Raw genomic sequence first — 72,089 nt, 5'->3', positions numbered from 1 at the left:
CCCACAGGGAGGACGTGGCTTAAAAGGGTAAAATGGTGCTAAAGAAAAGCCTAAAATCACAGAGGTGAGACCCAGGTTCATGCTCGCTTCTGCACAGCCATTTTTCATTCCAGTTTACCATATTGCTTTTTGCATGAGGAATCATGTAAATGTGCGAAGTACAGAGTGAGGCACATGTTGAACAGCAGTAACTGCTGGATGAGTGAACATGGCCAAGGAAACAGGTATCAATGGACAATGGAGCAGGTCTCCCCACCGCTGGTTCTCTCTCCCTCCCCCAGGGTTCACCTCTCTCATTACTCCCCAGTGAAGCTCCTCTATCCAAGATGTTCTACGGCTTTGTTCTCCTCTGCCTTACTTCTGCTAGCTTTAAATGTCTTCCTTTCTTTCATGCTATTTCTACCATCTGAACTCCTTTCTCCCAGGCACTGTCACCCACTTTGTGTTTGTGGAATTTCTGCATTGTCTTCCTGGTTTCAAAAGCCTCCCTGGACTTAATAGAGACTGTGAGTCTTGTGTAAGTTTTAACCAAGGTTTGTCTGTCACTGTTGCGTCCCAAGGATTATATTTTCACCATACATTGTTTCACTTAACCTTCACAGTGACCCTGATTATGGTACGGTTCCCATTTTTCACTGGCAGAAACTGAAGCTTGGAGTGTTTATTGACTTCTCCAAAGGTACCAGGCAAGCATGCGGAAGAACGATAGATAAACCTACCTCTGATGTGGGTTTGTGGGCCAGCAGCACGACATTGGACCACCATTGACTGTATTATTTTCCCTCCTTAATGGTGAACAGCCAAAAGGATGACAGTAGGTAGGAGAAGGATAAAACCTGCGCTAGATCTTTCTGAATCAGCCCATGCTGATCCAAGTAGTCGAGTACCAAGGAATGGTAACTAAAGTTTTGAAAAGTAGCATTTTGGTAGAACTTTAGTGGAGAGCTTTGTCACACACTACTGTTCCAAGAACCATTCGGTTGAGCAGCTAATTAATCCTCTTGGGGCAATTATCCAGCCACCAGAAATGATCTGCTGCAGGCCCATGCCCCTAGGCACAGTCTGCCTTAAATAAGCAGCAGAAGAACCTTGAAGTGGCAGGTTTGCAACCACTCCTTCCTGAAATCAGCACTTGAGGCACTTGCATGTTCTGGCCCAGGAGCACAGCATCACACACAGGTGGGTGTTCTGTAAATGCTTTTTAATGATGGCGGTGGCGATGATGTATGAAGGTCTGTTTATACTTGCAGAGAGGGTCGTGTATTTTAACAAGAGGGACTTTTGATTGGCATTTCAAAGAGGCTAGTGTTGTTGGAAAATATCAGCACCCTGCATAGGAGGGCGCTTCATAAGTGTTAAGGGATTGGGTCTGCTAAGGGGATTAGGATAATTGTTTTGGAGTGAATGGGCAGGCTCAGTGGAGGTGACCTCAAGTCATTTTAATAGGCCTAGTGGAACTCATGGTGACAACTCAAGCTTGTGGATTAAGATGCTCTGATGGAAATTCCCAATCATTACTCAGCATTGGTTCCACTGGGATACTGGCTGCCTATTGTATTGCTATGCCTAGTAGGGTGACTCAATTCCTGGGCTTCAGCAAAGAAATACTGATCAAAGGAAGTGCCACCCCACCATGTGGCACAGGGCTCCTTTGCCTCCAAAGATGAAAGGTGCCTATTTCCATGGTACTTCTCATTTGAAGAGAACCTTTTAATTCATGCCAGTTCAAGATCAATCAGGGATGAAGTCAAACACTGTCAGAAGTAAAGGTTCTATGGATGAAAGTAAAGAAGGAAAACTTCTTAAGTGAGCACAAGGCTGCAATGCTGAAAGTTAATATTGCATCAAATTTGCAAGTTTTAGGAACAGAGGATAAGCTCCAGAATGGATGCATACTTAGACTCAAAGGTTAATAAGAATAGGAGTTTATATTATATACAAGGAATCCATGTCTGTCTGCAACATTTTTTTTTTAGGGTGAAAAAGTTTAATCTCAATTATTTGTCAACCCAGCCAACAATGACAAAATCAGGTCATTTTGTTGGTTGGCAAGGTTGGGGTACTACCATCATCCTTCAGGTTTGAATACTTTAGCTTTAAGCCAATTTGAATTTCTTAGTGCATGAGACCATCCAATGGTCACAAACATAATTTTCACCCTGAAAGAACTAAAAGAGGGTATTCTGGAGTAAAGAGTGTTTATTTCATCATGAATATATATGGATATGTAACTACTGTTTGATAATGTCAAAATGCACAGTGTTGTCAGCTGGCCTGGGGGGTTTGAGCAATGATGGTTAAAAGTATCCTGGTTTATCAGAATCAGATGCTCTTCAAGGAAATGGGAGTGGAGAAGGAGGGAGGTGTGGCCCAGTCAGGGCAACATATCAGTGTGGTTGCCATGGAATGTACCAGTTTTTCTGCAATATGAGATTTGCACCTGCACCAAACAAACTTTGGGTTTCTCTAGAATGCAAATTGAGCAATTGTATACACAAGTGGCTCTGGGCCTAGAAATTCCTTGCTTTCCCACATTGGTTTTGTAAACAGAGTCTTAACACCCACATTACATATCTGGCCTGGGCTGCCTATAATCATTTCAGTTCTTTTGGTGGCTGGACAGTAATTGCTTCAGAGGTTGAATGTTTTCCTTTTTTAGTTTAATGCTTAAGTGTGTGTTATTTATGGAGCATAACTTGTCCAAGATAGCTCTTCTTTAAATTAAAAAAAAAAACTCCAATAAAATTTACTTGTTTTTCTGTGTAAGATTCTCTTTCTGTAGAAACATTCATATCTGAAACTCCTCAGTCAGGATTCTCAAGGGGCCCAGGGGAGTAATGAAGATTTTGATGGAATAGCCCATGACTTTGAAATATTCTTTCTCTACAACAGTACCCAAACCACTGATTGTTAAAAATTGAGATTCCTAGAATTTAGCCCAGTTTTACTCAATAAAACTTCCTTGTGTTGGTTTAGGAATCTTCCATACAAATAAGCCTGATAAATACTTTTGTGAGTGAACTTCTGCCAGATGCTACCAGCTGACTTTCAGAGACACTCACTCTGCCTATTACAGAGTCTTGAGTGAGTAAATCCACCAAATTTTTGGTTTCTTATATTTAATGATTCCAGAAAGATGGGTTATTGTCCAAATGATGGATCTAAAAGAGAGAATTTTAAAACTCTAGTTTCTTGACCTTTCTTCCTCTTCCTCTGTCTTTCTCCTTCGCTCTCCTCTTACTTTCTCTTTTCTTAAAACTTTTCTGGCCTCAGTTACAAACATATGTGACATACTGAGGAAGATCGAGGGTAAAATGCCAGACAACAATAAAATGTCAAAGTGAGCCAACCTCATTTTTGGGATTCATGTAGAAAGCTTGAAAGGGAAAAAATAATTTACAGGTGGGTTCTCCAGGGGAAGAATGGCACACGGCAAAGCTCTTAGGGAGATCCTAGGAGAGATGGAAAGATGAATGTTGAAGAATGAAACAATGACATGATTTATGAAGGAGGGAAATGATAGTGAACTGAAGCTATCAAGGCAATGCAAACTTGACAAAAATATAACCCAATGTACTATGTTGGAGGATATTGTGTGAAGAAGAAAAGTTTCAGGAAATTTCCTTGATTTCTAGATGAGCCAAAGTAGTGATTATTCACTCTCTTATATACAGGAATCTGGAATCACAAAGTTTCAGCCAATATACCTCCATTCTGACCATCTCCAAACTCTAAAAGTAATAAGAAACACACCCGAATAACAACTCATTCTCACAAACATCCTTAACCTGATAAGTTTTTCAGTTAAGTTCACTTTTCATGATTCATTTTAATGAGACTAAATCTGTCCATCAGGAATCAAATGTTTTACTTCAAATCTACCCAAGTAGTGACAAAGCATGATATGATTGGGGGATACTACAAGGCCTCTTCTTGGCATCCACGTTTCCCCATGCCAACCACTATGCTTCTGTTAATTTCTTTTAGGAGGTGGCATGCAGGTAGCAGGGATTGAAGCCAGGAGTGTTTAACTGCTGAGCCGCATCCCCAGCCCTTTTATTTTGAGACAGGGTCTCACGAGTTTACTTTTAGCCTTGCTAAATTGCTGAAACTGACTTTGAATCTGCAATCTTCCTGTCTCAGTCTCCCAAGCCTCTGGGATTACAGGCATGCAGCACCATGCTTAGCACTGTGTAACTTTAATTTTTTTTTATCAAAATAACCATTTTTTAAAAAATATTAAGAACTTATGTTTAAGAGCCCCAAACAGAGCATGCTCAGTCATACAAACAACAACAAAAAAAAAAAAAAGAAAGAAAAAAAAAGAAAAGAAAAAGGCATTTACAACAAAGTGCTTAATGAAAGTAGGTATTTGCTAACTTTAACACCACGGCCCAGAGAGTTTGGACTGAAGAAAGAGGAAAGCACACAGTGGGCTATGCCACAGAGTGAATGGGGGCCAGGGCGCCTTGCAGATCAGGGAATCTTGAGACAAAGAAGAAAACTTAAAGGCGGCACCAAGTGAGGAAACACCAAAAATATTTTCTTGCCTCATGAAGAGTCTGACTATGGAATGAGCAGAATAAGTAAAACAGATGTATCGGTTGAGTCAGGGAGTAGTTGGGTACATGGCTGACGTAATGCATGGGCAAAACCAATAATAGGACAGAGACTCTAGGTCAGGTGGCTAGTCAGCCTTAAGGTGGTGACTATTATTTCCTGTACATTAACCAGTGATGATGGATTATTTGGGGGTAAAGGATGGCCTAATTTTTCTAATTTGTCTAAAGCTAAAATAGTAAATAATTGGCCTCATTTTTCTGTCAATGGAACTAATTGCATGTGCTCTTTTTTTTTTTTTTTTTTGGAAGGAGAAGTTCTAATGATTCATATCCAGGGGAACAAAATTTCCTGGAGAAGGGCCTTTGGGGAAAAAGAAAAAAGTGGAAGTTACAGGTTTTTCAAACTCTGATCATAAATCCTTTCCCCAACCATACATTCTTATCTTCCCTGCACCTATCCTGTCCCTCCAGTTTCTGATTCCTGGGTGGGTACCAAGAACATTCGGATGTGAGAGCAAGATGGTTATAAAATATTTAGCTCTAGGAGTGGCAGATTTGGCTTCTGTGATCCTGCTAATTGGGTGGTTGCCTGCTGTCTCCCTCGCTGATCCATCCCCGAGGGCTTCAGCACACACATGGGGACGTGTTCAGGGACTGATTCTGAAGTCAATTCACAGACTTATATGAAAACCAGCCTCATTATTTTATATCTGAGATTGAATTTTGTCCATGTGTGTGGGTGTGAGATTAGGGGGTAAATGGAGACTTTGGTAGAACAGGAAAGAGCATATCATTTCCATATGGATTAAAATTTTTACTAAAATATACAAACCCTGTACAGGCAGACAAACAAGAACAATAAAAGCCCAAATATAAAACTGAAGGTCAGTTTTAGCCTTTGAGGCAACAATTTATGACTCCTGACTTCAAGTCATGTTTCATATTCATAAATGTCATTCCCAACTTGAACTGCAAGCCAAGTTTGGAATTTGAGATATCTTAGGGTCATCTACCTTTCTTGCAATATTTTGTTATTAAGCTAGTAATTGAAAGGCAAGTAAACAGGGGCTTTGTGTTTCTTTGACTTCTAAAATGGAGCACAGGTAAAACTTAAGTTTATCTAAGTGTATATGCGATTTTTGTGGATTTGATTTATATGTAGCCTTTTCTTAATGTGATAGCAAATGAAAATGACTTTAAAAATATTCTGACAGGCACAGAAATAAAAAACAAAATGACGTCATACTATTGAGAGGCAGGGTCTGTGTGAGACAATTATTATTACCGCTGGTAGTGTTGTTATTATTCCCTAAAATGCAGCAACATGCCTGCTATGCAGCAAGGACTCAATTCATGTCTGCTGAATTTTTAAAAAGATCAAGGTTGCTGTACCTTTTTGTAGCATCTTATATTTTAAAGGAAGTCCCTGGTAATCAATAAGTGATAGGCCAGGATGGCTAACAGTGTGACAAAAATTTATGTCTTAAATTAAGAGATAAGGAGAATAACTATTCTCCCTTAGTATCATCAATAGAAGCATCTCAGTGATTTCATAATTTGTTCATTTCTTTTTGAAATAATGGACTTATTGAATAATAGGACTGAGCATATAGTAAGAGATGAATGTGCTGTAAATCTGAACCAGTTAAACCTTAATAGCGTAAATGAAACCTTTAAATTGTGTGAACCACGAGCAGCCTTGCAACTCTTTACATGTGCAAAGAATTGAATGAAGACATATGGTCACCATCAACTTGGTTATTTAATTCTGAGATGACACACGTATTAATCTAACTGAAAGGGGAAGCTACTATATAGCTGGTTGTAATTAGCCAACCACAAATTTCTATAACCACTTCAGTCTAAACCAAAAGCCAAAATGGCATTTCATGATTACACCATCCCACCCAGATTTGCATTTCTTGATGAATTCCCAAGGTTAGGATATGAGCCATACTGTAAAACCAACCCTCAATTACATCTTTTTAGAGGGGAAGATTAGTGGCAGGTGGTGCCTGCTATAAAAGCCTCATTAAAACACCTTCTGGTGGAGTTTCACAAAAGGAAGCCACCAGATGGAGACCCATCTCCACATGGTAGTCTTACCTCAAATGAGAGTTTCACCTGACACTTTGGGGACAGACAATTTTTTTCTCACCTAACAAGCCACTGAGGTTCAAAAGACGATCTATTAGGATTAATTGTACTTGATCACTAATCCATTGTAATGCCATATGCTAAGAGCGTTGTTCACTGTTAAGCCTGGAGCCAGGTAGAGCCCCTCTGGTAATGTAAACCGTCCCATTTTCCTGCAGCTAATCTAATTTCACCTCCTCCCAGACCCCCACATGCCAGGAATGGTGCTTAACTCTTCCTACACTGTCTCTGATGCATTTTTGAATGGTAGCAAATCTGATCTCAAAGGTAATGACGCTGAAACCTGCTGACTAATTGGAAAATGATTTTCCTGGTGTTGCTTGCTTAGTGGGGCAAGTGGATAAAAGGTATTTATTCCATTGTGCACAAATTCAAAGACTCAGTCCTGGCCTTTTTATCGGCACAGCTTGGTATTACTCATCTGCTTCTCTTTCCTAAATGTGTTCGTTGAATCTGCGACTTACTGGATTGGAACAATTGGCCAGCTGGGCAGTGAGAGTGAAATTTACGTTTCATAGAGGAGATTCTGTCACCTTATGCACTCCTTAAAGTGTCAAGTCTTTTTTAAAGTGGTTTGCCTTTGGTATGGGTCCAAACCATTAAGTGCTAAACTGTATAATAGTATAGTACTTTATATATACATACATACACACACACACAGAGACACACACACATATATATATAATATTTCTCTTGTATGTTTTGTGTTAAGCTACTTTCAAAGCACCACCCACTAAGTCACTTTCTAAAAGAAAGATGGCTTTTTTTGCTCAAGGCCCCATGTTTATGAGTTGCTCACATAACGATAATCATACACATATGGCCACGTGAGCCCCACACATTTTACTCTAATTCTGGGGCTCAGTATGAGAAGTTAAGTGGAAAAACTTCCACTTAACTGCAATATTATGCAATATTCTCTGCAATATTATGATCGCTTGGTTCCATCTATTCAGACTCCTAGCAGGGACAGAGAAGATAATCCATCTCAATGTGTAGGAAACAGTATTATCAAGATGACAGCAGTTGTCCTGTAGTGACACTGCTCATTCAGCAAATAGGGCTTAGCCTCCTGATGCATACCATGTGCTGTGCTCATACATTCCTAATAAACTTCTCCCCAAAACATCACAGGAGAGAGTTATTATGAGTGTGAGATTTAGGTGGTGTTTTTAAATGTGATCTTTACATTGCATTGTTAGGGGGTTGCAGGGGAAGCATTTATTGAAATGCAGATTCCTGGGCTTCAAAACAGACTACTGAATCAGAATCTCTAGAGATAAAACTTTTGACAAATTTTCCAGGCGATTCAGATGCATCCTTAGGTTTAAAGTCCAAGTAAAAGAACACAGGATCCCATTGCCTACTCTGATACCAAGCCAGGCCCTTCAGACCAGTACAGTCAACTTTCCTCATACCAAAGGCCATGTGACACTGTGGTCAGGCCAGGAAGGAATGGGAAGAAACCTCACTTGCTCTCTGGATCAAATTTCCAACTGTTCTAGGTTGTTATGAGTGTTTCATATTATCCAAATGGTATATCTAATGTGTCCCATACTGTACATGTTTATGAACCCTTAAAAATTCTTAAGTTTCTAATGACATACATAAATCACTCTAGTCTTGTTCTTATAGCCTATGTAGTCACTGGACACCAGAGATAAAAATATAGCCCCAGCATTCTGCAGCTAGAAGAGTTTAGTTTATCATATGTGAGAACTGCTAGCTTTGGCCAGGTCAGAGGGAGTCTCCAAGATATGTTTTATAAAAATAATAATTAATAAGTGAATAGGCAAGAAAGCTCAGTAGCCATTCAGTTATAATGAAACAGGGAGTCCAGGCTTCCCTATAATTACACACAGAGGACATTTCTTCTCTGTGGGATGAAGTTGCATTTTTGAAAAAGTAATTTCTAGTTTTCTTGGTCCCCTCTCTTATTCACAAGAATGGTTTTACTTTGATATGTTAAGTTGCAAATATTTTCTTGGAAATTTTGATAATCACATTTCTGAGAGACAGGTCATGTCTCACCTTCAGACAGCAGAAAGCAACCTCCTCTCCTTCTGCCTCACCTTTAACCCATCTACACTGAGTGTCTATAGGCTCCAGTGCTCTGCTGAAGGAGAAGGGAACCCAAGAGGAAGAAGAGCTACACACTGAAACCTGGACACAGAAAGGACATGTCAAGGAGAGCTCAGACAGGACTGGCCTTCCCCAGTCTGGCCTTGGGGCCTGTATCTGACCATCAGGAGCAAAGGGACCCTCTCTACCTGCCTGCAGGAAATAGTGACTCTGGCCTGCTCAGGACTCTTAGAAAGTGTGAAAGGGGGACCAGGATTGAGTTTGTGACATAAAAAAAACACAAATGATCCTGAATTTCTTTCCCCTGTGTTTTGCATTCATAATTTCTCTGATAGCGATATCTATTGCTACAAAATACTGCAACATTGACAAATATCAGAGCGTAGTTCAAAGCATTTAGTCTAAGATAGGGTGTTCTGCTTTGGTAAGGAAATAATTAAGATAAATTCTTCCAAGGCAGCGTTCATGTTTGTCTTTCCTTTATCTATTTGTGTAATGTTGAGTCAACTCTAACTTTTCCTTGCCACGTTCCCCTCAAACATTCTTCTTCTTTTTCATGGTTATTTCCTCACTTTATTTTGCTTCTTTTGCCATCCCGATTCTCCCTGGTTGTATCTGGAGGGTGTTGACTGTTGTTCCATTTAATTGAAGTTTGCTGTTTGCGGCTACATGTTGGAAACTCTCGTGCCCTGGGAGTATTTATTCCTCCTCTTTGGCATTCTTTTGGTTTTGTGTCCTCATCCCCCCGATAGTTTTCACTCTTCCTTTAAAGTCAGGATTTCTGTTTTCTAAGAATACAAAAATACCTAATTTTTATTCCCTGTAACTGTTTGCCGTCCACATTCCTGTGGATTCGGGAGAGTGGACACGTGCGTGCGTTTCTCAGCATTCAGCTTTGCGTGTGCTAATATGTGGGAAAGCTCTTGATTCAAGAATGGAGATAATCATGATATCCAAAGGACAATCCCCCAATTTTTTCCACTCTCCTTAGTCAATTTGGTTATCAAAATAAAGCAAAAGAATATTTTTCTTCTGTAAAGCATCTACTTGTAGGGCTTTTATCTTCTCTGGTTACCTCAAGTTTCCCCCAAAGAAGAAATCTAAGCTCCAATTAGGATGAGTGAAGGGAGGGAGTTAGGTGCCAGAATCCCCAGCGACTGATCTCACTCAAACAGACCACAAGATTCTCTCAACCCACCTAATTTCTTCCCATTTAACTAATAGAAGGCTGGGGAGTGACCTTTGCAGGCCAGTAGGCAGGAGCTGAGAAACACTCCCCCAAATGAGCGAGGATGCATGTCTGTTTACAACACAGCATGCTGGCCTTGAGCTAATGACATTAATCCCCCTACTGCGTTTCATTAGGTGACAGACAGGGAGCCACACTTAGGAGGGAATCGACTGCTTTTCCCCACCAGCCAGCTGCGGAGAGGAGTCGCTCCAGGACCAGCGCCGCCCTCCCCTCCCTCATTTGCTTTCTTCCTCTATTATCCCTGACATGTTCACTGAACTACAGGCTGCATATGTTTAAAAATAATTAAACGCGCTCCAAACAAATAGGCAATGTTTCCACGATCCCTGCAATGAGCATTCTGCGTGTTTTGACAGATTTTTCTGTTCGTTGGGTTCATCAAGCAGCCCGGCTCTTTGCTGTCACTCCTGACAACCAACAGATAAACCCCCAGGGCAGGCTCCCCGGCCCAACACCTTCCCTGTCTGACGTTGGGCTCAGGGAGCTTCCAGCCTGAGGGTCCTTGAGATGTTGGGGGAATCCAGGTCTGGACTTCCAGGGCAGCATGGTTTGCAAATGGTGCCATTAAACCAAAGACAAAAGAAGAGCAAAATAAACTTGGGAGTTTATTTTGAAAGGCAGCTCTGTACTGCATTGAGAAAAGAGACTGATACTGTAGGTTACCGATGATAAGTTCTGTTCCTCCAAATGTTGAAGTTTGAACTTAGAGAGTCAAGGCAAGCATATAAAGCAGGGTTTATTTAAAAAGGGGTAGCATAGACTTCTCCTGGGAGGGAGAAGGGGGCCATAGCTGGCATCCTGGTATCCCAAGAAGCGAGGTGTTCTGCCCTTTTATATGTCCTAGGCTTCCTTTGTTCTTCTGCCCTCTTCCCCTTATCTTTCTCCTTCCTGCATAGTGACAAGGCCCAGGAGTGCTCAGTGGGAAGGCCAAAGGTGGGAAACAGGTGGGCTGAAGGGGGAAGGGCAGGATGGAGCAGCCTAAGACACATTAATTAACAAACTTATAGTTCCCTGAAGAGAGGGGCAATTCCTGGGACAGGTTACCTTAGTAACAGGTTGGAGCAGGGGCAGATTCTTGATAAGGATGGAGGAAGGGCTCTGAAAAAATTAAATTTTCAATCCTTTAGAGGGACAATCTCCAACTTCTCTGGCTCACTCAAAATGGTCTCCTTGATCCGACCTGACTTGATTTACCTATCTATACTGACTGCCTGTCTAATTCTGGCTTCACTACCATGCGGACCATCCTCACTCCCAACCCATAGACACCCCTGCATTCCATCCTTCACCCCATTTATCTCTCTCTTTTTTTCATCAACATCCTCTATTAAAAGATGAAGAAGAAAGGAGAAGAGAATGCATACAAAGCTTGATAAAATACAGTATAATAAAATGAATTAAAATATATGTAAAGAAATTTAGTTAAGAAAAAAGAAATTTGATGCGTTTACATACACACACACCCCGCGATGCTAAAAATAGAAGAAAGGCTAATTATTTCTCAGATTGAGGTAATAGTCTTCATACAACAACATCCTCAACAAAACTCATTCAGCAACAGATGGATAGACAAGTGGGAGTTTTCTTATAACTGGCTAGAGGCTTACCACATGTTGCAAAAGCATACTTACCTTAGTGGAATTCCCCTGAGTAAAGAGTGTGTGGATATAAGTGTCTGTCAAGGAGAAGGAGGGTGAGGAAGAGAAGTAGGAGTCATTATAGCTTTGAGGGTCTGGCTTAAACCAGGGATGGCTTTAAAAGGAACCATAGGAATGGGTGCTCTTTAAATCCTGTATGCAACATGCTGTGATTCGAATCAATATTGACAGCAGTTAACATGCAGTGACTTTAATTTACCCACTGACTGCTCTGATGGTCAAGGGTGCCCAAAGTAGTCTTAATATCATGTGAACTTTTAAGAGTCAACAAAACCTGCAGGAAAACTCAGTTTCTCTTCAAGGAGGAATTTTCTAGTATATTGCAAAATGGGTTATGAAGACACCGAATTCTGCATCGGGCATTGTCACACTATATCCTGTGGGTCAAGACCGGACTTCTGTTTTGGCATCATTTGTGAACTATATGGCTTTATTTATTTTTTTAAGTGGCTGAAAACAAGTCAGAAGAAGAATATTTCAAGAAATATGAAAATTACTTGAAATTCCATTTCGATATCTATCACTAAGGTCTTACTGCTACTGAGTTGCACTTCGCCTTTACACTTTGTCCACGTTGCTTTTGTATTGCAATGGTAGAGTTGCAGCAGAGGCTGTGTGGTCACAAAGCTTGAAATATTTACTCTCTCTCCTTTACAGCAAAACTTTCTGACACCTGTTCTATAATGCAAACAATAGAGTGTAACTACAAATCATCAATGATTTTTCTGACTATTAAAATTAACAGCAGATCAGAATTGCCGATGTTTTCTAGAAGGCTATTTAATAACATGTATCAAATCACACAAGACATGTTTGCCTTTTGAATCATGAAGTCTACTTCTAAGGAATTTATCCAACAGTGGAAAGTAGGAAACAACCCCAACACCTGACAACACCAAAAATGATGAAATATATGACAGTGTAGCCATACAATGAAGTGCTCTATGGTCATTCCACAGATGATTTCTAAATAAAGTTAATATTTTGATGAGGACGCCAAAATCTGTCTCCCCTCCCCTCCGTGGGGGACTCAATTCAACCCAGATAAGCAGAGACAATGAAAAAGTCAAAGCAGCCTGGTGTTGGAGGACAGCTGGGATTCTCCAGTGAGATGGTATTTAGGTTGCTTTTCTGTGGCACTCAAATAATGGCCTCTTTGTATTTATTTTGAGGGCCCTCCCCCTTTCTTTTTCTTTTTCTTCCTTTTTCTTCTCACTTCTGTTTTTTAAAAGGAAATATATGTTATTGGTATAAAATTCAAAAGGTACAAAAAGGAATATGATGCAAAAATTTCTCTCCCGACAATCAATGTCTCTAAGTCACTCCGCTCCCCTCCCAGAGACACTACCTTTATTAGTTTATTGTGTATCTTCCAAGAGATGTTCTGCACAGGGCCAGGGGATATTGTATATTTTCTGCTTCTCACACAATGATGACTTACTCAGCACACAGATTCACTTTGCTTTCATTCATTTCATTTGGATCATTCCACATCTGTTCATATGGAGCTGCCTTATTTCTTTTAAAAATTACATTTAATGAATAGTCCCTAATGCATTTGACCAGTTCTTTATTGATTAATAGGTAGGCTCTTAATAATCATCAGATGTCTTTAACAATATGCTTGTCCAGTATAAAGAATGTCACGTTGTGTCTATTTTCTGTATGTAAAATTACTAATCATTTATACGAGTATAAATACATATAAAGTAACTCCTGTATCATCTGAAGGCATATGGATGTTATTTTGTTTTATTTTATTTCTTTGGTATCAGGGGATTGAACCCAGGAGTGCTTGACCACTGAGCCACATCCCCAGTCCTTTACGTATTTTATCTAGGTTCTCACTGAGTTGTTTAGGGCCTCACTAAGTTGCTGAGGCTGGCTTTGAACTTGAGATCATCCTGCCTCAGCCTCCCAAGCCACTTGGATTACAGACTGTATCTAGCTAGGCATATAGATTTTAAATTTTGGTAAGCATTGGGAATGTTCACATGAACTTTGCACTGTTAACATCCCCATACATATAACAAACTTGATTCTATTTCCTTCAATGAAACATGTTAATAAACATTTTGATTTCCACAAATCTGAAAGATGGAAAGTATTTCAACTTTAATTTTAAATAGTGAAGGGTTTGTGCACATTTTTCACCTTTCTTTTCTTTTCATGAATATGTTTTGTTTTGTTTTGTTTTTTGAGTACAGATTGAACAAGGGCACTCAACTATTGAGCCACATCCCTAGCCCTATTTAGAGACAGGGGCTCACTGAGTTGCTTAGTGCCTTGCTTTGCTGAGGCTGGCTTTGAATTCGCCATCCTCCTGCCTTAGCCTCCTGAGATGCTGGGATTACAGGCGTTTCCACTGTACCCAGCCTGTTTGTATTTCATACTTGGGAATTACTTACACTTTCTTTTCTGTGAGTTGTCTGTTCATGCCTTGTTTTTGTATGCTGTTATCGACATATATATATTTACTTATTTGCAATAACTTTTAAATTTTAAGAAAATTGGAACTTTTTTGTAATAAAATTTTAAAATATTTTCCCTGTTTGTTATTTGACTTTTGTATTTTAATTTTTTGTAATGTATTTCTTCCATAAAGAAATGTTTACGTTTCACATAGGCAGATAATCTTTTATGACATGCATTTTGTATATGTGTAGGGTGAGGTGGTACAACTTTCTGCTGCATATACATATATTTTTCAGATGGAAATATATTTTAAATTGGATGTACAAAAAGTGTGAAAATATTAGTTGTATATTGGGGTATTCAAAAATATCAAATTTTATTTTTTGATAACCGATTTCCATTTTGAGTCTCATTCCACATCATTGCAGAAAATATTCTCTCAGACTAATTTGGGAAAGTTAGCCTTTGGGAGTAAATAAAGTCTATTTAGAAGTTTATGTTCCTGCTCTGTTTTCTCTCTGTCATGGCTGCCTGGGTCCCCAGGGTTTCATTTGTAGTAATGGTGTTGGCGCCCACCCCAGTTGGGATCATTACACACTGGGGGGACACACAGTGTGATATGGTTCTGGGGTATGGTCATGCCAAGGTGAAGCCATCTTCCAGGACTACTCTTTTCTTTTCTGGTCCCAGGGACATAAGAGCCAAACAACTCTCCACTGTGTAGCTCCTTATCATGATTGGGGAACCTCCAGCTCCAGGACACTTGGTGGCACCTAAACCCACTACTAGACATCTGCAAAAAACACTTGCCTCTTCCCCAGCCCACTGAAGAACCCAGGGACGTATTAGGGCAATTTTCATCCTCAGTGCATCGTAGAGCAATCTTAGCACCTCGGTTCTTCCATGGTAACGAAGGCTCTGGTTATAACACTTATCATTTTTCAGAGCAGCTATTAAAAATAGGGACATATATCTCCTCTATTCTCAGCTCTCCAACTATTTTGAGTTTTTATCACACTTCCCTCAGAATTAGTTCTGTGGTGAGGGTCCTCTCCATTGCGCTCCTCTGGTATACTCCTTGACAAATAGCTCAATAATTTTTTATCTACACTGGGAAGATGGGGTGAAAACATAAACATAACTAATTCTGCTAGTATTTTCCAAAAAAATTCACTGTCAAACCTAGGCAATAGCCTTTTGAGATTTAAGTGTCAAAAGACCAACATAAACATAACTAATTCTGCTAGTATTTTCCAAAAAAATTCACTGTCAAACCTAGGCAATAGCCTTTTGAGATTTAAGTGTCAAAAGACCATGCCTGCTTTCTGTAGTCTCCTTGTTACCACAGTGAATACCACGTGAGCATCTTCCTGGACTTGGAGGAAGGGTCTTTGACTATCTAAAGAAATTCAATGAAGCATGAAGGGAAAAAAAAAAGTTGGCTCACATTTATCAGTTGTTAAGGTAAAAAACCCAAATAACAAAACATTTTCTATACTATACATAAGTTTTATTAAAAAATGGACAACCAAAAACATAAAACAACAAAATTTTAACAGTAATGTGACAGACTAGAGTGAAGATATAGATTTATTTGATTTATTTTTTGAAATTTATGTTTTATAATGTAATGCAATATCTTAGTTATTTTATAAAACTGAAAAAACAATGCAGAAAAATGTAACCATTTACACAAAAACTACAACAAAGAAAATTAATTATGTAAAAATTATGACCTAGGAGACCATCACTGCCAATATTTTGGGTATACATTTTCATATATATATATATATATATATATATATATATATATATATACACACACACACACACACACACACACACACATATGTATTTGCATATCTTATATAATTGATATTATTTTTATATCCATTTAATAACATCTTAATTATTAACATGCCATTATTATTATTGTTATTATTCTTTTGGTACTGGAGATTGAACCCAGGACAATTAACCACTGAGCCTCTTCTGCAGCCCTTTTTTAAATTTTTATTTTGAGACAGGGTCTTGTTAAGTGGCTGAGTCTGGCTTTGAATTTGTGATTCTCTTGCCTCAGCTTCCCACGTTGATAGGTTTACAGGCATGCACAACCACACCCGGCTACGATATTATTATTTTATCGTATCACTAAATCTTCTTTACAACACGGGTGTTTGTGGTGTTCTAAGGAATACATAGAACCACAAAATTTTCAAACAGTCTTTATTAGTATACTTACACTGTCTCCATTTTTCAATACTGTTCAAATAATTCTAGGATTAAAATATTTGTAGATAAATCTTAAATCCTTGACTGCTTTCTAATTTTTTTCCTAGAAGTCAACCTGCTGTTAAAGTACAAATATACTAAAATAATCTAGAAAAATGTGTCATAGCCAAATGTCCAACTAGGTCATTAAGAAAGCCTCAATAGGCCAGCCACCTCTATAATGTCTTTTTTTAACCCAAGTGATTTCCTAGTGTGCTAAGATAACCTAATTCAAATTTCTCCTATACATCTGCACAGGGTAACAGCTGTATGAGACTATTAGCTACAATGTAGTTCAGTGGAAGAATTTATCCAAATGTTGATAGGGAATAGATTTTCTCTTAACAGCCTAGTACACAAAACTAAAACGTTCAGAAATAAATGTCAAAGTAAACATAAATATGGTGGCTTTAAAATAGCTGCAAACTCTTCTAACACTTCTGTCATTGAGAAGTGCAGTCTGTCTTTCCTGCCCTTCTTCCTGGTAGGCTTGAGACTATTTCCACCAGTGGAGGATGGTGGAGGGGACACTTCAACTCCTGAGATGACACCATGTAAAGGCCTCTTGGTTTGCAGCTTCCACCACGTCCCCCTATGCTGCCATGAAGGAAGTGTCCTCAGTCACTGTGATGGAGGGGATACAGACAGACACAGGACTGAGAGTCCCTGCCAAGAGCACAGCACTTCAGCCTCACCTACCAAGGTGCCAGATGAGAGTGAAGAAGCCCTCTTGCAGACTGGGCTCCAGCTTTAGCCGGGACAGTTTCCACACATCTCAGTCACTTCCAGGGGAAACTCCAGGTATTTTGTAAAGCAGAGACAAACCACTCCTGCAATACCCTAAATTTCTGACATGCAGAATCGATCTCTAAAATGGTTATTTTTCAAGCTGCTAAGATTTGGGGTGGTTTATTATGTGATCTTAACAGCAATGATGTGATGATTGCGGGGGCCATTCTTTATATATTGCACAGCCAACTCACTCAAAATGACTTAATTTGGGCACAACTTATATGAAACAAGAAACTATCTATGCTTTCTTCCAGTGAAATTTTATGGTCCAACAAGAGACAGTTACCATGCCGTCACACTTTGATGTTAGTGTTATAGTGCAAATGCTGTGCAGAGGAATGGAGAGCTAAGTGTCTAATCCAAGTTTCTACAATTAGTTCAAGTTGGTTCCCACTTTTGGACTCACAGGGCAGTGAAAGTTCAAAAACTGTAAATGATATTCATTATTTCTTACAAATATCTCAGGAAGAAACCAGAAAGCACAATAGCCAAAAATTTGCTTTTCCTTGGTAAGCCATCATTACCTTCCTCTGCTGACCCGATGCTGACTGCAGACTGGGTACAGCTTTTTCACTTTAATGCTCTGACCCTGGATGGGCTCAATTTCTGTGATATGAAAAAAAGCAGTCTGCAATTGTTAAACCAAAACTCTCTGAATTCTCAAAATAAGAAGGGAAATAGATAAAGATACATATACACAAATAATATGATTAAAAGGTACAGCATAGTCCCCTTAAACAGGGATCGATACATGGCTACTGTGCAGCTCAGTTCCAGAATTCCCTTCATGAAGCAGAGGCTATTTTTCCCAACTACCCAAGTATGTCCCCTCAGACAAATGAGTTCCTCTACATATGGACAAGAGGATGGGGCTGAGAGAGGCAGGTCCACTCTGTCGACATGACCCAGCTGGAAGACTAGCAAGAAAAACATCCACTCATTTAAGGAGAAATCCCACCTATTCATAGAGGGGCCTTGCCTATGGCCTCAACAGAGGAACAATGCCAAAATACTTCTTGATAAGTCTAACATCCCCTGAGAGATGGACATGTGGAAGAGAAGGGAAATGTTTCTGAGTCATTATCTACTTAGAAAGTCAGGTAGTCAACCAGATGGCCATTTCATTCTTTATAATTGGTGGAGCTGTCCCCAATGAAGTTTAGCCTGTATCAAAAGAGGCCTATATCTTTGCTTGAAGAAGAGGTCAGGAAATAATCACAGGTGGAGGTAGAAGCAGCTGAGTAGAGAAGGTACTTGTTATGAAAAAAAAAATACTACATCTTTGATAGGAAAGATCTTGCCTTTTTTTTTTTTTTTTTTTTGAGACTGGCTCTTTCTATACCAACTCAGTCTGGCCTCAAACTTTTGATTCTCCTGTATCAGTCTCCCAAGCAATAGAGATTATAGGCATGTGCCATCATAGCTGGCTAATGTCTCACTTCTTCAACTGCCCACAGGCCCATACTCTCCTCCCCATCTGTTTGGTTGCACTTACTCCCTTGTATCAAGTAAGGGATACCTGATATCCCTCTTTACCAAGTAAGGCAGATTTCACCCCTATAAATAAAGTCATATGAGCAGTAGTAACTTATATTTAACTGGCTCACTGCATGCAAATGACACTCCTCCCAAATATTTATGGGAGTCCTCATAGTGTGCTTCAGATGCTTCTGAGCTATTTGTTCCCCAGATGCTGCCTATACTTTGCAGGATACCATACTGACTCTGCTGTTCTGAAAGGCATGATCATGGGGCACCAGATCTCTCTGAGTTCCCTCAAGCCTGGTGATGTACAATAAAATAGAGGAATGCCCAGTTATCTGTGAAGTTTTCTCTTCCTAGGACCCTTCCTCAGTTCAAACTAGGGTCAAAGATGCTGTTTTGTATTCTTTCGTGAGATTGTCCATCAGATGTGGACATAGGAGGAGACACAGGAAAGCACAGAAAAGTGAATTTTATTAAATGTACTCATAGGTAAGACAGTCAATGCATGCCACGAGAGGGCTATATAAAGGGATCCAAGGAAGTAAGTACAACCAAACAGGTGGGGAGGAGAGTAAGGACCTGTGGGCAAGTGCTAATATTGGGGGTCAAGGTGGAATACACAAACAAAAAGTATGCAGGGATTCCACTGAAATGTCTGGATATTACTACTGTTAGAGAAAAAGTGATTCAATAATAACTGTTAAAACACAGAGAGGCCTACTGTATTCAGGACTATCTCCACAGGCAATGGACCATGGCAATGAAGTGTTGCATTGGAGAGAGACTGGACTGACTCAATTCTGAACATTGCAAGAGCAAGTGGAGATGTATAGTCAAGTAATAAGGTGGGGGAAAATTACTAAGAGGAACTATCAGGTGGTAAAGAGGAAAAACTGACTGCCATGGTTTGGGTATGAGGTGTGAAGCAAAGACCCTGTTAACAAAGGGCTGTTCAGAGGTGAAACCATCCAATTGTGAAAGTTGTAATCTAATCTGCACATTCTAGTTTGAATGAACTGATTGGGTGTTAACTGTAGGCAGGTGGGGCATGCCTAGAGGAGGTGGGACACTGGGGATATGCCCTGGATGAATTGCATCTTTTTTGTGGCTTCTTTTCCCACCTCTCTCCTCTGTTTCCTGCCTGCCATGAGGTGAGCAACTTGTCTTGCCACGGCCCTTCTGCTTTCATGTTCTGCCTCATGTTGGGCCAATGGAGTTGGCCATCTATGGATCTCTGAAATGGTCAGCCCAAATAAACTTTTTTTTTTTTTTTACTTCTAATTTGTTCTTGTTGTGTCAGCAACACAAAACACATCTAATGGGATGCTGAAGGCAAGCCCTGGTTATCAGCTATCACCTGGGGCATAGTGGATTGCTGATCAGCAATCAAGGGTGATCACATAGTGAGGGTAGGGGGTTCTTGATAAACTGACTTTGCAGAAAGTGGATTTCATAAGGAAGTGCACAAACTAACGTAGGAAAAAGTTCAGGAACCTGGCCAATGTTTGACCAAGCAAAGTATCTTTGCCACTAGGTCACAGACAAAGAAGGACAAGAAGAATTTGTGACAAGAGCAGCTTTGTCATGGGTGTACCTGGTCCACTGGTCAGGGGGTTTACAGCTTGTTTGTGGGGATTTTTTTTTTTTTTTTTTGGTGTGGGGGCGGGATATTGAGGCAGGAGAAAAATACAAAATTTTAAACTATGCTGTACAGATTTCACATTGTTCTAACTCAGCCCCACATTGTTGCACGGTACCTGTGCAAACAAATGGGGCTTTGCTCCTGGACCAGAAGGTTGTACCTGGATCTCACAGAGGGAAGACAAACTACAAATAGACTGGGGTTGTAGCAACCTGCAAGTCCCCAGATCTGTTCAGACATGGCTGAAACTCAGCCACAGATATTCCTCCTGTACCTCAGATTTCCTATCTGAATAAGCCTTAATATCTCTTATATTCTGAAACACTAAGATAAACCTGTCCTGAGAGCACACTGCTCTTTTGGTATTCTCCAGGCAGGGTTAAAAAGGACAGCAGAGGAGTTGTCCCAGAGGCCTGCCCAGGTGGGTAACTGGTGTGGGGATAGCTGTTATCAGAGCTTCTGATCTCTAAGTCTCCCATATGAGGATGTGTTTCACATCCACAGCCTTATGGGGTTGGGCAAGAGTGGGAAGCCAGGTCTTTACTCACATCAGCCCACTCTAAAGCCACAGAGGCAGCAGTGATTGGTAAGGTATTCTCTATCATGTCACCATGTACATAATTTCAAAAAAATGTACCCATTATGCTGTGCTGTGATTTCTGCATTTCTTACCCACTAGCTAGGCATTCTCAGAAACTTTTTAATCTCTTATGTCCTCATGGCCTAGCACCAATATTTGTTAATTGGAAGAAAACTAATATAAGACTTTTCTCTTAAGGAGGACAAATCATATTGATTTGGTTCTAAATAAATAGCATGAAGAATAAAAGAGAATCAATAAAAGACTGAAGTTAATATAATTATATAAATGCAAAGTTCTATTTGCTTGTGTCCTTTTTTTAATGATACTTATTGTGCTTCAGGGCATATCGAAGGGATCTCTCTGGTCAATAAAATATTTCGATGATTAAATATGCTTTCACATTATCTCGTTACCAAAGATGTCCATTTTTTTTTTCAAAACAAAGAAACTGAAAATAAAACACAAGATTAAAAATAAATAAATAAAGCCTGTGGCTCCTCCTCCAAGACAACCCCCCCTCCCAACAGTGATGAATAGGAGGGACTGTATTCCTCGCCCCTGGAGACTATCCTTGCAGATAGTCTGTTTTGAAATTCTTTTTAGAGGAGATTTTTTTTTCTCTCTCTCTCTTTAAAAATATCAAACAAAGCTGCTGTTTGCTATTCCTGTGGCTGGCGCACCACCTGGGGCTGAGGACATGGGCGGCATTGCCGGGCTGGGGAAAATGCAGATTGATGATGGAGCGTCGGGGGATGCGCTTTTCCTTTTCTGCGAACAGCACACTCTTTGAATGACAGCAAATTCTCTACAGGTTTTCCCTGTGGGAACGTGCCCCACGTGGTTCATTCGGTTTTCTCTAGAAAATCGGACAGGCTCTGCGGGCTACTATCCCAGTCCCAGCAAGGCCAGGGCCGGCGGATGGCGTGAGCGTATTCCAAACCGCCGAGGGCAACGGAGGTCCCGCCGAGCCCACTTTTCCCGCCGCAGCGAACAGCAGCCGCGCGGGGCGGAGGCACCACGTGCAGCTCACCGGCTGCATCCAGATGTGCAGGTACCCCGCGGAGAAGAAGGCCACCAGGCGAGGCTATAGCGGGTTCCAAGACTCCGCACATCCCGCCAGCTCACAGTTTCGCTCTTTCTAAAGGAAGCCCTTGGCTCCGGCTGTGAGATCTTCGGTAGGTGACTGGCGCGCAAGACAGCGCTGCTCCAGCCGGAACGCCCCGGCAGGAGGTTTGTCCCCGCCCGCGCGCCGTGCCGCGGGGCACCTAGGGTGGGGAGAGGGCGCGCGGTGGAGATGGGCGAGACCATGTCAAAGAGGTTGAAATTGCATCTGGGAGGGGAGGCGGAGATGGAGGAGCGCGCGTTCACCAATCCCTTCCCGGACTACGAGGCCGCCCTCGCCGCCGCGGGGCTCACTACCGGAACCTCAGAAGAGTCCGGCTGTGTTCGCACCCAATCCACCACAGATGAGTTCGGCCTTCCTTTCCACCACGACGGCAAGGTGAGTCGGCGGCCCTGCCTCGGGAAAGGCCCGGCGGGGGTGGGGGGGGCGCCAGCGGTGGTAGCGTCCACCCGTCGCAGCCGGCGGCGCGTTGACGTCACCCGCGCGCGTCGCTGCTGGCAGTCCAGGGTTAGGCACAGTGCGGTGTGCGTTTGTCGTCCGCCGGCGGGAGCGAGAATGGCCTAGGGGCTGTGAGCTTTTATTGCTGTGGCCACTTCAACGGCAATATACGCCTCCTGGGCTCTCCGGTCTTTAAAACTCTGATAGAGCGCTTTGTTTCCTGGCGGCGATTGGGTATGCAGATTTATGTACCGAAGAAGACCTGCCTCCTGGCTTCCTTCTCTAAAACTGATGAATTTAATGTCAAAAACCTATTTGCATTTCTCCCTAGCCTGATTGTGTGTGGATGTCATACTTGGTTGGTTCCCCACCCTTGGACCTTATCTCTGACGACTAGTAGCAAAAAAAGCATTGTTCATAAAATCAAGTCTTGTCATTTTTTTTTTTTTCCTGCGTGCTCATCAATTGAAGACGGGATTAAGAAGAGAAACTTTACTCTGTAAGGGTCCTCGCTGGGCCAGAGAATGAAATTAACGTAAACAAATTAACAAAGAGCACATAAAATTATTTCATGTTTTATTGACATAGGAGCCTCATAAGGAAATGAAGACGAAAGTGGCAAAACCAAATGCATTTATATTAGGCCAAACAACAAGAGACAATTATTGGAAGGGAACTAAAATACTGTTTATACGGAGAATAAAGGAATGTGATTATTTTAATAAATATAAAATTCTTCTGTCTTCCACACCCTGTCCCTGGTGATAAGAATGTTTCTCCTGGTATTGGGGCACGCATCTTTTCCATGGAAGTTTTATCTCCTACTTTCAGGAGGAACAGGGGAGGTTTTGAACACCTACCTGCTGTTTCTCAAGTGTTTTTAGCTCAAAATAATCCTTTTGCCAAAATGATATGTTTTACTGGGACATATTCTGCCACTTTTCTCTGGAATGTGAATACAATTTGTTCATGTTTGGTAAAACCACACATTTACCAGGTTGTCTTTTTCTCTATGTATTACAAGGCTCCTTTCACTTCCCTGGCTCCTCATGCATTTTATTTTTGAAAAGGGAGAAGTTGGCCTAAACTAGGAAGGTAAATTTGAAAGAACCATTGGTCTGAATATGAAATCTAATGACTTCTCTAGGCCTCTTTTGTCTTACTTGTGATTAAAAGTTGGATAATCATTCCTAACTCAGGGATGTTAGTGATGAATTAAAGAATATAAATTGCCCAGCAGAATGCCTGATCTGCTACCTAGTAGGCTCTGAATAAATGTTAACTGTTTCTTAGCAATTTAAATGCTATGCTTTAGAACTCATATGTCAATATTGTTTTTCTCTGTTTCCTCTCTTTTTCATATGTCTGTTATATTTGTGACTTAGTGTTCAATTTTTTTTACAACAAATATCTCTAGCAAACACTTTTTAAAATCATTTATAAATAGTTGCTCTTTCAATACTTAGAGGTTTAGTGAAAAATTAAGTGAACTCTTGACAGCTTTTTGATAGGGGCAGGTGAGCATCATTTTCAACCTCACAATAAATAAGATAAATACTGGGACAACTTACAGTACCAAAATTACAAATTTTTATTTTTACACTTTATATTTCAATAACTGTGATTTTGATCTCTGCTTTACACGAAATCAATTTGTTTAAAAATCCACAAATAATGAATGTGTCTTGTGACCAATTGTCTATGCAATTAAAATAGTAATAAATTGTCTTGGAGACCTATGCCAGTGGTTGTGATTATATACTTAAGAAAAGGGGAAATGGAAAATGTGTTCTTGAATGTGAAAATGAGAGAACATTGAAGGGAGACAGAAAGAGTGGTTTTTAAAGGTAGAAAGATTGGTTTTTGGTTATGGGAAAGTCATAAGATAAAATGAATATGAATTAAGCTCCACTGTCTTTTGTATAGACACTTTATCATGGATAAATTTATTATATTTGTATTCTTAAGACATGTTAAGAGGCAATTAAGATAGAAGACATAAAGCTATGCATTTGTTTTGATAGACATGAGATTTCCTGAAAATGAATTGTTTCACCCACAAAGATTGTGACTGAATTTCTAACCACTGGAACCTCAAAATGTGATTTTATTTGGAAATAAGGTCATGGCACGTACAATTAGTTAAGATGAAGTCATATTAGAATAGGGTAGGTTTTTAATCCAAAATGACTGGAATCTTTTAAGAAGAGAAGTTATAGACACCCAGGGAGAGAGAAAATGACTGCGTGACAATGGAGGTGGAATGATGCATCTCCCACACAAGGAGTACCAAGGATTGCCAACCACACCAGAAGCTAGAGTTGAGAAGGATGTTTTTCAACTTAGAGCTTTGAGAACAGAGATGATCAATTTCTGTTTTAAGCCACCCAGTTTTGTGGTACTTTGTGACACCCCTAGGAAACTAAAAGCAGGGAGTAATTTGTTAATTTGTAAGTTAAGCATTGCATAAGTGCTTGACAATGTGTGCTATGAGTAAAGATTACATAAAATCTGCCAACACAATTATTTTATTATTAGTATTCTTTAATCATTTACACATTCTCATTTTAGATTAACTGCATATGTATGTGGTATAGTTCTTAAGCCACTCAAACCTGCTTCTTTGAATTATTTCCATAAGTAGGCTTTTATAGCACTTTTTACAGTATTGGCCAAAATATGAAAAACAGTGAATCAAGATAATAGCAGGTTTTAAACAATGGGAGATTTCTATAGCAAATACTCTCAATACTTTACAGTCATTTCCTCCATAACTTTTACTGGAATTTACTGTGGCCATGGACTTCAAGGGAATTGACTTCAGTTCCGGGAGCTGAATCCTTAGCTGATCTAAGCTAGTAGTTCTTTGACCAGTAGCATCAGCTTTATCTGGCATATTGTCAGGGTTCAATCAGGATAGAAACCACCCAAAGTTTGATTTTTCTCATTATAAATAAGGAGAGTTCTAGAGAATATAGGAATAGTGGAAATAAGGAGCAGCCTCATCCATAGATCCAAGAGAGTGTACAAAGAAAAGGTACCTGTGCTAATAACACAGGGGGTGCTATACTGTGTATAAAATTACCCCCAAATTTAGTCACTTTGTAAATATTTAATGTCTGAGAGTCAGGAATACGGTTTCCACTTAACTAAGTGGTTGTAACTTGTTGAGGAAGCTGCAGTCATTTTAAAGCTTAAGTGGGGCTGAGAGAATCTGGTTTGTTCACATAATAATTGTTGGCAGGGCTCTTTAGTTATTATTTGGAGGCTTCAGTTTCTTACCACACATAAGCCTTGCCATAGGGCTGTTTCAGGACATAGGGACTGGCTTCCTTCAAGGTGTACAAGAACAAGATGGAAGCTGCTGTCTATTTTATAATCTCAGAAGTGACCTATCACACAAATGAAGGGATTATACAAGCATATAAATATTAAGTGGTTTGCAGCCTTGCAGCCAAGAAATGAACTTGTTGGGGGAAGGCATGGCCATTGGCTGGCAGAGAAATGGGTGTGATACTGTACCACTGGAACTTGCTGGAAGGGTACCCTCTGGAACCATGCAATGAGTAGTATAGTAAGTGAGAATACACAAATGATATAATGAAGGTACAAGAAAGAGATTACTTCTGCCCACTGGCACCAGGAAAGGCTTTTCAGATTAAGGTGATATTTTTGAGGTCCTTGAAGATTAAGTAGGACTTGCCAGCCTAAGGTGGAGAACTACAATAGCAAGGACTTCAGAGATAGATGCAGTACTAAAATAGTAGATTGTCAAAGAGTAAAACATGGCTGGAGAAGAGGGAGCATGAATGACATGGGAGTTTGAGACAAGAGGTAGAGAGGGGCTGATTTTGATGGATCTGAAGGATTTTAGAACTTTTTCTGCAGAAAAATGAAATCAGGAAAACTTTTACTTTGCATCCTTAATTTGGTATAATCTTGAGTTATTGGAATGCTTTATTTTAAAATTTTATTTAATTTTTCATATTTTTGTTTAAAAGTGGATGATCTTTCTTATCAAAATTTGTTTAACTTCATATTATATAAACATAAGGAAAACAGCACTTCTCAATTGCCCAGAGAAATGTAATTCCTTTTTCTTCTTTCAAAATGAAGAAGTATATTCCTATAGTCCCAGCTATGTGGGAAATTGAGGCAGGAAGATCATTTTGAGCCCAGGAGTTGGAGGCTACCTGAATAACATAGACTCTGTCTCTTAAACACACATGCATATATGCTTTTATGCATACATAACAAAATGAACTGTAGTGGTATATGGGTGTGGAGTAGAGGGATAAACTCTATAGCCTTTCTTCTCAAAATGAGGTTTGTAGACCCAGAGCACAAACATTTCCAGAAAACTTGTTAGGAATGCAAATCCCACCTCAGATCTAGTGAGCCACATTTTAACAAGATCACCAGGTCCAGGGGATTCCTAAATGTGAGAAGTAATATTCTTTCTCGCTCTATGACATTGTTGAATTTTCTTTTAATATGATCTTAACCACCAACCAGTTTTTAATTCCTAATATGGAAAGGTATTGAGAGAAGGGTGATGGGAAGATTATGGAGAGGAGGCTAATGAAATAGTAAATTAACATTTCTCATTTTGTGAATAAACTGAAGTATAGAGCAGTTAATTACTTGGATAGACTTATTTGCTACTTTTCTGTCACTTGCTTTTAAGTTGGTGCAGGTTACTTAACTACATTGAAGCTTGGCTTTCTTACCTCATCGACTTGTTAAAAGTTAAATTGAAAGTTTAATTGAAGTTCTTAATATAGTTATAATATGTTTGTTAAAAGCTTGTAGTAATGATAGTTGTACTACCCCATTTTTATATAATTTTTATAATGGTTAATTAAGTTAATACATTTAAAACGTTCAGAACAATGCCTGATATAAGTGGTAATTAGCTATACATAGTTAACTGATGCATAGGTCAGTAGTGAGAATTTAGTTAATGGTAGCTATTAACATCATGCATTATATATTATAAAATGTGATAATGACAATTTACTTTAAAATTTATATTTTCAGTAGAATACACAAAATATTACATAACCTTTTCTTTTATAAACTTCTTGCAATTATTAACTTTCTTGGGATTATGACATATTTGCCTTAGAGATTATACATAGGAGATCATCAATAACTTTTTTATGTCACACATCAAACTGGATTGAGATTTGTTTTGGATAGGTAATCTACAATATTTTCTACTCATAATAGAGTTTGAAATAAGAAAAACAGAATCAGACCTGATTACGTAAACCAATCCTTATGTTTCTGGAGAATGAACTATTTTTAAACATCTAAGCAAAGAACATTTTCTTGATACAGATTCAGTTTAGGTAAGGACCTATTTATCATAAATATCACTAGTGAAGGTAGATGTTTCCATAGCCATCTAATTCTTTACTGTAGAAAGATGCAGTTCTCCTGTCCACTTTCCCCTTTCATAATCAGCTTTGAGGTAAGGATTATGGGTTGTTTTATTCATTTTTGTTGAACAGAATGGAGTGTTAGAAAACCAAACCCAAAGCCTTTCAAATGTGTAAGACATCACAGAGCATCTTACTTACAAGTAAGATCCTTAAAGATGTGAGATTATGGAATGTACTTTCTTCTAATAAAAAGTTTTGTAAAAACTTTCCTAAGAAAGATCGACTGATGTATATACATTAGCAACTTTTTATATATCCTCACATAGAAGATGTGGGTCAAAAAGCTATTTTTATTATCTGCAAGTCTTGTAGGCAAGACTTGCAGATAATAAAAACTTGTAGGCAAGTCTTTCTCTCTAGTTTTTTCATCTATTCCATGGTAATGATAGTACTGTTTTTAGTATTATCCAGAGAGTTAAATTAGATGAAGGGTCTTAAGTGCTTATCATGTATCAGGAATGTGTGAATTATCTTATTAGTAAGTACTCCTAGTACATTTAAACTGTTATTCATACAGCAAGTTTGATTCATGCATAACTGTTCAGAAATTACTGTTGTGTTTTTAGGAGTTATTTACATTTAACATTGATTTTGGAACTTTTTACTAACCTCTAGTTGAAATCTTAATTTTTTAAAAAGTTTATCATCAATCTTTTTAACACTTTCTGTATTTTTATATGTGGTAATTGTATTTCTTCAAACCAGCATTAAATTTTCATTAAGAAAATACAGGGAACATTATTATTTTAGAAAAAGAATGATTGCATGTTTCTTACTTTTCAGATAGAACTACTTATTTCTTCAGGAAATACCATGTCTTTCACTAAATACCTTTTTTTTTTTTGTACCAGAGAGTGAACTCAAGAGTGCTTAATCACTGAGCTACATCCTCAGCTGTTTCTTTTGTATTTTATTTAGGGACAGAGTCTCACTGAGTTGTGGGTCAAAAGGCTACTTTTATTGTCTTCAAAACTTGTAGGCAAGTCTTTATCTCTTAACTTTAGTTTTTTCATCTATTCCATGGTGATAATAATACTGTTTTTAGTATTATTCAGAGAGTTAAATTAGATGAAGGGTCTTAAGTGCCTGCCATATATCAGGAGTGTGTGAATGATATTATTAGAGCCATACCAAGTTGCTGAGGCTGGCTTTGAACTCTCAATTCTCCTGTCTCAGCCTCCTGTGCCCCTGGGATTACAGGTGTGCACTGCACCTGGCTACATACCTTTTTTATGTCATCTTTATACTTCATCACAAAACATTACCCTTGCTACTTTCCACATAGCAAACTCCATAAGATGCATGCTAGCTGCTTTTTTACTCCTTGAAGCTGAATTGTTAACCATGCTGAAGCCATTTGAGGGGTTAAATAAGTTAGTTGTGTTAGTTTTCTATTGATTACATTATAAAAATAATATCATAAATTAACTTTGATTGGGCAAAGGGGAGGGAGGGTAGGGAGGGTGCATGGGGGCAGGAAAGATGGTGGAGTGAGATGGACATCATTACCCTATATACATGTATGACTGCACATATGGTGTGGCATTGTGTACAACCATAGAAATGTAAAGTTGTGCTGCAGTTGTGTACAATGAATCAAAATGCATTCTGCTGTCATATATACCTAATTAAAATAAATAAATAAATAAATAAATTTTAAAAAAGAAGGCTGATGATGCTCTGATCCTTGATGCAAGGGCTGGGTAATTAGGTGTTTTCAGCTTATGAAAATTCATCATGTTTGAGTCTGTATGTTTGTAATTCTTCAATTAAAATGAAAAACAAACAAAATTAACAGCTTAAAATAGCACCTATTTATTTTCTCTGGGTTCTGTAAGTCAGAGTGTAGCTCAGCTGGTTCCTCTGCTCAGAATTTCTCAAGATGTTAGTAGGCCTGTGTTCTTTTCTCGAAGCTCTGAAGGATGGACTGCTTCCAATTTTAGTTCCTGTGGTTATCGGACTGTGGTGCACATTTCCTTGCTGGCTGTTGGCCGTGATGGTCTCCCCACTACCCACCAACCCCATGTTGCCCAAGTCTTCATGATTTCTATGTGGCTTCTCTAGCAACAGTACATTGAGTCTCTTTCATATTTGACATTTTTTTTTCTCATCACCTTCTGTTATAGCTCTCAGAGCTCTCTGCTTTTAATGACTCATGGGATTGAATTGGTCTCACCTAGATAATTCGTTACACTGTTTTAATGTTTGTAATCTGTTTCAGGTTTCAGGGACTCAGGCATATTTTGGGGTGGCTATATTGTAAAAGTCCTTAGTTTATCAATCTTGAGCTGGATACCTGGGTTCAAACTCTGACTCTGCAATTTCCTATTAGCATAAGTGACTTTTCCTCTCTCCCTGTGCTGCATACTTTCATTTGCAAAATATGGGAATGATTGCCCCTTTACCTTAGGTTTTTTATGATGACAGTGAAGGACAACAACAGACTCAGACAGAGGACATAGTCTCTTAATAAAGTATAGGATAAAATTAAATGCACACAGCTCTGCAAGGCAAGCTCAGCAGCATTTTCCATTTGAGGAACAAACTTTCGTGGACCTTCCAGTCCATAAAGTGCCCCACTGATGATACTTCCTTATTGAAGTAAGGGTCTCTTAGGACCTATAAGAAACCCCTTCCCAGCCTGACAAAGGTTACTAATGCCTTTCCATCTTCTCTTCACCCTTCTAAATATTCTGGCTACTCACCTACCTCCAGGAGCAATAATAACCCCAGTAAATTCCTGAATACCCTCTACAAGGGTGAATTGAAGATTATTTTTCAAGATGCACCACTTTCCTAGTTCCTCTAGACTGTAGACACGTTTGAAGTTTTAGTATCATTCTACATATTTTTAGGAATATTTCATGTTGTAGGTTGCTAAGTCAAACATTTATTATGTGTACTCATAATTATTCTTATGATTGTCTTATTAGATCGGGAACTTGGGAGGGAAGATTCAATCTTATCCAACTTTTTATTCTAGTAATAGTGTCTGGCAATTTGATTATTTTTTTTAAAATAACTGAATAAAATAATCTAATTTTAGACTTACAATTTTCTAATGAGCCACATTTTTTATTTCATTTTTCCCCCTCAAGTATTCTCAAGTTGTCTGAAGATTTTATATATATAAAATATTCAACATTTTATCATATTAAGTTAATAAACTATTGTATTACACTTGCTGAGCCTTATGCCAAGATAAAGAAAATTTCAGTAAAACAGCGAATAATTTCAGTAATAGCTTTTTAGCATTCTAATCAGCTATAAATTTTATAAAATTGTAAAAATTTGTGAAATCAACTTATTTTTTCCATATTCAATATAAAAAATGGGGTTGGGAGGGAAAGCAAGGGAGATTACTTCTAGGTAGGGAATAGGGGTGGGAGAGAAATGCCGGGAGAAGGGGAATAGCATGGATGGTGAAAAGACACCCTCATCATTATACAAAATACATGTATGAAGATGTGAATTTGTTGTCAACATTCCTTATATACAATCAGAGATATGACAAATTGTGGTATAAAGGTGTACTAAGAATTATAATGCAAAATAAATAAATAAATAAAAACATAGCTTTTGAACATGGTGATTTTCCATGCCCTTTTTTAAAATCTAGAGATGGGGCAGAGAGATACAGAATATATGCATATGTTCTAGGAAATAAGAAATTTGGAAATAAATTATTTCCCTTAATTATTCTTATGAAGTACATGGCAAAAACAGCATGGCTAGTGTCTTCTTTGATTTAATGAGAGCAATCAAGAACAGAGCAGGGAGGAAGAGCAGGAAGAAAAGATTAACATTAAATAGAGTCATGAGGTGGAGGGAAAGGGAGAGAAAAGGGAAATTGCATGGAAATGGAAGGAGACCCTCATTGATATCCAAAATTACATATAAGAGAATTTGAGGGGTAAGGAAAAAAAATAAGGAGAGAAATGAATTATAGTAGATGGGGTAGAGAGAGACGTTGGGAAGGGAGGGGAGGGGGGGTTAGTAGAGGATAGGAAAGGTAGCAGAATACAACAGTTACTATTATGGCATTATGTAAAAATGTGGATGTGTAACCGATGTGATTCTGCAATCTTTGTAATTTTTTGAATAACCAATAAAAAAATAATAAATAAAAAATAAATAAAATAAAAAAAAGAGCATGGCTAATGAGGAATATAATTTCCCCAATTTTTTTTAAGAACTTAACTGGGTTAAATGTCATCTAGAGTTTGCCTGTCTCTTTCACTTTTTCTCTCTTTCTCCTGCTCCTATCTTCATCTCAGTTTCTTTCTCCATCTCTGTCTCCTTCTTCATCTCCCTCTCCCTCCTTTCTCCTTCTCCCCTTGCTCCAGGAAAAAAGGTCTCCCATCTGAATTCTAAGATTTATTATCATGCAGAACATTGTGAAGAAGGAAATGGGCACCAGTTATAAGCCACTTTCCTGCCTCTGCACCTTGTCTCTGTGTCTCCTTTATTATTCCTTATAATAAATCTTGCCATATACATGCATTGTGCATCCTTTATAATAACAAGTGTAGTGATGCCTTACAAGGAATTTTACAACCAGTGATTAATAGCTACTCCATTATATTTTTGCTTTATAACACATCTGGGCATTTTTGTATGGGAAAACAAACCTCCCTTATTAGAATAGAACATTTTCTTTCTGATTGCAATGCCTTTGCAAAGGATCAATCTCAGATAAAATCTCAGTGATAAAACCTCCAAAGTTTTTCCCTTATGTATTTTAGAGGTATATTTGTGCAATGTGAGTAAGTGAGTGAAGGCTGTAGGTCTTGAAAATCGTAAAGGTAAATTGTAAATCCAGATTCCCGCAAGAATAAGAAGAGAGCATAGGGAGCCCAGGAACTCTGGAATTAATAATCTACTCAAAGCTCCAAGAGTTTTCTCTCCTTTTGCCTTGTGACCTCCAGTGAGCCTTACTTTTCTCATCTAAAAATTGAAAATTAATGGATGATGAAAAGAGTGACTGAACTATGATGTAAGCCCCATAGTGCCAGGTACATAATAAATGTTTAATAATTGCTATAATAATACCATTATTAAATGAGAGGAACCAGTTAAATTTCTCTTGGTATAGTAATCTCCATCAAATGCAAATAGAATTTGTAGAATAAAATAGCATTACCTGTTTTCTTTGTTCAGGAGATTTGGATCCAATATAGAGATTAGAAGTCTCTTTTATATAAGATAGTTAGAAAAGGAGGGACTAAAAAATGTACCTTAAAGTAAAGTACAGTTCTGGGCATGTTGGTATACACCTGTAAACCCAGCTACTAAAGAGGCTGAGGACAGAAGATCATTAGGTTTGAGGTTAGCCTATGCAACTTATTAGCAAGGCCATCTCAAAATAAAAAGGGCTGGGGATATAGCTCAGTAGTAAAGTGCCTGTTTATATGCGTGGAACACTGGGTTCAATCCCTAGTACTGGGGGGTGGGAGAGAGCACAGAGCAGAAGAATGATTTTTGCAGTAAAATTTTGGACTATATTAAACAGAATTCACATTAAAAATATACATCATAAATATGAGAAATGAAAACTTAGTACTGTATGCTTTGGAATAAAGTTCATTACTCAGCCACATATGAATGTGAGTTAGGTTTACATTCACAACAATAAACAGAAAACTCTTATTTAAAAATATCTTGATTAGATTTTATTTGCCTTATAATAAGAAATCTAGAGATAGGCAATTGATAAGGTCTTGATAAGATGGAATAAGATTAGGGCCAGGATTTCTGCTGTTTATTTTGGTCTTTCTCTCAAATTTTTTCTGTTATAGTACCAGATGGCTGCTGTAGCTTCAGATATCATGTTCAGGTTTTCAGTAGGGAGAGAAAGGAAGAAGTACCTATTCTCTTTCTCTCATTTATCAATAAAAATAACAACTTTTGAGATCTAGGAGATTTGCACTTAGGTCTCATTGGTCAGAACCATGTCATATGACTTACTTTTTTTATAGAAAATCTGGAAGAATAGTAGCTCTTCTGGGGATGGATATATTGTTGTTATTAATATAACCATAATTATTATAATAAGGAGAAAGGGTGTGGGGAATAGATGAACCTACTCTGTAGGTTCTGCCACACCAGGTATTATGAAGAGGTATTACCCACGTTTTTTCTTCATCTGCATCTCTTTGATTATAGCAGAAAACAAACATTAGGACTCAGGAGGCCTAAGTTACTAATTTGAAGTCAGAGTTATCAGTCAGTTGTATGGTGAATCAGACAATTATTCTTTTTGACACATTTTTCAATATTTATTGCTGGAGTGTCCTCTAAAAGACCATTGGGAGATAGTGGTACCTTTGAGAGGTGGGGCCTTGTTGAAGAAAGTTAGGTCACTGGGGGGACATGTCCTTGAGGGGAATATTGGGAACCTTGCCATTTTCTCTCTCTGCTTCTTCAGTTCATAAGGTGAGCAGTTTTGCTGTATCATGAACTCCTACCATGCTGTAGCATACTGTCAGATGCTCAGAATGACAGGGCCAAGTGACCATATACTGAAATCTCTGAAACCATAAACCAAAATAAATATTTTTTTCCTTATAAGTTATTTATCTTGGGTATTTCATTACAGTGATGCAAAGCACCTCAGCTAACTTAACATAGCAACAAAATAAAATACATTTACAAGTATATCATCAAATAATAGGAAATGGCAAATCTTGAAAAATTTTTAGTAAGCAAGGATTGGTAAAATGGAGTCTCTTTATATTACATCACCTCTGAAATATCATTGATATTGAATTCATTGGTGTGCTGTCTTTATCATTTTATGTGAGTAAGCATACTTGTAAAGAAGTTTATGAAGTTGCTGTTTGTGTTAGATTTTTAGCTTACCTTTTAAAATAAGAGAATGTATTTTACCACCATGATTGAATAGGAATTGTTGTAATTTACTACTCTAAATGACATTTAATTAAGAAAGATAATTTTGAAAGCTAATATTATGTTTTAGATACTGAGTAGAATCCATAGACTACTTGCGCAAGGAAAAAAGCATACTCAATACCTACATGATAGTTGAAATAAATACTTATTAATGTAAATCCTCTTTGACAAAATTAGTTGGCTGTAACCACCTCAGCTAATACTTACTGAAGCTTAAAAATGTGGGCAGGGATGGGGATTTTAAAGGAATTGCAGGCATACATCATTTTATCATAGTTCATCAATAATGGTATTTTTAGCACATTGAAGATTTGTGGGAATCCTGCATTGAGCAAATCTAGCTATACCATTTTCCAACATGTGTTCACTTCATTTTTCTGTGTCACATTTTAGATATTCTCATAGTATTTCAAACTTTTTCATCATTACTGCATGTTTTATGATGATTGTTGAGACCTTTGATATTTCATCATTATTGCATGTTTTATGATGATTGCTGAGACCTTTGATATTACTATTGTAATTGTTTGAGGTACCATGAAATGTGCCAGTATAGGATGGCAAACTTAAGTGTATGTTCTGACTGCTCTACCGGCCATTCCCCTATTTCTTTCATTTTACTTAGACTTCTGTATTGTCTGAGACACAAAAATATTGAAATTAGACCAATTTGTAATCCTACAGTGGTCTCTAAACTGATTTAAACTGAAATTTGTGTGACTCTTACAGTGAATGAAGATGTGTGACTCTTTCATTCACTGTAAGAGTCAAACAAATTTCAGTTTAAATCAGTAGCTAGAAATTATTAGATTTAGTGATGAAGGTGTTTCAAAAGCCAAGACAGATCCAAAGCTAGGTCTCTTCTGCAAAACAGTAGCCAAAGGAAAAGTTCTTGAAGGAAATTAAAATGCTTCTCCATTGAACACAGAAATGATAATAAAGTGGTTATGGAGAAAGTGTTAGTGAACAGGACTGCCACAATATTCCCTAAAGCTAAAACCTAATTCAGCGCAAAGCCCTAAGTCTTTTCAGTTCTGTGAAGTCCGAGAGAGGGAAGGAAACTACAGAAGAAATCTTTGAAACTAGCATAGGTTGGTTCATAAGAGGTCATCTCCATATAATAAAAGTGCAAAATGAAGTAGCAAGTGCTAATGTAGATACTGTGAAAAATCATTTAGCTCAGATAGTTGATGAAGGTAAGGTTACATTCAACCACAGATTTTCAAGGCAAACAAAATAGCCTTCTCTTGGAAGAAAATGCCATCTAGGATTTTCAGAGCTAGAGAGCAGAAGTCAATGCTCCACTTAAAGCTTCAAAGGACAGGCTGAGACTTTTATTAGGGGCTCATGCAGCTGGTGGCTTTATGTTAAAGCTTATGCTCATTTACCATTCTGAAAATCCTAGAGCCTTTATGAATTAGTTATGACAAATCTACTTTGTGTTCTGTAAATGGAACAACAGAGCTTGAACAATAGCACATCTGTTTCTGATATGATTTACTGACCTTGAGAACAACTGCTCAGAAAAGAAAAATCATTTTAAAATACTAATACTTATGGACAGCACAGTACAGGTGTGCACCACCACACCATGGTCACCCTAGAGCTGTTATGGAGATGTACATGAGACTGTTTTCATGCCTGCTAACACAACATTCATTCTCCAGTTCATAATTTCAACTTTCGAGTCTTATTATTTAAGAAATATATTTTGTAAGGCTGTAGCTGACATGGATAGTGATTCCTCTAATGGATCTAGGTAAAGTAAATTGAAAACTTTCTGGAAAGGATTGTTCATTTTAGATACCACTGAGAGCATTTGTGTAATGAGGTCAAACTATGAACATTTTGGGGGCGGGGCACTTGGCCACTGAGCCACATCCCCATCCCTGTATTGTATTTTATTTAGACACAGTCTCACTGAGTTGCTTAGCTCCTCACTGTTGCTGAGGCTGGCTTTGAATTCATGATTCCCCTGCTTCAGCCCCCTGAGCTGCTGGGATTACAGGTGTGCACCATCGCACCTGGCCAAGCTATAAATATTAATAGGAGTTTGGAAGAAGCTAATTTTCACCCTTATGAGTGACTGTGAGGGATTCAAGACTTCAGTGGAGGACTGTGAATGTGGTGAAATAGAAAGAGAACTAGAAGCAGAGTCTGAAGATGTGACTAAGTTGCTGCAACCTCATTATAGAACTTGGAGTTGCTTTGTATGGATGAGCAAAGACTGGTTTCTTGAAATGGAATCTTCTCCTTGTGAAGATGCTCTGAGCATTGCTGAAGGGACAAGAAAAGATTTAGAATACATAAACTTAGTGTTAAAACAGTGGCAGGATTTGAGAGGATTAACTACAGTTTTGAAAAAAGTTCTACTGTAGGTAAAATGCTGTTAAACAACATCACTTGTTACTTAAAAATTTCATGAAAGAATTGATGGCTATCAAAGACAAGGGGGAAGTGAAATGAGTCAGAGAAGGGATCCCTAAATTTTGTCTAAATGTACCTCTAACCAAATTTTGATTACAGACTTAAAGATATTTAGCTAAAGACAGAAGATCTGAACTGATATAGAGCTGCTGCCCAAGAAACAGAATTTGCAATTCAACACAAGTGGAATAACAGACTACAAATTTGCATTCTAGTTGCCATACAAAATTACCTGCTGTATGAAGAACCAAAAAAATAGGGGAGAAAAATAATTTTCTCTTTGGGAGTGCTTAGTTGGGATAGACAAAAGACAGATTAACAAGAGAAAAACAGAGGCTTTTTAATTTGTACAGTGTATTTTCCATATGAATGGGAGGTACCCAGGGAATGAGTAAATCTCAGTTTGGCTTAGAAATCTGTTTATATTGCATCTCTAACTAAAAACATTAAATTTTTAGAGAATACAGAAAATGAAGGAAAAGAAATTTGAATTTTCATGCATGCTAATTGCAGGAAGGCAAATAAATGAAAATTTATTATATTGATTTCTCTGGTGACTTCTCCAGGCTGATTGGTGTCTAAAGTTGTCTTTACTTGTGGAAAAGGGAAGACTGACATTTTTGTAAATTTATGTCCTGCGTTTAGGCCAGTGGGGTAATGCAGAAAGCTGTTCTTGTATTGCTTCTTCTGAGTTGTCTTCAACTCAGAATAAATAATTCTTATGTCAAAAAGGCATGTTTTAGGGTGGCATATTCTACTCTTCTACAATAGAAACACATTTTCAGAAGAAAAGAAAATTAGCTGCAACCAACCTTGAAATGAACCAGATAGTGAAACTAGCAGACAGGATTTTAAAGTGAGTACTGTAACTGTCTTCCACAAAGCACAGCAAAAATACTTTCAGTGAATAAAAAGACAGGAAAAATCAGCAGGAAAATGGAAAGGCAAAAAACAACATTATGGGTAGTCTAGAATTAATATAGACAAATCTGAAATTTAAAAGCTACTGGATGGATTTAGAGGAAAAAAGTGACTGAACTTAAAAATAGATCAATAGACGTTTATCTGTTTGTAAAAAGTAAAGAAAATATTGAAGAGATAAAAAGCAACAGGGCTTCAAGGACTTATTAGATTATATGAAGCAATCTAACATAATTGAAATCAGAAGGAAAGCAGAGGAAGGATGGGAAATAAAAATAATCTGAAGAAATAGTGGGCGAGAATTTATAAATTCAATGAAAGATTAAAATTTGAAGAGCAAATCTTGAATAGAGCAGGGAAAAACAACACATTATGTATAGATAATTGATTAATGATGATTAATTAATTAATATGATTAATGGCTGATTTCTAGTTAGAAAATCATGGAGAACAGAGGAGAGTGAAAAAAAAACATAAAAGTACTAATAGAAACTGTCATCTAGAATTCTTTATTCAGTGAAAACAGCCTTCAAGAATGAAGGTAAAATATATTTTCAGATTAAAAAAAAAAAAGAATTCAAGACCCCTGAGAGAACTTGTAATTGCAAACCCGTTCATTGAAATAGTGACATTTAAGGGGATATAGGTAAAAAAAAAAATGTCTACTCTTTTATCTCTGAATTTGTTTACAAAACAGGTTGTACATGAAAATTGCATTATTATCTTGTAGGATTCATTGCTCATGTATTGGTAATACAGATATCAGCTGTAACAGAAGAACTTGGGGTAGGACCTAAACCTATAAGATTCAGAGTTTCTGCATTTTACATGAAGTGGCACATTACTAACTGCAAATGGATTGTGAAAAGTTGTGGATATCTCTTGTATCCTCTAGAGCAACAATTTAAACTAATTTCCCTGCTAAAAGTTCAGCAGGAATATTAAAATACCTTTCTAAAAGTATTCAAACAATCCAAAAAGCAGGAGAAACAATAACAAAAACAAAAATCAAACAAACTGAAGAAGTTAAGAATGTGCCATCTCAAAATATGCTGAATTGGTATATTGATTATTTCAAGCTGAAATTACTTGAGAAACTGTAAGTTCCATTTGGCATCTCTTTTCCTACATGCAGCAAGCCATAAATATTCTTTTGGGAGAGAAATCTTTGTACCAAGGCAGGAAAAAATCTTTGTACCAAGTTGACTAACACACCAATATCACCAGACATTGGTGTGTTAGTCAACTTTCTGCTTCTGGGACAAAATACCTGAGATTATCAACTTATTACAAAGAAAGCTTTATTTTAGCTCCTGGTTTCAGAGATTTTAGTCAATGGTCAATTGGCCTCTGTGCTTTTAGGCCTCTGGTGATGTAGCACATAGTGACAGGGAACATGTGGTAGAGCAAAGCTGCTCACCTTATGGTGCTAAGGTTGCAAAGAGAGAAGGGAAGGGGCTGGGAATCCCAAATGCCCTTTCATTGGAATGCCCCCAATGGCCTAATTTCCTTCCACTAAGCTCCACTTACTAAAGGTTCCACCACCTCCAAATAGCACCACAAGCTAGTGACCAAGCCTTAGCATATGGGTCTTTGGGAGTTATTTAAGATCTGTGATTGGGACCGTAATGAAGCCAAATAAATAAGTTTATTGAGTTAACCCTTATTTTATACTAGATTTTACATCCCTTTCATAAATCACTTAGTGACATTCTGGAATTTACTATTTGTAGTTCAGAGATTAGTATTTTCTTCCTTTGCAAATTATTGTTGTCTAAAAATAATAAAAACATTGATTTGGACATTTTCTTTGGACTTCACTCTGTTGTAAAAATCCCCATGTAATATGCTTTTTTCTTGCTAATCAGCTCTTGTTTTAATTCAGTTCCTAAATCCAGCCAAAGAGCCCACATAAGAACTAAAGAGTGATAGAAGGGAATTCTCACCCCCTAGGGGAAAAAAAAAAAAAAAGCTAACGCTGTGCTATCCAAGATATTTACTTTAACTCTGAATACAGAGAGACTGAAAATAAATGGACAACAAAAGTAATCATCAATAAGAAAACTGATGTGATTATAATATCACATAAGATAGATTTTACGACAAGAAGATAAAGAGGGTATTAGGTTTTAAATATTTACCTTTCATTAGTTTTGTTCTGAATGTACACAAAAATTTCTCAGATCAGAGATTTTTTTTGTTTACCAGACAGCACATAGCAGGTGGTTCCCTGTGACTCAGTTCTTAATGGCGGGGGTGATGCAGTGAAGGTGGGGTCTGCTGTCCTACATGCACAGAGTTGTATTACAGGCAAGAATGAAGAAAAATAAATTTTCTGCACTTTTTATAAAGGGGAAAGAGGCAATGTCTACCCTTTTCTTTCTAGGAGAATCTTATTATAAATGTCTTACTCTAACCCTTTGGAATGTACACTAATTTCTATATGAAAAAGAACAGCCCATTGTCCAGTTTTACCTTTTCTCATCCCTTTTTGAGATGTAAACATATATTTCCAGGGGTTAGCCACTTGGAATTTTCATTACATATACAGTGGCAAATTAATTCTTAGTGTTTGATTCCAGAATCCCAAATTTCAGTAAAATTTGCCTTGACACCTCTAATTGTGCAATACAGGTTCTTTTTTATAGTCCTACAATAGGAGTATTTCATTATGAAAGTGAATCAATTTTTTAGGAAGATTTAATAGTCAAATTTGTGTATGCCACATAACAACTTCAAAATACACGAAAGAAAAATAATCATAAAAGGCAGAAATGAAATTCTATAATCATAAACTGTTTTTAAGACGCTTCAGCAATTGATATAGCAAATAGACTTTTAAAAATCAACAAACGTATAAGAGATTCTACTATGTATTTAAGAATGTTGTATATTTCTCTTGGGAATGACTGCCAGAAATGAAAAAAATACCTGTTTCCTTTGTTCTTAGCAGCCTTAGAATTTAATATTTTTAAAAAAGTATTCTCTATTAGTCTGACAGGGAAACTGTGGCACTTGTAATGATTTGCAATTCATGAATCATCTCCGGATTGGACATTTTGCATATGCTTTTCATTTGATTTTTCTTTTGTGTAAGATGCATTAATAATTTGTGTTGTCTTCAGTATTATGTTCTTTTTTGATTTATAATATCTTATATTGCAAGTATTTTCTATTTGTCATTAATTTTTAAATCATCTTATGTGTTTTACCTTATAGAAGCTAAAATGTTTGTGTAGTCAAATCTATCTTTTTTATGTTTATTTATTTATTTTTTATTTTATACCAGTTATTTTTTGTGAACCTATTTGTGAGTTGTAATACCCATACAGCATTATCTCAGTAAGATACTAACCCTGTAAAAGTCAAGGTAGTGTCCACGTAGTTAGACATTGAGATGGGCCACATAAAATAAGTTCTGTTATGTTCATGTGACTTACACTGTCATTATGACATTGTCCTATTCTTGTGCAACTAAATTTATCTTTTCTTTTGCTTCTTAGATCATTCATAATTTTGTGAGGCGGATCCAGACCAAAATCAAAGATCTTCTACAGCAGATGGAAGAAGGGCTGAAGACAGCTGATCCTCATGATTGCTCTGCTTATACTGGTTGGACAGGTGAGAATATGGAGTAGAAGCAATTAATATTTTTTTCTTATTTTATGAGATGTAAGACTTGGCTTTGAAATTTTCTTTTAAAGTGGTAAAGTTTTATACTCTTGAAGTCTTAAACTATGTCTTCATTGAGAGATTCTTTGGAATTTTATTTCTAAAGAAATATCTTCTGCCTGAATTTTGACTTTTAATGTATATAGTATGTGATATTTTTACATTTAGTTAACCTAATATGTAGCTGTGAAATGTGTAATAAAAGTAAACTTGCATAAGGGGTCAGGTGTATTTTGTTTTGCTTGGTTTGTTATCATTCTTGCTTTACTCTTTGTGATAGGTTGTGATTGAATGAGTTCTCTGGTCTGTTTCATAAATCATTTACCATTACTGCCCGAACTCAATTTGACTCATTTGTACATGTAAAGATTTTTATTTAAATCTTAATAATAATGACTAAACAGGCAACCAGTAATATACTTCACTTTTTAAAAAATATAATTTCAAAATTAACTTGCTTTAACTAATCTTTATATTTTTATTGTTTTTACCAGGTAGCCAGGACATTATAACAGCTATTTGGGGTATATAAAAGAAATAAGACAGATCTTGTTCTTAGGGATTAAACTAAATGCTGATTAAATTGCTAATGACAGTTTTTATAACCTTCTTGTTAAATTGTCGTAGTTGAATTTCCAATTAGCATAGACACAGATATATATGTTAGAGCTACCGTGAACCCAAAACCTATTATTTTTGCAATGTATAGCCAAACATGGCAGCCTTGATGATTATGTACTTATATTTATTTCAATGATGTTTTATTTATTATTTGCCTTTTATAAGTACAATTATATGGTGACATTAAAATTATATATTTCAGACTTGTAAACCCAGATAGACATAGACCAAGTTCAATTACAGTGCAAAATGTAAAATTAGATATTTGTGGTTAACCAGAAGAAAAATACAAAGAATATTTTGAGAAGAAAACTATTCAGGAAAGAACAATAACATAGCTGTTAATAGCACAGGTTTCCCTTAAAAAGTCTTTTACTTACAGCATTTTCTCTTACTTTTGACAAATATTTTTAACTCTAATAGTTAGGTTCCAAACTGACTATGCATACAGTCATTCAGAAAGCTTTATAATAAATTAAGAGGACAACTGCAGTAGGAACTCTGGGAATCTGTATTTCTTTTTCTTTTTTTTTTTAAGAGGGAGGGAGAGAGAGAGAGAGAGAGAGAAGTTTTTTTTAATATTTATTTTTTAGTTATTGGCGGACACAACATCTTTGTTTGTATGTGGTGCTGAGGATCGAACCCAGGCCGCACGCATGCCAGGCGAGCACGCTACCACTTGAGTCACATCCCCAGCCCCGGGAATCTGTATTTCTAAAGAATCCTTATCTATTGCCATCTTCTGGAATCATGGTAGAACCACTGTGGAAGTATTTGGTTTCAGTGATATAAAATAGTACTTAGGGCTTTAGGGTTTAGGAAAAAGTATGGAAGGTACCTTTCCATCTTTTCTCTTAAAACCATACAAGAGGAATGAATAAAGCATTCATCATTTATTCCCTTTTGCAAAACTTTGAGACAGACCAAAAAAATTCATTCAAATAATTTTGGATAAAAAACAAACAACATATAGAATGACTGTGGAAAGCCGCGCACGACATAGCAAGAAAGGAAAGCCACAGGGCCCAGGAGTAGCAAAATCCTGCTTTTCTCATTCTCCATATTCAATAAGGAGTAATTCCCAGAAGGAGTGGCCCACACCCTCAACAGGAACATTTGTGGGCACATCTGAGTGCAAAGTGAATAGGCAATGCTGGGCTGGGCGAGCAGAGAAGAAGAGGCATGGCAAGTGTACAAGGAAAGAGTACAGACCTTCAAAAAGGGGGTAGCGTCCTTGGTGGCACCAGCTAATGGCTTAAGGCAGGAAGGAAACAGCAATGACTGACACCCTCCTGAAACAGGAAAAGATATGTGAACTAAAGGAAATCTGGCCACCAGAAGTCATGACTATTAAAGAAAGAAACTGTTGTTTATTACTTAGCAAGAAGAGGATGCCCTTGAGAAAAAGCAAAAACAACTATGAAAGCTACCCTAACCATTTTTTTTTTTTTTGGCTAGGGAATCTTCCTGTAAATAATTGCTCTAGAAATATTTAATATATTCACACTTAAGAAAAAAATTTGTTATAATATAAGAGGAAAAAGGGACTCTCAGAATGTCATAAAAGGAATTCTGAAAAAGGAAACATAAGGAAATGCCACTGCAATGTGAAGAAAAATTGGCAATACTTTGAACATGAATTTTGTAAAACTTTTTAAAGCAGTAAGTTCACAAAGCAGAAATAAAGGCATTTGGAGAAGAGAGGGCCAGAAAACAAGAGCCTATGATAAAGAATTGACAGAACCAAGAAAATAATTGAAAAGGTAAGAATTGACCCACAAAAGTCATTTAAGAAAACTGAAGTACAAGAAACTGAAGTAACACTAAGATGACACCATGGAATTGTCAGCAGCACCATGAAAAGCCGAGTATCTTTCTTGTCTAGAAAAGTTTCAATACATACTTTCTGAATAAATACATTACTAAATCAAACCATTAAGGGGGAAAAAAGCAAAGAAAAAGAAACAAAAATCAACTTAGGAGAAACTCCTGGTTTTCAGTCCAGAATGTACGGAGTTGCTACTCCATCCTAACAAGGGAAAAGCTGAACAAACTGAAACATCACCTCTTCTTAGATCTATCAGAGAAGTTAGGTCACAAGGTGAACTGCTTTATCAAAAGTTGGAAGACAGGTGGATGCAGGGAATTAGAACTAACAGGAGCTATTGCCAGTTACTGCCAACACACAAGGTTAGAACAAATTTAATTAAGGATTGTGTTAGTCAACTTTTTATCACTGATAAAATACTTGAGAAAATCAGCTTAAAGAAGGAAAGATTTATTTTGGCTTATGGTTTCAAATGTTTTAATTCATGGTCACTAGTCTCTGTTGTTTCTGAGCCTGTGGTGAAGCAGAACATCACTGGAGTAGGGAAGAGTCTGTGGCAGAGCAAAGCTATTTACCTCATGGTATCCTGGAAGCAGAAAAAGTGGGGAAGAGGCCATGGACAAAATAGATCCTTCTGGAACCTGCCCTAAGTGGCCTTCTTCTTTCAACTTGGCCCCGCCTCCTAAAAATGCCATCATCCATGAACTCATTAATGGATTTATCCATTGATGAGGTCAGAGCCCTCATGGTCTAATTACCTTCCAAAACATTGCTGCATTTGGGACCACACCTTCCACATATGAGCCAAACCATAAAATAGATCTAATTGACCTCTATTCATAATTCATGAATTGAGGCAGCCTGCATTCTACAAAATAGATGGAGAGCTCCCTCCTGGCAGTGGCAGAACAATGGGTTTTGTAAGGTCGGAACCAGGAAACAAGAATACTACAAAGATGATTGGTTAAGATCAAGTTACTTCAGCTTATTATTATTTTGTAAGGGTTAAAGCAGAAGAGACTTCCTTATTATTTTGACACAAGTAGACTGAAATCTGTTTGGGGGAAAAACTGGTCTTTTGGAGGTCTTTCTGCTTCCTTGAAGTTTCAGTGTATGTAACATTTATCAAGAGTGACTCCATTTTGGTTAATTCTGTTCTGCTGGGGTCTCATGCAACAGTTCAATCTAAAACAATGGGACCCCATAATTTTTGTTTAATAGTAGGAAAACCTAAATTATACTTTGATTAATCCTGGAGGCTTAGTGTGAACAAATCTGAAAGAAAAATTCCAGGGGGACTTAATCATAAGGGAACCTCATACAAATGCATCTTGCCTCCAGAAGCTCTACTGAGGCTTCACAGTGAATATTGAAGAAACAGTCCATCAATCTTTGAGCAAAAGGAGGGGAATGGAAACCATTTTGAAATACCTCTGAGCACTTTGTTCTTAACAAAGCCCACCCTCTGAAGAAACTTTTACCAGAATCTGACCTCCTAGAGTTTTAACATAGCCAAACTACCTGGGAGAAGGAAAATACCCAAATCTAGCTGGCTGTAAACCTTCAATATTGGGGAAGTGAAATAATTAACTCCAGCTCCCTCTGGACATCCAGGCTCTCTAAGGGAACAGGAGGTGAGAGGCACTGGTGAAGTTCAACAGTTTAGGGACCAAGACTTGCCAGAAGATGGAGACCACGGTACTATGGACCATTTCCTCTTCCCACACTTACCCTACATCTCTAAAGGCCTGTTTACCACAGTGCCTTTTACCCAGTGCATGTCAACATTTTAACAAAAAAATTACAAAGCATGATGACCATTTTCTTTTTATTTGTCCTCATGTACTTTAAAATACTCAAGCATTAAATATAAGTTTTTAGGTCCTCAGGTTAACCAGAGAGTATTCTGTTTAGAGGTTTCTGAGTCAGTCAGGGAGTACTTATTTGTAAACTTTTTATAATGATTATTATGTTCGAAATTTATCTGTATTTAGCTTCTAACTCTTCTAATGATTACATAAATTTACATTTACTTACTGGAAGAGATAATAAGCAACTCATACAGAAGACTTTTTTTTTTTAGCTTCCAGATATACTGTAAGGGTTAAATGTCTTTTTACAGAAATGGATAAGGACAAAAGAAGGATTGCTCAAAAAAATAAAGTGTTGAGCATTAATATGAAAGAGTCATGGGATACCCTGAATAGGAAAATTGAACAAAGCAGAATTAGATATTTAGAAAACTTTCAAAAGCAAAATAAAAAACAGTAAAAATCAGAGGATGTTATTAGATAAGACCAGAATATTGAAGAACATAAATTCTACATTAACAGGATGTTTTGTTTGGTCATTTCACCATCATATCACTTCTTTCAATACTTTTTTCTATAATATATTTTATTAAATAATAAAACACTTCACTGTCATACTGACTTCTTTTTGTTAACACATATTAATTGCACATATTGATGGGGTCAGTGTGATAATCCCAGAGGTTCATTCAGAGCGAGTGCATTGATCAAATCCAGCCACTCTTCTACCCTCCTCTTCCCATAGTAACTTCTTCCACCCAGGCATTAAACTATGCTTAAGAAGCTATATACATCATCCTCCAAAGGTAGCAAAGCCCCCTCTCTGGTTCATGTGAAGATCTGGGTGTGTTATTCAATCTAAAATAGGAGGATTGTGTAGGTGATAGTCTGTACATGTGGTGTCCTATAAATGTTAAACTGACTCACTGATCAATTGTATGGGTTGATCACTAAAGAAAACTGAAAAACTGTGCCAAATAGAAAAATTAGAAAAAGCAATAAAATCCAGAAAGGTAATCATTTAATTTGGGGTAGCATTGGAGGAAATAATTGAATAAGAATTTAAAAAAAGGTAACTTGAGATACAAAAGAGACTGAATATAACCTTGAAATGAATAAAAATTAACAGAATGAGTAGGACTATCCTCTGTATTTCAGACTGGGTATTTCATCTCTTGTTTAAGAGCATAGAATCACCATGCCATACCAGTTAGCAAGATAATCGATTTACATGTGTATCTTTTTTTTTTTCCCAGCTCTTATTTCTGTGGGGTTTAATTTTTATTTTTAAAGAACTATTTGACATAATTTTTTTGATGTTACCCCTTCAGAAAATGTAGTGTTTACACAGAAGAATTTATATCATGTAATTTAAAAATATCTTGAAGGTAAAAAGGAAAGGTAGTAATATTTTTCTTTTGGGGTGGGGATCATTTCAGGCATAGCCCTTTTGTACCTGCAGCTATACCGGGTCACCTGTGACCAGACATACCTGCTTCGATCTCTGGATTATGTAAAGAGAACACTTAGGAACCTGAATGGTCGCAGGGTCACTTTCCTCTGTGGAGATGCTGGGCCCCTTGCTGTAGGAGCTGTGATATATCATAAACTCAAAAGTGACTGTGAATCCCAGGAATGCATCACAAAGTAAGTTTTTAATTCTGGAAATATTTTCTTTAAATTCTTAGTTGGAACTCTAGCTGTAGAAAAATATACAAAAAAGAAACTATTTTTAACTTACTCTCCTATTGCAAACAGGTCTCCCTAAGAAGTAAAAGGGTTTGTATGTCCACTTTTTTTTTTTTTGTACCAGATGTTACACCCAGGAGTGCTTAACCACTGAACCACATCCCCAGCCTGTTTTTTGATTTTTTATTTTGAGATAGGATCTCACTAAGTTGCTTAAGGTCCCCCTAAGTTGCTGAGGCCAGCTTTGAACTTAGCGATCTTCCTGCCTCAGGCTCTGGGCCCCTAGGATTACAGGTGTGTGCCACTTTGCTTAACTGTATGTCACTCTTGAGCATTTTAGTGAAATCATATGTTATTTTTCTATTCAAGCATGAGTATTTCTTAATTTCAGAGGGACTTTAATCATTTTTCCTAAATAATTTTTGGTTGCCTTCAATGCATGAAAATTAGCTCACAATGCTGTAGATCCACAAGAATAAATTAATCATAGTTTAACTTTTAACTGATTAGTTATATTAATGAAGAGCAAGTAAGGAATATGTTTCATTGTACCTATTGGTTTATATTCCTTCTTGAAGAAGTAGAAATCAGGGCTTAGTTCTAGGACCTGATCTAGTACATGTTAGTTAATGTCTGTTGAAAGTTAGAATGATTCATACTCATTCCTAAGCACTGGCAGCATTTCAGTGCCATTTTTATTTAGATTTTAAATCACTTTGTTCTAATGCTAGATGAATTATGTTACATGGTTTAGAATAAATATAAAGGTATACATTTTGAACAGAAAGATTTTTTTCTTTCTTTCTTTAATGGCGCTAAGGTTGGGACTAGGGCCTTATAACAGCCTGAGCTAGAGGCCTGACTCTGGGTCTCCAAAAAGTAGGCATAGCTACTTGCTAAAAAGCTAAACAGGAAAGGTAATTATAGAGTGTGAAAGGAACTTTAATCAGTATAGCTACACCAGGAAGACAAGGGGACCCATGGCCTTAGTTCTGTCTTTGAGGGACTGACAATTACTTTGAGGTTTTATAGAAAGAGGAGTAAGTGCAAGGTTGTTTATACTGTTGAAGGCTTTTCTTAACTGCCAAATAGGTGATCTTGATCAGTCGTGCTTTGTCCATCATTATCTCATGATTGGTCAGGCTGGGCCTTTTCCAAATAAGAAAATTGCACTTGATGTTGCTGGGCAAGGGATGGGGTGAAGGAAAGCTTCAACTCATTATAAGATGTTTATCCACCAGACCTAGATAATGGAGGCAGAGACGCCAAATCTTCACTCCTGCTTTTAGTCACCCGTGGGGCATTTGCAGACAAAAGTGAAGTCTAAGTTGAAGTCTAAGTCCTTGTTATACTTGTACATGCTAAGCACACACTCTACCACTGAGCTATATTCTCAGATCAGGTTTTTTGCTCATAATTTTTACATTTGAAAGAAGAATTAGTAAAGTGGAGAAATTCTAGTTGTTTTGGGAATTTAGGGTGCTTTTTTAAATCATAGTTTTAAATTTAAAAATAAATACATTTCTAAAGTGATGAGTTACTTGTTTCTGAAAGAAGCATTTTAGACATGCACATTGGAGAAAACAGAATTTTTTCTTGTTGTTTAGACTTTTGCAGCTGCACAGAAGCATTGTCTGCCAAGAATCAGAGCTTCCTGATGAGCTGCTGTTCGGTCGAGCAGGTTATCTGTATGCCTTACTGTACCTGAACACGGAGATTGGCCCTGGCACTGTGTGTGAATCAGCCATTAAAGAGGTATTGTGGGATTATTGACACCTGTGGGTATTCAAAGCTATCTGTTAGCATGGAGTTATGTTAGTATTAAGGCTCTGCTTCTAGGTTGAATTAGCTTTTTAAAACATGTCATAAAAATTACAAATTAGCTGCTTTTCTTTTTAGGGATTTTTTTTTTAAAAAACTCAATATCTGCTGGGTGTCATGGTGCTCACCTATAATCCCAGCAGCTGGGAAGGCTGAGACAGGAGGATCAAGAGTTCAAAGCCAGCCTCAGCAAAAGCGAGATGCTAAGCAACTCCACTCTGTCTCTAAATAAACTTCAAAATAGAGCCGGGGAGGTGGCTCAGTGGTAGAGTGCCCCTGAGTTCAATCCCCAGTACTAAAAAGCAAAAATCTATATATACTTCTCCATCTGTTATTGATAACAACTGGTTTTACAGGAACCAAGCAACAACAGCAGCTTCAAAAAGTTTGAATGTTTATTTTTCTTTTGTGAGTTCTCTGAGGTGACTATATCTGGTGACCTATCTTCTTTTTACTCTGTTATGCTAAAAGCGTATCTTTACCTGTTAGCATGGAGTTATGTTAGTATTAAGGCTAATAGTTTGGTATTAATGCTAGTTTGGTACCCTTAGTCCTAGGAAGAAGGGAAAGGGAGAAAAAGCATTATCCTTTGTAAGGACTCCATCTGTAAGTTGCCCATCTCATGTCTGCTCACATCCCTTTGCCAGAAATTAGAAAAAATGGCTGTGTTCAGCTGTTTCTAGCTAGGAGACCAGATGCCAGCTAAAACTTAGAGTACTCCACCAAAATGATGAGAAGAACATGGGTTTGAGGAAACAATTAGTGTCTTTGCCACATAGTCATTCCAAACATGATGTTCTTGTGATCTGACTAAAATCCTTCAAACCACAACTGACCACATTGCATGAGCTTTTCATCAATGAATCTAAGTCCTACAGTCTTTCCTGAAAAGTGTGTTTGCCAGTCTTTTGGGCAAAACATTGCAGCTACAAAGCAACTAAAAAGTCTGGAACCATTTTTAATGGGAAGTTTTTCCAGATTTTAGTTGACATTTTTTATAAAGAACTTTTGACGTTTTTAATAAAGAACTTTTCCTTTCTTAGACTTTTTTTTTTCTTTTTCTACTCTGATGTTGTCTTCTAAGTCCTCTCTGCCCACATTTATTAATTTATAAGATAAAAATGACTATGTTAGCTACTAATTTAGATTAATAATCTCTCCATGTATACATAAGTGTTAATGTAAATTAGACTAGAACAGCATGCATGTACAATTTTTTAGATTTATGGAATCTCATTGCCTCTGTAGGTAGTCAGTGCTATTATTGAATCTGGTAAAACCTTATCAAGAGAAGAAAGAAAAACTGATCGATGTCCCCTATTGTATCAGTGGCACAGGAAGCAGTATGTTGGAGCAGCCCATGGCATGTCTGGGATCTACTATATGTTAATGCAGGTAAATAACAAATTTCTGAAATACTAATACAGCAACTATATTATAATATATTAGGTCAAATAAAAATGGGAAATGAAATTTTTAGACAAACCAAGCTGGCTAAATTGAAACAAGCTCCTCCTTTGAATCACAGTTGCTTAAACTCTGCTTCATGAACATGAGAATTCCCAAGAGTACATTTAGTTGTTTTTCGCCCATGCTTTTCTTCTTTCCTTGTCCTCCTGCTGACTGAAGTGGAAACTTTTTTAATACAGATGGATCTTCAGGGAGTAAAAGGGCCTCTTGAATCCAAACTGAGGCAGAATTTTTGTTATATTCAGATGCCCCCAACTTATTATCAGTCATGTTCTGAATTTTAACAAGTTTATTGCTGTGGTTATGATCTTGTCTCTTAATTATCCTTGTCACCTACTGAATTAAGAACCTGCACTTCTGTGAAGTAGTTAGAAACCCATCCCAGGTATTAAACCCATCCCAGGTATTACCTCGATGGATGCTTCTAGCCGCATGGCCTAAGGCCCCCTTCTGTGCTAAGTATACAACCTCCTTTTTCTTTCTTAAAATTATGCCTTTCTTTATTTTACAGAATCACAAAGCTAGTGAGTCAAGGAATAAGGATTAGAATTTAGATATCTTTGACTGAAAGCCTAGTTTAAATTTTTTTTTATTTTCCTTTTTGAAAAAAATACTATACCATGCCTAAAGGAAAATAGAGAGCTGGGATTGTGGCTCAGAGGTAGAGCACTTGCCTAGCATGCATGAGTTACTGGATTCGATCCTCAGCACCACATGAAAATTAAATAAGGGTATTGTGTCTACCTATAACTAAAAAACAAATGCTAAAAATAAAATAGAAAATTCATATCTAAACAGGACCAAAACTTTCTTTTCTGGTAATTAGTAGTCTTTGTTAATTACTGTAAAAGTAAACTTGCATATATTCCAGTTGTGGATTTTCTTAAAGTGCAGCATGCATTTCTAAAATAATCAGAATTTCATCTGAATTTTAAAATAACAGTTACTTTTTTTTAAAAGAGACGTTATAGTGTGATGTTTGTGTGTTAAAGTTTTCTAGAGAAACAGAACCAATAGGAGATGTAAATACACATACACATACCTGAAGGAATTTATTATAGGAATTGACTTTGTGCAATTATGGTGGCTGAGAAGTCCCACAGTCTGCCATTTCTAAGCTTGGGACCTGATGGTGTAAATCATAGTCAAGGGTCAGGAAGAGACTGATGTCTTTGTTCCAAGTAGGCAGACTGGTGGGAAGGGGCAACTTCTTCCTCCTTTGTTCTACTTATGACTTCAGTGGATTAGATGAAGCCTACCCACATTGAAAAGGACCACCTACTTTACTGAGTCCAGCAATTCAATTGCTAATCTCAATCAGAAAGACACTCTCAGACATACCCAGAAATAATGTATTGGGGTACCTCATTGACCTAGTCAAGTGAACACACAAAATTAAACATCACAGGATGTACTCCAGAAAGGTGTTTTAACTGGTAGCTCAGGAACCTCAAATCATAAAACCATTAGGAAAAAACATAATAATGTGAGATCCCCACTGATGTGGTTTAGATTCAGTTTTTGAGGTTGATTTTGTTGCATATTAGGAGTTTCTTTGAGAGAAATACAAATCATGAAATTTTCCCCTCTTGTGCTTTTAAAGTGAGAAACGTGTTTACACTATTTAGTATTCTATTTAGAAATCCTTATCTTTTTAAAGAGATGTTAAGCAGTGTGATGGCACTGGCTGAGAGCTGACTCTGCATTTCTTTCCCCTGTTCCACATCTCCTGCTGGTGTGGTAGCATTGTCCTGTGGTGGTATTATCCATTGTGTGCTGTCACTTAAACAGAACTTCAAATTCATAATGGCATAACTAAAACAATTCTTCTCTTGAAAATCCTTTCAAAATACTACTACTACTACTAATAATAATAAAGTAGAAACTCACATTCCAAAATGAAACTAGAAGACACCTAAAGCCCCAAACTGTGAATATATAAACTGGAAAGAGGTGAATGAATGACAAATGTCCTAACAGGATAGAAGAAGATCACACAAAAGTGCCTTAATAAATTAGAGGCTGCCAGAAGGAATCAAGCCAGTTTCTCTTGCAAACCCTATGACTAAGGAATTTCAAGTGACATGTACCATAAAGGTGGCATGAGACATGTGTCTATATGGCAGTGAGGGCAGGTCAGCAGAGGGCTCTACAAACATTTTTATAAGGAGCCATTGGTTCTCTGTAAGTATGTCCATCCAGCAAAGTGAGATGACTATTTCTCCTCTTAACTCCTGCTGGAAACAAAGAGGATTTAGGTCTGTTTTAGTCAGCTTTTTTGTTGCTGTGACCAAAAGACCTGACAAGAGCAATTAGAGGAGGAAAAGTTTATTTGGGGGACTTATAGTTTCAGAGATCTCAGTCCATAGATAGATGGCTTTATTCCTTAAGGCTCAAGGTGAGGCAGAACATCATGGTGGAATCATGTGACAGAGGAAAACAGGTCAGGACATGGCCACCAAGAAGCAGAGACTCTACTTTCCAGGGACAGAACATATACCCCTAATACATGCTCCCAGTGACCCACCTCCCCAAGCCACATCCTACCTCTCTTCAGTTACCACTCAGTAAATCCCTATCAGAGGATTACTTCACTGATTGAGTTAAGGCTATCATAACCCAATCATTTCACATCTAAACCTTCTTGCATTATCTCACACATGAGCTTTTGGGGGACACTTCATGTCTAAACTGCAATAGTCTGAAAGAATTGAATCTACTATTCTGATTAGAGATGGCCAGGTATAGAGGTTGGTGAAGGGGGCTTGAATGAAAGTCTAAGTAGTTGTATGATGAGATCACCCTCTGTCACAGCCAGCCTCAGACATATCCTCAACCCCTGGCCAATGAAAACTCCACCCATACACCAGATGAGGGATTGAAGTCTCCTTTTTTTGAGAAAACAAGCTCAGATAAAAGATTTACAGACATAGGTATTTGAAAGTTCCCATTTAAAAACTTAGCTAGAAATCTGTGATGATCAATTATATGTGTCAACTTGGCTGAGCCGTGGTACCCAGATATTTGGTCAAAAATTATTCTGGATGTTTCTATGAGTGTGGTTTTGAATAAGTTTTACATTTAAATTGGTGGACTTTGAGTGTAGTAACTTGTCTTCCATAATATGATTGGGGACCTTTATCCAATCAATAGAATGTTTAAATACAACCAAAGGCAGAACTTCCCTGCTAAGTAAGAGGCTATCTTCCAGCAGACTGTATTTAGAATTCACTTCATCTGCAACATTAGCCCTTCCTGGTTATTTAGCAGACTGCCTTTGGATATGAACTGCAACACTTTTGAGTCTTCAGCCTTCTGATAATCCCATTCAGATTTGGACTCAAGACTCTTAAATGTATTGGTCAGTTTCTTAAAAGTCTTTTTCTCTGTATAACATACCATATTGGTCCTGTTTTTTTGTAGAATCCTGATTAAAAAATTATCCTACAACCCTAAAGTGATTTCTACCATTCAACAAATCCCCCCGTGTTCAGAGTATATTCAGTGAGCTTTGTACTACCTTATACAAAATATAGACAAACAGCCAAAGAATTTTCAGACATTTGAAGGAAGTCTCCAACTTGAAAGATGAGAGACCTAAACAAGTTGAAAAAAGAAACTCAGAACATATATTCTAGGAAGAAAAAGAAAACATCACAGAAATCAAATGAATAATTAATGTCCTTAGGCAAATAAGAGAAGCAGTTGCATACAAGAAACATTTGAAGAATAAGAAAGAGCTCTTAAAATTAAAAATATAATAGTTGGGGCTGGGGATATAGCATAGTTGGTAGAATACTTACCTCTCATGCACAAGGCCCTGGGTTCAATCCCCAGCACCACCAAAAACAAAACAAAATAAAACAAAAACAAGACACACACACACACACACACACACACACACATAAAATAGTTGTTTTTTTTTAATTATAACAATGTTTGGAAATCAAATATCTTAGCAGACAGAAATAAACAGTGGGAAAAGAAAATTATAGGATTAATTTAGGAGGTCCAACATCCAATTAATAGGACTTCTGGTAAAGGAGAATCCAAAATAGCAGGGAGGAAATTTTAAGAAATGTAGTAAAAGAATATGTTCTAGAACTAAGGGACATGAGTTGCCATATTGAAAAAAAACTTACCAAGTTGTTATATAATAAATGGGGAGGGGCTGGGGATGTGGCTCAAGAGCGGTAGCGCACTCTCCTGGCATGCGTGCAGCCCGGGTTCGATCTTCAGCACCACATACAAACAAAGATGTTGTGTCCGCCGATAACTAAAAAATAAATATTAAAAATTCTCTCTCTCTCTCTCTCTCTCTCTCTCTCTCTCTCTCTCTCTCCCTCTCCCTCTCCCTCTCCCTCTCCCTCTCCCTCCCTCCCTCCCTCCCTCTCTCACTCTCCTTTAAAAAAAAATAATAAATGGGGAAATTTATCCATACCAGATTATTGTGAAAACTTAAAGAGATATGTTAAAATTTCAAGAGGAAAAAGGTCATATACCAAGGTTGGACATCAAAATAGCATTGGAATTTGCAGCAGTTTCATTGAAGCTAAAAGAGAAATGGAAATACCTTCATGTTCTGAGTAAAAATGATTTTCAGCATTGAAAATTATCAATTAAATGTGAGCTAGAACAAAGACAGTTTTAAATATCCCAGTCTCAAAAAAATTAATTCCATGGGCTGCGGATGTGGCTCAAGCGGTAGCGCGCTCGCCTGGGTTCGATCCTCAGCACCACATACAAACAAAGATGTTTGTGTCCGCCGAAAACTAAAAAAAAAAAGAAATATTAAAAAATTCTCTCTCTCTGTCTCTGTCTCTCTCGCTCTCTCTCTTAAAAAAAAGAAAAAAGAAAAAAATTAATTCCCCTGCATCCTATCTCAGGAAGCTACTAGAAGGGAGTTCACTAAGAGAGAGATCCAGGAAAAGAGACCCTGTACAAGAGAGAGGGAATGGAATCTCCATGAAGTTGACAGGTGGCTGTCCCAGTACAGCAGTTGTACACAAGTCCTAGAAAATAACTGATTAAGAATGGAATGAGATTAAAGAACTTTCTCCATGAGAAAAAAAAATCACAGCAGTTTTGACTTTGTGGAAAATTAAATTGAGAGACTTTACAAGCTGTTTGTGCATGAGAAAAAAAAAAACTTAGATGGCGATTCAAAGAAAACCAACTAAATAAAAGAATGAGAAAGTTACTAACTTTAGGAAAAACTGAAAGTAATAAAACTCTTAAGATATGTACTTTAGTATGTTCCTTGTCTAAGCAGCAAGAAATATTTACATAGTTCAGTCTGTAAAGAGCACAGTGAATATGAATGTAACAAAAATTGGTGATGGAATAAAATTCTCTTGGGATGATTTGAAGAGGGAAATTATAATCATCTGCCTGCCACAGGAGAATCCCATAGATGAAGTCTAGAATTTGTAAGTCTACACTATGCAGGCATTTTTAGAAATATTCAGGAAACATGAAGATACAGCAAAAATACAAACAAAATCACAGTTTTATCCTGGGAAGAAACACTGAATGTTGCTTTTTGAAATAAGCTTCCCAAACATTTTTTTGACATGTAAAACTATTTGATTACATTATCTGTGTAAAATAACTTAAAAATTACTAGTTAGCCTTTTTGGAAATATATTGCATGACCTGTAGTTTGAAAAACAAAAATCTAATCTCTAAATATGTGTCAAGGAAAACACTTAAAGATTTTCTAATATGTAAATTAAATTAAAAACATAAAAAAGTAGTTTTACTTATGTGAAATTTAGAAATTAGTGATCCTTAAAATTATCTCTTTTCTTTGTGTTTAACAAAGAAATGAGGTTTTCATTTTGCGTTATAGAAGAAAACATCATGTTGTAGATTTTCTTTGGCTTTAATAGAACAATAATAATAACAATTGTAAGTAGTATTTCACTTTACCATTATAATTTATATTACCTCTGGAAAATTGGGAGGCTGAGACAGGAAGATGGCAAATTTGAAGTCAGCCTCAGCAGTTTAGCAAGATCCTCAGCAACTTAGTGAGATCCTTTTCAAAACAAAAAAATAAAAGGGATTGGGGATATGGCTTAGTGGTAAAATGTCCCTGGGTTTAATTCCAGTACCAAAATAATTAATAATAATAATAATAACAACAGCAACAATAATCAGTACCAAAATAATTAGTAATAATGTAATAACAATTATATAATATTATATAATAATAAATATAACAATTTTTCTATAATAATATTATTATTGTTATTTTGTGTTATTTTAATTATTTGCCTGCAGTGACAAGGCCAGTTAATAGATTTGGGAGAATTGGGGTAAGAGCCACATGGGAAGAAATCAAGGGTCAGTTTTTGGACAAAGAAAACATCTAAATAAAATCCTTCATAGTCCTGGATTCATTAGAGATTCAGCTTAGTCTTCTCCCTTGCTATATAATGACTTCAAGTTGACGATCCTAATGCATCAAAGTAAAAATAAAATATATCTTTTCTGAAACTAATAAATTTTAGAGAGATTTTAAAAAGAATTGAAATAAACAAAGTCTGCCTAAGTATTTAAAACAAATAATTGAATTAATTCTAATTTTATATGTTCCTCAGTATTCCAGGTAATTTGTGCTTTATTATATTAGTCATTGATACAAAGATTAAAAAAAAATTCAGAAAAGTTGTTTTGTTTTTGTTTCTTTAAAGCCTGCAGCAAAAGTGGACCAAGAAACCTTAATAGAAATGGTGAAGCCTAGTATCGATTATGTACGCCACAAGAAATTTCGATCTGGGAATTATCCATCTTCATTAAGCAATGAAACAGATCGATTGGTGCACTGGTGCCATGGTGCCCTAGGTGTCATCCATATGCTCATGCAAGCATATAAGGTCAGTATTTCAGTTAGTTTCATAAGCTTCCACTGTACAGGATCCAGTTCTCACCGTTTCAGTTTGATTTTGGTAAGCCCATTCAACCGCACATGAAAAGCCGTTTTGAATTAATATTTTCATAAAATAAATAGAAAATGTCTTTATTTCACTATTCACTGCTGCTGTGACCAGTACTGTACTGTGAGTGTGTTTGCATGTTTAACAGAGTTTACATTCATGTGTAAAAGAAATACACGACAAGACTGATGATTTTCATTCTAATGAGTGTTAGTATCCAAGAAAACAGCAGAAAGAATGAGAACCAATTATTTTTGGTCTTCACATTATATTATACCCTTGCTTGCATAAGCATTTATTGCTGGATTATAATAATTATCATTCAAGGGCTTTTAAAATTGTTAACAAAATTATTCATAAGAAATAGGAGTGGCGTTCAAGTTTTTTACTTCTGGGGTATTATGGGAAAATAGGCAGTATCTCCATTGATTAATTTATTTTGATTTTAATACAACTTTATAATAATTGATGTTGGAGATTATTGCTCATTTAGCAACAAAAGTATACAAATATAACTACAATAATTATTCTAATCAATGCAATATTTTAATAAGTTCTTTTGTTTTGAAGAGATAGATAGAATTAATGGAGCAGAATTCACATTGCTACATGAAAATAACAAAAACTATTACCTGAATTCAATTCTTTTTTCCCTTTATGACTAACTATAATAAATTCCTTAGAAAAAAATTGTGGTAAATTGACTTATGATATAGAATAGTTTCTCAGAATTCTTTTAGTTCTCTTTCAACAATAACACCCCAAATTTTAAATAGTATAAAAAATATGAACATTCAGAAATGACTCAGTTATAGTATTTGTTGAGAGCATAGATAATATTCTTCTGGAAGCTTTTTGGTTTTAGACTTTTACTCTTAAAATCAGGAGAATTTAATGATTCATCTTAACATTATTCTAGCTTTAAAATTAAAACATAATTCTGTTCAAATCACTGCCTCTTCTTATTTGTATATTAGAGCAATTGTAACATCTAACATGATAATATATGTATTAATATTACAAAATTTTCAATAGTAAGGTGTTAGCATAATATTGACAGTACAAACATGTATCCTTTATTATTCATATCAGATGTAAGAATACCAAAATTCAAAGTTTTTATTTTTAAAACTCCTTTTCCCCTTTCACCTTTAAGAGTATCAGCTTTTGTACCCCAGTCCTCCTGGTGACTCCCTGCTGAGGGGCTGCTTTATTATTGAGTTATAAGAATTCTTCATATATTTCTGTTTTTTCTGTAAGCTATATATTTTACAAATAGTCTCTCCCAGTCTGAGTTCTTCTAATCATTTTGTGTTAGTCAGCTTTGTGTCACTGTGATTAAAATACCTGACAAGAACAACATAGAGAAGGTAAAGTTTATTTTAGGCTCATGGTTTCAGAGGTTCGGACCATGGTAGGCCAGACTCCATCTCTGTGGGCCTGACATGAAGTAGAGGCAGAACATCATGGTGGAAGGGAGTGGTGAAGGAAAGCAGCTCAACTCATGGCAGTCAGGAAACACAAAGGGGTGTGGGGGAGGAAAGGGGTGTGGGGAAGGGAGTAAGAGCTTGCCTGTGAGAAGGCCAAAGGATATAATCCCCAAGGGCCTGCTGTAGTATCCTACTTCCTCCAGCCCTGCCCTACCTGCCTACAATTAGGACCCAGTAGTTAATTCAGATTATTAATTCATCAAATGGATTAATCCACTGATGAGGTTACAGCTCTTGTAATGTAATCATTTAACCTCTGAATATTCCTGCATTGCCTAGCATGAGATTTTTTGGGACTCCTCATGTCCAAACCGTAATAATATTCTTTCTGGTATCTGTTGATTAATAGTGTTTTTAATTTCAGTAAATTTTATCCCTCTTTTGTGGTAATTAATTTTGTGTGTCTTGTCCAAAAACTTGTCTACCCTCAAGTTATACAGATAATATTCTTCTGGAAGCTTTTTGGTTTTAGACTTTTACATTTAGGCCTATTTCACATTTTGTTTATTATATTATGAAAGGAATGAGTTGCTTTATTTTGATCTTAAGGATTGTTCCTGCATTATTTGTTGAATATTCTGTGTTACAATTTCTCCCACTTGATTCATTTGGTGCCTTTATAAAAATATGGAATGACCTAAGAAGTATGGACTTCTTTTTATTTAAATTTTTATTTTGTTATTTTGACTTGTCTTTTTGATACTGTCTTATTATAATGCTGTTTTGCTTACTTTAGCTTTAAGTTTTGAGTCTGGTAACTTAAGACTTCTAATTTTGTTGTTCTTTTTCAAAACCAATTTGAATATTCTAGGTTCTTTTTAAACTCCTCTATAAATTTTAGAGTCAGCTTATCAACTTCTAAGAAAGAAACCTGTTAGTATTTTGAGTGAGAGTGCATTGAATCTAAAGATCAATTTAGACAGAAGTGTCATCTTCGTAGTACTAAGTTTTCCTATCTACAAATATTTTATCTCTCTCCATTTATTTATATTTTATAGTGTTTTATAGTTTTTTTGATGTACAGGTCTTCCACATATTTTTTAAACTTATTTCTAAGTATTTCACTTATTTACATTTTTTTAACCATTCATTGCTTGTGTATAGAAATAGAATTGATTTTTGTATATTGACTTTATATTCTGTAAGCTTGATAAATTCACATAGTAATTCTAGTAGCTTTCTGTAATTCCTCAAGACTATCTGTGTATACATATAGACAGTTTTACTTCTTTCTTTCCCATTTATGCTTTTTTTCCCTTTATTTATTGCATTGCTTAGGATCTATAATACAATATTAAATAGAAAGGATCCCAGCCATAGAGAAAAAATTAAATATTTCATCATCAAATGTACTTAACTGTTTTTCTTAAATGTTATTTATCAGATTGAGGATTTTTCTTTTATTACTGTTTATCATGAATGGATGTTGAATTTTCTCTTTTTTTTTCCCTTCAGTTATTCAAATGCTTCTATAGTTGTCCTCCATTTATTTTGTTACTGTAGTGGGTTTATGTTGACTGCTTTTTGAAAGTTAAGCCAATATGTGTTCTTATTGCAAACTTCAATTGAACATGATTTTTATCCTTTTTAATATGGTCAGATTTAGTTTACTAATATTTTGTTAAAGATTTTTATGTCTCTGTTAGTCTATAATTTTCTTTTCCTTTAACATTTTTGTTTGATTTTGATGTCTGATTACATAATCAATTATAAAGGGTTTCCTCCTTTTATATTCAGAAATATTTTATATAAAATTCATATTCCATATATTTGTGGCATAATTTTTATTAGAAATTCAGTTTCTTTAATTGAATTCATTTTGTATCAGTTTTAATTTTTTTCAATATATCGTCTCATTTACCTAAGTTGTGAAATTTACTGGCACAATGTTGTTCCTAAAAGTCCCTTATTATCTTTTTACTGTCTGTAGAGTCTGTAGTGCTTCTCTTTCATTCTTGATATGGATAATTTGTTTTCTCTTTCTCTATCTTTCCCTCTCCCCCCACTTCCCCTATCAGTTTTGTTAGTCTTTCAAACAAACAACGTTTAACTCTATTAATTTTCTTTGGGTTCTCTTTTTTTTTTACCTCATTTTGCTTTTCTTCTATTTCCTTTAAAACTTCCACCTGATATTAATTTTCTCTTCTTTTTTAAATTTTTGAAAAATAGAACCTTAGGTCATTGATTTTTATACCTTTCCTATTTTCCCCTGAATACAGCATTTCCATTTCCATTTAAGCAGTGCTTTAGCTTCGTCTCTGAATTTTTTTTTTTTTTTTTTTTTTTTTTTTTTTTTTTTTTTTTTAGTTTGAAGTATTTTCCAGTTACCTATGATTTCTCTTCTGGTCCATGGATTATTTAGAAGTACATATATATTTTCAGAGAGTTGAAATTTGTCTAGATATTTTATTATTTTATTCCAAGGTTGTCAGATAACATATTTAAATCTTTTAAATTTTATTTAGACTCATTTTATGACTCAATATTTAGTCTGTCTTGATGAATGATGTATCAGGCACTTTGATCAGAGTGTATATTCTTTAGTTACTTGGCATAGTTTTCTTCAAATGTTAATTAGATTAGATAGTTGAAGGTTTTATTCAGTTATTTTGTGTCAGGGGTCTACATACTTTCTGTAAAGACTTGGATAATACATGTTTTAGTCTTGGAGTCCATACCATCTCTTGTGCAATTACTCAGTGCTGTCAGTAGAGCACAAGAGCAGGCATAGATATGTAGATGAATGATCATGACTATGTTCCCAGTAAACTTTATTTACAGAATCAGATCATATGGGCTTATAGTTTGATAACCCCTGTTCTATGGCCTTTTAGATATGTTTAGTCAATTTTTTTTTCTCTCAGTTGTGGCGAGGAGGACTGCTACAATCTTTAAATTTGTCAGTTTTTGCTTCATGTATTTTGAGACTCTCTTATTAGACATATACAAATTTATGATACTAATGTATTCCTAATGAATTGGCTCTTTTATCAATATAAAATATCCCCTTTATCTCTGATAATATTCTGTCTTAAGTCTGCTTTGCCTAATATTAATATAGTCATTCCAGAATTTTATTACTACTGTTTGCATGATATATATTTTTGTTTTCAACCTATGGACTTATATCCAGTCTAAATATCTCAGCATTTTATTTGTAATGTTTAGTTCATATATGTTTAATGTAATTATTCATATAGTTAGATTTAGCTCTGACATTTTATTTTTCATGGAGCTAAGATATATTTGCTGAATATTTTTTAGAATTCCATTTTAGTTTCTCTGTTGACTATCTATTTGAACATTTTTAATTTTAGTGGTTGCTATAGGAATTGCATGTATATCCTTAACATTTCACACTCCGTGTAGAATAATATATCACTTCACATAGGATGTAAGAACTGGTAATCTTATACTTCTATTTACTCCCTTTCTTTACACTGTGCCATATATACTACACCTACAAATGTTATAAACACCAGTATAATTTAAAATTATAAATTTTAAATTAGAGAACAATTATATTTTTTTATTTAAATATTTCCTAAGTATTTAAAAGAAATTAAGGTAGTTTTGGTATTTATTCACATATATTTTTAGTATATTGCATACTTTCATACAGGTTTAGATATGTGTTTCCTTTTGCCTAGAAACCTTGCTTTAGCATTTCTTGTAGTCCAGGTTTGGTGACAACAAATTGATTTTCATTTATCTTAGACTTGTCTTTATTTCACCTTCATTTCCTTTGCATCCTTTAAGATATTTTTAATCATTACCTAAAACTCTTATCTCTGTTTGCAACATTAGAGTCATCTCAGAGTTAATCAATTTTGTAACATAAGCAAACAGGGCCAGAGAAGTCACATGACTTGCCCAAGATCACAACATTTGTAGATATAGAAGAATGACTCTTAAGTCTCCTGACTCCAGATTCCTTATGATTTCTTATGCATTGCTGTCTCATTTATCCTGACACATCTCAGAAATCTACCATCAGGAAAAAGAATATGGCTAAGTCAGTGAATTTTCCCGTCTAATTATGATTGCTACAATGTAAAGATCATGAATCTGTGATTAAATCTGGGAGCTTATTTTCTTTAATACTTAATTTTTCAAATGTCTCATTATTAAAAGTTGCTTTTCACATAGAGAATCATCAGAGTATATGATGTGGGCAGGGAAACTAAAAGTGTAGATAGCATTATGGGCCTTCCGTAGCATCCTCAGTCCTACCAATACAGCAGGACAGTGAAGAACACCTAACTGATTTCTCCTTCAATCTTCACATGCCCCTAGCAACCACTAGAAAGAGGTTTAGGGTTTCTTCACACACATGATTTCAAGACATAGCCTCTTAGTGTCTTTTCAGCTGTTAGCTTTGACCTAGTATTTCTTTAAAATAGGTTAAGGTGTTTCATTTTACAGTTAATTCTCAAGGGATTTAAGATGCAGCTAACAATGTAAAGTAGTCATGCTGGCAGGATAACAGAAAAAATAATGGTTAATTAAAGATAGGAAGTAGTTAGTACATGCTATTTGCCAGGTTCTGTTCTAAGAGCTTCTTATACATTATCTCTTTTTAATTCTCATAACAAGCCTTTGAAGTGAAAAAATGTTGGTGGAACTGCAAATTAGGCCAACTACTCTGGAAAGTACTGTGGAGATTCCTCAGAAAAACTATGAACGGAACCACCATTTGATCCAGTTATTTCACTCCTTGTTATGTGTCTAAAGGAGTTAAAATCAGCGTACTATATTGACACACCCACATCAATGATTATAGCAGCATAATTCACAATAGCTAAGCTATGGAACCAACCTAGGTGCCTAGCTACAGATGAATGGATAAAGAAAATGTGGCTTACATACACAATGGAATATTACTCAGCCATAAAAAAGAATGACTTTGTGATATTTGCTGGTAAATGGATGAATCTGGAGACTATCATGCTAAGTGGAAAAAGCCAGTCTCCCTAAACCAAAGGTCAAATGTTCTCCTGTTACGTGAATACTAACCCACATTAAGGAAGGCAGACAATAGAAGTTCATTGGGTTAGACAAAGGGGAATGAAGGGAAGGTGGATAGGAATAGGAAAGACAATGGAATAAATCTGACATAACTTTCCTATGTACATATATGAATACACCACAATGAATCTCCACATCATGTACAACCACAAGACTAGGATCCTAATTTGAATAAGATATATTCCATGTTTGTATATCAAAATAGATTCTACTGTCATGTGTAACTAAAAAGAACAAATAAAAATAAGGAAAGGTTATCTTTTTACAGAAAACTAAGACATAATGATTAAGTGACTTGTCCAAATTGAAAGATGACAGAAGTAGGATTCAGAGTCAGACAGTCTGACCCCAGAACCTGCCTTTCAGTTGCCATCATGGTGAAGAAATGGAGTCTTGCTTTTGACTCTGGCAGCCTAATTTTGGAAACATTTAATTCCCTTCATGATTAGAAGTGCCTTTCCCTGCCTACAGCCTCAGAGCTCTTCTCGGCCTAGTGCCAGTACTCATTAGTCATTAGTAGATGGATCCCGTATGCCACCATAAGTAGATCATGTCTAATGGCCTTCATGTCTTTCATTGTCCAAACTCATTTGTACTTAAACGGCATGAGTTCATAAGCTGTTGAAATTATTAACAGACTCTGAGAAAAGGACCAGGGAAAAGCAATAAATGAAAAATAAGAAAAGAGAGAAGAAAATTTATAAGGTAGTCTGGGGAGTAAAAACAAACAGCTTCTTCTGTCAGTCATTTGCCTTCACTGTGCCTGTTTGTCTCTGCAGCTGTTCATACTTTAATAACTAATTTTTTTGGAAACTTTAATAACTAATTTTTAAGCTTAATTTTAGGATTACTTATGCCGAACTACAAAAGAGGAAGTCAAGAAGAATAGGCTGATTGGGACTGTAAGAAATGATGCACTGTTAGTGCTATTGGTTTTTTGTTTGTTTGTTTTTACCCTAGTGCCATTTCTGTTTTCCTAACATTGTGTAATTTTCTAACCAGGAAGGAAAAGGATTTTACTAACTCTTCATTGAGACCATCTTATTAACACTGTTTTGGTTTTTCACTGCCCAGGTTTTTAAGGAGGAGAAATACCTGAAAGAGGCCATGGAGTGTAGTGATGTGATTTGGCAGCGAGGATTGCTCCGAAAGGGATACGGGATTTGCCATGGGACCTCTGGGAATGGCTATTCTTTTCTGTCTCTTTACCACATCACAAAGGATAAAAAGTATCTCTACCGAGCTTGCAAGGTGAGGACATCTGAACACCCCAGAACTTGTACAAAGTTCCCAAACAGTTCTTTTTTTTCTTTTAACCTGTTTTTCCCACCTTACACATGTTTACTAAAACTTAATTTGCTTTCTACCTTCCAAATCTGCTTCCTTTTTTGATCACAAGGGAAAACCCCTGGTTTCTTCTGGCAAAGTTTTGTCCCTGGCCTCCCTATAATGTGGTGTACTTGTCTATAAGACAGGAATAACACATGTAAATGACCTCTGAAGAACAGGAGTTTTGGAGTCACACTGCTTGGTTAGAATTACCATTTGTACTGTGTTTATTTGTTATAAAACTGTGTAATTTTATGAATTTGAGCACAGTTCTTTAAGCTTCCTTTTCAAATAAATATTTGCTAGTATATTCATTATTATACACATTTCATACTCTGTAGTAATATGCTCATAGAATAAAGGTCGGAAGAAAATGTTTACCATGATCCTTGATAGATGGAGTCCTTATGGTTGATATATTCTTTATACCTTTTGATCAATGAACATCTGTTACAATTATAGTCATTTTCTTAACTGAAATAGAATATACCTCGTGTTGGTGCCTCTGAGTAAACACACACAGAGGATTGTGGATACTGTAGAAGCACATTAAGAGGTTAGGGCCCAAACTGGGTGTGGGAGTTCAGAAAAAACATCCAGACTAGTACCTACAGAACAGCTAGAAGTTCAGCAAAGAGGTATGAGGTAAGGTATTAAAAAGAGAAGAAACTGCTGTGGAGTTGTGAAGCACACAGGGGAACTGTGTGAAGTTTGTGGTAGCTGCAGCTTGGAGTGGGGAGGCCAGAACAGGAGAGACAGAGGTATAAAGCAGCTAGGTTCTGTAGGCTGCATCAGCCTTGATAATTATAATTGTAGATGTTTAAGTAAATATGGGGACTTTGAAGACTTTAGTAGGATTAAGATACAGCTGGTTCTTCAATGATGAAGTCTCAGGTGGACCAGGAGCCAGGTGGCTAAGGGGTGGAATACATTCCTGATAGGGAGAATAACTTGTATAAAACTGCCAAGGCACAAAATAGCTCTGTGTATTCTGGAAACTCTGAGCACTTCAGTGTTGTGGGATGTCATAGGAAGAGTGGTTAGTAAGAGATAAAGTCAGGTGGGCAGAAGCCAAAGAAAATAAGTCTGTTAGCACTTTTCAACCTCAGTAACACCTGACATCACAGGGCCCACTCTAGACCAATTAAGTGAGAGAGTGTGTCACTAATAGTTTAAAGCCTCTGCAGGTGATTTTAATAATCAGCTGGCATTGAGTACTGATTTGAAAGATGGGGGTCCATTTTGAGACTCCTCTTTTAGAAAGATGGCTTTAGTTCCATTCAGAAGGATGAGGCAGAGGTTGTGTTTCCACACATTAATGCAAGAAAAATACTGAGTTATACAACAAGGCATTGTCTATGATAGAATGGAGAGTTTAGGATGTAGAACAGAATTTAGTGCCATCTTTTTTTTTCTTTAGGGTGGAGAGGATGGAAATACCTGAGTGTTTTCCTATTTTCTAAGAAAACCAGGTAGATGCTGATCAATCAAGGGAAAAGAGGAAGCACATTTGGAAAATATAAAACAGAACGAGTGTTATTAAATGTGCTAAATTTGATATTAATTGTTACCTTAAGAAAATAAAATGGAAGTTTATTATAATATAGAAAAATCCCATTGAAGAGGTTTGAGAACTCAATATATCTCAAAAGGAAAGCACTGACAAAGCTAAGGGATGAGGCATTTTCAAGGCGGAACTGTCAAACAATGGTGCATAAGAAAGTGGAGGAAGAGGAAGCGGAGATAAGAAAAGTGAGAGTGTAGATTATGTTTAACAAGAGTGTGACTGAGAATGGCCCTGGCCAGGGCTGATGCTGCTGCCACAGGAGATCACCAGGGGGAGCCAGCAGCTGATTCTGCAGGCAGCTTCTTCTTTTTTTTTTTTTTTTTTTTTTTTTTAAAGAGAGAGTGAGAGAGGAGAGAGAGAGAGAAAGAGAGAAAGAGAATTTTTTAATATTTATTTTTTAGTTACCGGCGGACACAACATCTTTGTTTGTACGTGGTGCTGAGAATCGAACCCGGGCCGCACGCATGCCAGGCGAGCACACTACCACTTGAGCCACATCCCCAGTCCTGCAGGCAGCTTCTGAGCCAGGTTTTTAAATTCAGAACAAGTGTTTGGAGTTACTTTGGAAATGATAACTGGGTGGGCAGCTGCAGATGCCTAGAAAGGACAGACAATGGATGAGGTAGATACCACCTTGCAGATGAAAAAACAGGTGAAGAGAGGTGTATAACATAACTTGCCAGGACTCACCCCTCTGAGAGGAAGTAGCACTGTTGTCCAGTCCTGAGCCTTTGCTCCAAAACACTGTCGGTTCTGGTGAATTCATTGTAGTATCTCATTTATTGCCTTTCACCAAATGAAAATTCTGTTCCTAAAAAGAAATGTTTTCTTTTTAATTTTCAGAGTGGTGTCTAGATTATGGAGCGCATGGATGCCGCATTCCTGATAGACCCTATTCCCTGTTTGAAGGTAGGAGAGTGAAAAAGAAAAAAAAAAAAAAAAACTATAGATTTAAGCATCTAGGTGAGTGAAATTGATCTCCCTGACTCTGGGGATTAGCAGTAGTGTATTTGATCTTACATGAGTAAAAATTCCAAAATTAAAATAGCAGTACACAGATTAATTGATGCCTGAAAATAATATTGAGTATGTCTTTATGTTGCCTTCTTTTTGTTGTGAATATCATCCAAGTATTTGTAGATCTGTGAAGTATATGCAGACAAAGTATGAAAGTGATTATCTAGTGATATGGATACAGTATGGAAGGCTTGCTACTGAGCAGTAGGAGAGATAAGCATCTGGGTGATACCTCTTGCATTTCATTTGTAATATTTTTATATTAATGTGCTCACAGGAAGCTTGAATAGTTAAAAATAAATATATTTATTTTATATAAACTTAAATTATATATTTATATTATATATTATATATGTAGATTATATGTATATATAAATTATATAAGGAAGTATTAATAATTAATTGGAAGTATTAGTAATTAGGAATACTAGTGATTGGGAAAAAAATAAACAAATATTGAAGAACGTTCTGGAAATGAGCAATAACAGGCCATCAGTAAAAGCAACAAAAATTATCAGTCTGCTCTGGGCACAACAGAATGTAACTTAACTTCTTTTTTTATATTTATGTGTGTATTAACTTATAAGCCACAAAAATCAAAGGACAAAGACTAAAAGGTCAGTTGAGATAAATTCATAATAAAGTAATCTTTAATTACTTTAGAGCCACATCTTATACTTATCCCAAAGTAAACTTCAGAACTAATAAAATGATTTCTACTGAAGGACATTTGGGCTTTTCCCAGGCTTCCCGACAAGTTTTTGTTAGAAGAAAGGGTTCCAGAAGGTAGCCTTATATAATAAGAATTTTACATCTGTATTCATGAAGGGTGTTAATTTCTAGTTTTTCTATTTTGCACTGTCTTTATCTTATTTTGGTAGCAGCGTAATTGTGATCTAATGAACTATCCTGAGAACTCTCCTCTCTTCTGTTTTCTGGGACAGGCTTTGTATTTATTGGTGGAAAAATTAGTGTAAATCAAATTTTAATGTTTGGTAGACTTCTCTAGTAAACATTTCTGGGTCTGGAAATTTCTTTTTCTAAGATTTTAAAATAATTTCAATTTCTTTAATAGTTATAGGGCTGTTTCCTTTTTCTGTTTCATATTGGGTACGTTGTAGGAGTTTCCTGCTTTTGAGAAATTGGTCCATTTTATCTATGATGTCAAGTTTTTATGTGTTGAAGCTATTGGTAGTATTCCTTTATTGTTTTATTTGATGTCTAAATCACCTCTAGTGATATATGTTATTTTATTCTGACCTTTGTGATACTTTTAATCACATAATATAAATATGAACAAAAATAGAATATTTGTCAGATCTTTTGGGGAATATGATCTTCTTAATATTCAAAAACAACATAGATTGCTGGGTTTGTGGCTCAGTGGTAGAGCACTTGCCTAGCATGTGCAAGGCACATCATATAGAAAGAATATTTCTCAATGAGACTTTTCCTTATGTCATAAAAATGTGGTATATTTTCATCAGATATAATATAGTTAGAACCTGAACTCTAAATGGAGGTCATTCAGGTTTAGAAATTCAAGTTTATAATAGCAACTTCAAAGCCCTAGTGAGTCAAAATTGTTCAATGTATAATCCCCTGATGTCTGGGAAGTTAACTCCCTGCCTTGGGTCTTTCCAGTGCCTGTCAGACACAAATAGTGGTAGGTGTTAATGAAGCTCTTGTCAGATGGACCAAGAAATAGTTATATTGAATGTCTATGTGGCAGGTCAGGCAGAGGAGCTACTAGGATGCTGGGGTTGCTGACACCTACGACCCCTCATGATGGAGCATACTCCTGCTAATGTGCTCCATCCAGTGAGTGTGGCACCCTACCCTTTAAAACAGAAAATGGGTCATTGCAGCATGGCCTTCTCTAGGGTCCTCCCAAAGGTGTCAAGTATTCCTGTTTACTTCTAATAGGTTCCTATATAGGTTACTAGTTTTTGAATTTTTTAAATAAACTTCTGGAACCTTTTCTTGAAGCAAAACTTGTAAGGGAGGCTGTAAACAACTGAAATGTCCTCCAGTAGGAAAACAGGGAAACAATCTATAATGTACTACTCCTCAGCAATAGGAAGAAACCAACTACTGACATACACATGAACAAAATGGAGAACCCAGACACAGAAGGCTGTATTGTGATTTATGTGAAGTTCCAAAATGGGCAAAATTCATCTGTGGTGATTGCTTCTGTGGGATGTAGCGGGGACAGACTACAGATGGACACAGGGGACTGCTTAGGAGTTATAATATTCCAGATCTTGACAGGGTTTGTTTTACACAAGTGTATGCATTTGTCAAAACTCTTGAGGAAATATGCTTAAGATTTGTGTTTGGTTTTATGTGATTTTTATGGCAAAAGAAAACTTAAGCAAACAAATCCTATAGGAAAGTTATCGTTCTGATTGGAGTAGGAGACAGAGGCCTTGAGACTTTCAGAAGCTCCTGTCAGGGAAGTGTGAAACCTGAGGTTTAGTTATTACATTGATTTGGAATGGGGATTTTGACCAAAGCAAATAATGCTTGTTTGAAAATTACTGTCTTAAAACCTAAAGAAGATGTAAAGTACAACTGTTTTTTTGACTTAAAATATAAAAACTCTGGGAGGGGAAAATTTTATGTATTGAAATATAATTGACAACATCTGTAACTTTTATGTGTGTGTGTGTGTGTGTGTGTGTGTGTGTGTGTGTGTGTGTATGGTGCTAGGGATGGAACCCAGGGCGTCATGCATGCTGGGCACGCACTCTGCCACTGAGCTACACCTCCAGCTTAGCATCTGTAGCTCTTTGGTAGTGATTCTGTAGTATTATAGACATAAGATGAAAGCTCATGAGCCAGTTGTAAAAAAAAAAAAACCAAAAACTTAAGAGTGAAGAATACTTGCTGGGTATTAATATAAGGATTTTCTTTTCTTCCTCTTTTTTTTTTTTTAATGAAATCATCTTTGAAGTCCCCAGTACTTTTTCTCATATCCTTAGAGCCCCCAGTAGAGGAAAAAATTGAAGGTTACTTTGTTGCAGATACAGCCTTCATGACTATTTGTAAAAAGATCCACATTTTGCTTTACAGGCATGGCTGGCGCTATTCACTTTCTCTCCGACATCCTGGTACCAGAGACATCACGATTTCCAGCATTTGAACTTGGCAGTTCACAAAGAAATTAAAAAGGTGCAAAGACAACTAAAATACATGTTGGACCAAAAGCCACCAGATTGCATAGTGCCTGACATAGAACTACCTGTAACTCCTGAAAGAGAAGAAGAAGATGAAAAAAAAAAAAGCAAAGACCTTCACAGGCACCCTTCTGTTGCAAAGACCCTCAAGTTAGAGCATGAGTAACAGAAACCATCCCATCAACATTTTGTAACAGTGTCCCCTCATTGTGTAAAATATGAAGTCTTCACCTTCAGGTTCCCTGTGGTGTTTGCATGTTTCTTGGTGTTTGTTGTCTGTAGGTGTAAATTGTTTTAAATAGAAAGCCCTTCTCTCCACATGAGCTCAGAGATGGGCGTGCATGAGTGTATGGGGGCAGCCATACCTTTCTGTATATAACATAAAAAGTGGAGTGTCATCTCTGTTGACAGATAGGGGAGCAGTCAGGTGATGTCTCTCTTATGTATCAGAAAGAT

At 36.6% G+C, this 72,089-nt stretch overlaps 1 protein-coding gene across 1 annotated transcript; it reads left to right on the top strand.

Annotated features, from left to right (window-relative positions):
* Nucleotides 1-22,193: 22,193 nt before the first annotated feature.
* Nucleotides 22,194-71,799, top strand: LOC143639945 (lanC-like protein 2). The gene is made up of 8 exons (XM_077107968.1): nucleotides 22,194-22,400; nucleotides 41,671-41,788; nucleotides 47,539-47,746; nucleotides 49,396-49,543; nucleotides 50,858-51,004; nucleotides 57,778-57,960; nucleotides 65,613-65,789; nucleotides 71,530-71,799. Exons 1-8 carry the CDS (start codon nucleotides 22,194-22,196, stop codon nucleotides 71,797-71,799), a joined length of 1,458 nt encoding a protein of 485 aa, XP_076964083.1.
* The last annotated feature ends 290 nt before the right edge of the window (nucleotides 71,800-72,089 follow it).

Source organism: Callospermophilus lateralis, unplaced genomic scaffold, assembly GCF_048772815.1.
Source record: "Callospermophilus lateralis isolate mCalLat2 unplaced genomic scaffold, mCalLat2.hap1 Scaffold_101, whole genome shotgun sequence".
In the NCBI taxonomy this organism is placed as follows: Eukaryota; Metazoa; Chordata; class Mammalia; order Rodentia; family Sciuridae; genus Callospermophilus; species Callospermophilus lateralis.
The sequence above is the reverse complement of the archived record's forward strand: the minus strand, read 5'-3'. Positions and strand labels throughout refer to the sequence as shown.

What these genes read in the sequence shown, in the direction of transcription:
- LOC143639945 (XM_077107968.1), top strand. Translation starts at nt 22,194, where the DNA reads ATGGGCGAGACCATGTCAAAGAGGTTGAAATTGCATCTGGGAGGGGAG. An exon ending in TGCTCATGCAAGCATATAAG is followed by an intron (nt 57,961 to 65,612) that starts GTCAGTATTTCA and finishes TTCACTGCCCAG; the next exon opens with GTTTTTAAGGAGGAGAAATA. An exon ending in ATCTCTACCGAGCTTGCAAG is followed by an intron (nt 65,790 to 71,529) that starts GTGAGGACATCT and finishes TTTGCTTTACAG; the next exon opens with GCATGGCTGGCGCTATTCAC.